At 40.9% G+C, this 72,089-nt stretch overlaps 1 protein-coding gene across 4 annotated transcripts; it reads right to left on the reverse strand.

Moving 5' to 3' along the window:
• Positions 1–11,212: 11,212 nt before the first annotated feature.
• On the reverse strand, positions 11,213–50,516 carry APTX (aprataxin). 4 transcript variants are annotated; one of them, XR_005210734.1, is made up of 9 exons: positions 50,373–50,516; positions 32,224–32,360; positions 30,859–30,905; positions 28,640–28,951; positions 28,024–28,083; positions 25,343–25,569; positions 24,239–24,395; positions 13,063–13,166; positions 11,475–11,506 (listed from the first exon to the last, which is right to left on the reverse strand). XR_005210734.1 is itself a non-coding variant. In XM_037798185.1 (8 exons), exons 1-8 carry the CDS (start codon positions 50,417–50,419, stop codon positions 11,352–11,354), a joined length of 1,089 nt encoding a protein of 362 aa, XP_037654113.1. In that variant the 5' UTR covers positions 50,420–50,514; the 3' UTR covers positions 11,213–11,351. The 4 variants fall into 4 exon arrangements, 3 of the variants coding, with proteins under 3 accessions (XP_037654113.1, XP_037654114.1, XP_037654115.1); XM_037798185.1 differs by lacking the exon at positions 24,239–24,395 and having other exon boundaries at positions 11,213–11,506; positions 50,373–50,514; XM_037798186.1 differs by lacking the exons at positions 24,239–24,395; positions 50,373–50,516 and adding an exon at positions 32,466–32,527 and having other exon boundaries at positions 11,213–11,506.
• Between the last annotated feature and the right edge of the window lie 21,573 nt (positions 50,517–72,089).

A 72,089-nucleotide genomic window follows, 5' to 3' on the forward strand; every position in this document is an offset into this window, starting at 1 on the left:
TCTTAGATATGACACCAAAAGCACGAGGAACAAAAGAAAAAGTAGATAAGATGAACTTCATCAAAATTAAAAACTTTTCTATGTCAAAGAACACTATCAAGAAAGTAAAAGGGAGAAAAATAATTACCTACCATATAACTAATAAGGATTTAATATCCAGAATACATAAAGAAATCCTACAACTCAAGAAAAAAAAGACAAATAACCCAATTTAAAAATGAGCAAGGGACTTGAATAGACATATCCCCAAAGAAGCTATGCAACTGGCCAATAAGCATGGGAAGAGATGCTCAATATCATTAGCTGTTAGGGAAATGCAAATTAAAACACACTGAGATATCATTTCACACTCACTAGTATGGCTATTATTTTAAAAAAGAAACTAAAAAATGTTGACAAAGATGCAGAGAAATAGGCACAATACATTGCTGGTAGCATTGTAAAATGGTGAGGCCCCTGTGAAAATCAGTTTGACAGTTCCTCAGAAAGCAGAAAATAGAATTACCATATGACCCAGCAATCCCACTTCTTGATATACACCCAAAAGAATTGAAAGCAGGGACTCAAACAGATATTTGTACAACAATGTTCCTGCTACAATCTTGAAGACATATTGAATAAAATGAGCCAGATACAAAAAGACAAATATTATATGATCTCACTTATATAAAACACCTAGAAGAAACAAATTTCATAAAGACAGTTAGTAAATTATACGTTATCAGGGGCTCGGTGTGGAGGGGAAGAGGGAGTTATTGCTTAATGGGTGTACAGTTTCTGTTTGAGGTGATGGAAAGGTTGGGGTAAGGGATACTGGTGATGGTATCACAATATTGTGAATGTCATTATACCACTGGATTATACACTTGAAAGTGGTTAAAACGGAAAATTTTGAGTTGTATATATGTTACTATAATAAAAAGTTTTTTAAAAATCGTAAGTCAAAAGGGAAAAAAACACATGATAGGTGGCAAAATGGTATTTAATAATTTAAAATCATTTCCTGGAATTTTTAAGTTAGTGAACTAACTTTCATTATTTTCACCTAAATAACTGAGCTCCTATGTACCAAACACTGTTTTAGGAATGGAGGATACAGCAGTGGACATGCAAAAATTCCTGCTTTCATGAAGCCTGCATTCCAGTAGGTAGACACAGTCAATTGTTAATTATTAATTAGTTGATTGAATAATTAAGAACAAAGACATTGTCTGTTAGGTGACGTTAAGTGCTATGGAGAAAAATAAAGTAGGGAAGGGAGATGAAGAAAGAGGTTTCAGTGTTTAAATAAGATGAAATGATATGAACTCAACATGATTTATCAATCTGAAACTAATGACCTTTGTCACACCACATTGTGAAACCAGAGAGGCATTCTCACTGTAACCCAAGGCAGCTTTCCTCTCCTTTCCGGGGTGACTTTCTCTAACACATGGGAAAAGGGAAGATCCAGTCTAGTGTCTGAGGATTCCACTAAGATGTTTTCAGCCCCCGGGCTCTTCGCCACCAACTATTCCTCTGTGGCATGCGGGGGCACCACCCACTCACCTTGGTGAGCTCAGGATGATGTTCCACCCAGTGTGGTCTTTCATGGGAAGGTTGAGAAGAGAGATCCCCCAGGCTTCTCCAGGACTGCCATCACCACTCCATGCTGGGAGATTCAGAGAAGGGGAAAGACTCCACGCGTGTGCTAAATAGGGCTTTCGCCAAAGTTCATAGCAAAAGCAACCATTTCCAAGAGGTTTCTTTATGAGTGCCCCCTGCTTTCTAACCTTCCCTCCCCCAGTGAAAGCATCCCACTGTGAATCTCCACCTATCTTTATGGAAAACCCCACCCTGACACAGAGAAATGGCTCATTCTTTCATCCAATCCCCATCTCTCTTATTAGTATATTCCCCAAAGTTGAGTCAGTTTGGGGTAATACCCACCTGGGCCTTCTGGCAGAGCAATCTGTAAAACTGAAGAACAGTGAGAAGGGCACAGGGAGGTGGAGAAAGGGAGGTCAGGGTAGTTGCGGATCTTAAGGCCAAGTTTGGTTCTACTATCCCTTGGGCGAGGGTACAGGCTTGCCTGGTTCTTTAACTGCTGTACCTTGAATCAAAGCTTTCTGTCATTTCCCACATGTCAGTAGTTATCCACAGAGGCTGTCATCTTTAAATATCATCCTAAAAGTTCTAAACACTGACATGAAAGATATAAATATTGGAAAGGAAGAAAAATCATTTTTACATGATTATCCACTGAAAAAATTCAAAATAATTGACTGAAAAACTTCTCAAACCAACAAACTGTCTAGTTAAAACTAAATACACACACACACACACAAATACACACCAATAGCTTTGCTATATACCAGCAAAAATTCACTTTAAAGAATAATAGGAAAATCCTGGTCACAGTAAGAAGGGTAAAGGAGCTAGAACTAAATTAAAATATGCAAGACTCATATAAAAAAAGCCACAAAATCTTACTAAGGAACATGAACAACGACTTGAAAGACTACAGAGTAGCCATATTCCAAGGTGGGAACACTTGAATTCATAGATTAATTTGGGAGAAAATTCAAATTGCAATAATACTGTAAATCTGTCTATCAAATATCCAATTTAGAGGTAAGAGAAACATTTTCTGAAATTGTATTAAAATAGTTGCGCCAGTTTGAATGTAGTGTCCCCCCAAAAGCCATTATGTAACCTTGTGTGGGCAGACCTATCAGTGTTAATTAGATTGTAATTCTTTGAGTGTTTCCATGGAGATGTGCCCCACCCAACTGTGGGTGATGACTCTGATTAGATAATTTCCATGGAGGTGTTGGCCCACCCATTCAGGGTGGGTCTGAATTAAGTTACTGGAGCACTATATAAGATCAGACAGAAGGAGCAAGCTGCTACAGCCAAGAGGGACACTTTGAAGAAAGCACAGGAGCTGCAGATGACAGACAGTTTGAAACCAGCCATTGAAAGCAGACTTGTGCTCCAGAGAAGCTAAGAGAGGACAAATACCCCAAGGGCAACTAAGAGTGACATTTTTGAGGAACTGCAGCCTAGAGAGGAACATCCTGAGAGAAAGCCATTTTGAAACCAGAACTTTGGAGCAGACATGAGCCATATGCCTTCCCAGCTAAAAGAGGTTTTCCGGACACCACTGGCCATCCTCCAGTGAAGGTACGTGATTGTTGATGACTACCTTGGATACTTTATGGCCTTCAGACTGTAACTTTGTAACCAAATAAACCCCCTTTATAAAAGCCGATCCATTTCTAGTGTTTTGCATTCCAACAGCATTAGCAAACTAAAACAATAGTAAATATAAGAGAATAGCTTAGCAAATTGTAGAAAAATAATTGTAGCAAGACAAAATTTGCCCAAACAAGTGTCATAAAGTTATCATTTAAAACAGATGGTCAAGAAGAGACACATCAGTGAAAAACAAAATACAGAAACAGGTAAGTATAAGAATTTAATATGTAGTACCAAAAAAATGGGAATAATTGTATTTAGCCAATCCTAATGGGAATAACTACAACCAAATAGAATATATTCTGTCACCAACAACTCCACTTGGTGGTGTTGAGTTTCATAGAAATTTTACTTTAGCATTGCTGATACCTCATTTTTAAACAAACTGAACTTCTGTTCAAAACCCTCAGAAGGCAATCAAATTGGGTAAAGTTACATGTAGCAAAGATGAGAAAGGATTAATGTACTTTTCTTAAAATCAAGGACTCCATTAAAAATAGTGAAGAAAGTTCTAAACCTAAAATGGAAAAAAATGGGTACAGGATGTGAATAAATTTCACAGATAGAACTAACCAACCTCACTAGCAAAAAAAAAAAGTCTAAATAAAAATAATAAAATACCATTTCTATCCAATAATAAACAAAAAGTGAGAGAGAGGCTTCCTAACAGACTATTCCCTATTAGTTACCAAGGATGTGGAGAAATGGCTGATATCAGAAAATGAGAAAGAAGTTACTACCTGATGAGAGAGCCTTAAAAAAATTCACGTCCTAATACCTAGTAATTATACTTCTAAAATCCATCCTAAGAAAATAATCCAAGAAAACAAGAGTTTCCATTTTATTCATTTCCTTCTTCTCATACAATGGTGAGTCCAATTTACATGCTATTTGAATCCCATATTATTTCTGGGCTTTCCAGTTAGTTTAATCTTAACGATTCCCTATTCCCTGAAAAGTAGCAAATGTTCTTTAAAAACTTACTTTATAGGTTAAGGCAGGGATGCAAAGGATCTCTTGTGCTTTAAAAAGATTATCTGCTATGGCTCTCTCTCTAAGCCAACTCAGCAGGTAAACTCACAGCCCTCCCCACTACATGGGACACGACTCCCAGGGTTGTAAATCTCCCTGGCAATGTGGTACATGACTCCCAGGGATGAACCTGGACCCAGCATCATGGGATTGAGAAAGATTTCTTGACCAAAAGGGGGAAGAGAAATGAAATAAAATAAAGTTTCAGTGGCTGAGAGATTTCAAATGGAGTCAAGAGTTCATTCTGGAGGCATTATATAGATATCCCTTTTTAGTTTTTAGTGTGTTGGAACAGCTAGAAGGAAATACCTGAAACTGTTGAACTGCAACCCAGTAGCCGTGATTCTTGAAGCGGATTGTATAACCATATAGCTTACACAGTGTGACTGTGTGATTGTTCTGAAAACCTTGTGGCAAAAACCTTGTGATTTATACTTTTATCCAGTGTATAAAAATGGGGACAAAAAAGTAAATGAATAACGGGGAGGGAGAATGGGTTGTGTGTTCTTTTTTACTTCTATTTTTATTCTTTTTTTTTTTTTTGGAGTAATGAAAATGTTCAAAAATTGATTGTGGTGATGAATGCACAACTAATATGATGGTACAGTAAACAACTGATTGAACACTGTGGAAGGTATGTGAATATATCTTGGTAAAACTGAATTTAAAAAAACAAACCAAAAGATTATCTACCAATTTTGTCTTAGAAAAAAGGAGACCTTGAGGACAGAGCAAATAGGAGGTAAACAGCCAAAGCCTAAAGACCTGAATCTTACAACTAGAAGGGACCTTAAATATAACCTAGTCCAAGAACCTGTTTTAATTATGAGAATCCACGGCTGGGAAGAAAAAAGAGCTTGCTCAAGAGAATACTCATAGGGGCTTTACATATCAGATGGGGTTAGAGTTTGGCAGAGGAAACTAGGACTAATTAGTGCTTGACCACTGCAGTTTGTGGCTCTTTAACATTCACACTCATTTAAATTGAGGCTACAGAGGTTAAATGACTTCCCCAGTGTCACACACCTAAAATAGCAGAGCTGAGATTCAAATAGGAGCCTAAATCCTTTTCTTTTCCTATTCAACCTTTAGATGAAGGAAATATTATGAGGCAGGACATGGAAGTCCTTCTCATAACTAAGACATCAGTACCTTGAGAGCATATGGGAAGAGTCAAGGAGAGGACTTTGAGAAATGACAAGATCCAGTTTAAGTTACTGAATGTGTCACTTAGACCTCCAAGTTCTGCCTTCCTTTTAACAACTGAAGAAGTTGAAAAAGATGGTTTCCAAACAAATCTGCAAAATGGAACAAGCAAAAGGAGTTGACTGGTGGCCTAGAATCCTGGAGGCCTAAACTCCTTTCCCACTACCCCACACCTGGTACATTCCCTTCCCTGAGGATTGGGTAGAGAGCAGCTACAGGCACTGGAATTCTCAGGTGTTGGGATAAATCACCAATTTAATGAGTCATTTGACAGTTGCTTACATAATGCTCACCTACCAGCCGCCTCCTGAGTCAGATGCATCAGAACCCTAACCTTTGAAAGACTCTAAAACCCAAAATCCATTCCCCAGCGGTGGCCGAGTTTGTTGGCTTGAAAAAAAGAACAAGTTAACAGATTAAGATACAGATATTAGATCACTCCAGTTCAGAGATTCTAACAGATCTGTGAGAGCCCTTTGTCCCAGCTCTGACTTAAGATCTGTTATAAACTTTCTGTTTGAGTTCTATTTTTCATGCTGTCATACATGGCGTTCACATTCTCAGTTTCAGATCCCCAGTTCATTTCTGATTGTCACATCTACCCTCCTACCTTCTCTTAGAAGATCTGGGTTATAAATTGGCCATCTTGCTACAGTTGAAGTATACATTCGTATTCCACTGCTTTATTTTAAAGAAACTGCTGCCTTGCCTGACTATGATGGGGCCAAGATAAAAGAAGATAGTCCCTAATGGAACAAGTACTATGATTTAGTAATACAAATGTGATTTGCATGTTCTTGGTCTACTTTTTCATGCCAGTACCCCCAACACCATCACCAGATCTCTCACGCAAAATGCAAAAATAGGTCCTGGGACTCTGGGTTAAATAGGAGCAGACTGGTAATTTTTTCTAGTGGTAACATCAGTAACAGCCTGATTGGGGGCTGTATATCTCAGTATCTCAAGCTCTTTTCTGGCCCCTCCAAGTCATTATTCAGGGGTTGTCTTCTCAAAGATCTGTTCTTCAAGGTCACTAAGTAGCCTGGCTGAACAAAGAATTCAGAGGTGGTCATCTTACGCTTCCAAATTTTCCTTCATTACATCTCACGTATCACACTGTCTCTCATAACCAATCTCTCTTTGGTTACAGTTTCTTATCAAAAATTATCATTTTGATGTTAATATTGATATGCTAAACTATATAGCATGGTTAATTAGGCGAAAAATTAAACTGAATGCTTTTGCAATATCTATTTCAAAAAAGCTTACTCCCTGGAACATTTTATCTGAAGTTGGGTTAAAAGTTCTGTTATTCTCAAATTCATTGGTTGGGTCCTCAGTAAAATCTCTGCCTTGGTTTAATAGTACAAGCTACTATAAACTGTAGCAGGTCTTCAGTACAGTCTGTACTGTTACTTAGTGCACCTAAAAAATACTGCCACACCCTCTGTCCTGGGCTCCAGTTATGACGTAGCTGATCTACTTGTGCAGATGATTGGTGCTATTTTTCCCTAGATACTCATCCTGGTAAAGTAGATTCAATGCCTTTTAAATAGCTTATAATGAGATCTGTCAGCCAGGGTTTCTGAATCCCTCAGACCCATTTTACAAGACTCCTGCCTGAGTGTAGAGGCCAAACTGGAGCCAGAAGTCCCTGAACATAAACTCCATCTCAGCCAGAGGCCCCCAGGTGCCCATGCCCTGAAAGGCCAAGGGGGGAGCTTGGAGATAAAAAAAAAAAGAACATCCCAGAAACATCCTAGAGGTCATTCTCCCCCCCTAGTGCATCATAATGATCCTAGACCCCTCCTGAACCACCCAGATGCATGGTGATGACCACTTTCTCATAGAGCAGAGATTCTTAAGTTGAGGTTTATAGACCCTAGAGAGTCCATAAGCACTTCAGGGCTCCATAAACTCCTGATAATATATATATTATACATATATAGTATACATGAGATATATATACACACACACACACACACACTTTTTTTTTTTTTTTAACACACACACACACCCACACACCCCCCACTTCTGGAAAGAGAGCTTCATGGCTTTTATCACATTCAAAAAAATCCATTTTGTGGTAGAATCTTTAGATCTGTGTGAAAGTCTCCAATTTGGGAGTGCTGGGGGAGAGGGAGGCAGTTAGGCCAACTCTGACACAAATGAGCCCTGAATCTCTGATACTCAGCCATATCCTGTGTGTTTGCCAGATGTGGCCCAGGAAATGTCCCTCAACCCAGATGTGGCCCAGGAAATGTCCCTCAACCCAGAGAGACTCCTAATGACCCTCCCAGGATGGCTGGCCCTTGAAAGAATCACTGGTACCTGGATGTCTCAGAGACAGATCCAGAAAATGAAAACTGCATATGCCTTGAGCCTAAGGCTGGCAGTATTCATCAGAGGTCTCAGGACCAAGCCATAAGAGAAGACTTGAAGAGATGATAGAAGTCATTGAGGAGGAGGAATTGTCAGCTCCAGGCCTGCCCCCTAAGACCCTGGGGCCAGAGGAGCTCCACCCCACTCCTCTGCCACCAGGAAGGGCAGTCCTTATAGCCAGTTCTTCACCACCACCTAATGCCCAAGGTCTCCCTGGATCCTGAAATAACACTGACCCTGCAGAAGGAAGGAAGGTCCATTACTGGCCAAGGAGGCTAATCAGAAAATGGCATATCCTGGCAGGGCACAACCTAATCTGGAAGCTTCAGAAATGCCAAGTGCTATGAAGTCAAAGGCTCATTTATATTGTGGGTCTCAAGCTTTCATAAGTTTGTTTATTTGTTTAAAATGTTTTAAAATGCAGATTCCTAGGCCACCAGGATTGCAAATCAGCAGTTCTGGGGTAGAATCCAGTTTTTTTACATTTTTTAAAGAGGAAACCAGTAATTCTGATCTCAGGAGTCCATGGAGCAAACCTTTAGAAACTCTAAGTGTCTAGGGGCTCTAAGGCATCAGCTGTGGAGAGGGGTATAGATCAGATAAACACTCCTTCCCAATCCTTACTCTGTCTCACTAGAAAAAGCAGAGGCTTCCAGTTACCCCTTATTGAGTCCTTCCTGTACCAGATACTATGCTAAATGCATTACATGGATTATTTTATTTAATCTTTATACCCTAACTCCATTATGCCCATTTACACATGAGAATACTGAAATTCTGAGAAAATAAGTAACCTGCCCCAAATCCCTCAGCTTTGAGTAGCAGACCCAGGATTGGGACCAGCTCTGAATCCAGAGCCTATTCTAATATGCCCATGATTTTGGAAAAAAAGCTTCAGTATCTGATACCTAATGACAATAAGGAAGGACAGCTATGAAGAAGCCACCTTCTGTCTGTAGTTGGGTTTAGAGGAGAATCTCACAGGCAGCAGGGTGAAAAGGCAACCCTTGCAGGAGAAGCAGCAGACTGGCAGGCAGGTTCAAAGGTCCAGAATCCAGCCAAACAGGAGGAACTACGGGTAGATGGATTAATGGGGTGAGTACCACCTTCCTGGAGTGCAGAGGGGACAGAGATCAGAGATTAAATGCGTTGGATAGTGACAGGTGGACAAAGGGGCCTTAAAGGGACTTCGGGAAATTAATGAAATTCTATGGAAAGCTTCAGGTCAGCACAGGCCCAAGGCCCCTGGGGACTATGGTCCCTGCTGGTTAGTACTACATTTACACTGTTCACCTGATAGGAAAAATAACGGGTTTGATGCACCAGACCAAGAATGACTTCGGAGTCTGGGACCTTTTATAGCTTTTTAGATCCTCTTCCATAAAGGGGGTATAACAATAATACCTACCTTACAAGGTTACATAAAGTACAAGGTTGAATAAAGTGCTTAGCATAATGCCTTACAAGGTTGAATAAAGTGCTTAGCATAATGCCTGGCACAGGAGTCGGACAAATGTTAGCTGCTATAATCATTAATTACTACTAATTATTACCATACCCAAGCTGACCGAACAACCACTGTGGCATCTTGTTTATTTGTGAAAGATACTGAGGTCAAATGTGGTCTCTATGGATTGAGGTTTTCTCTCTCCAGAGAGAAGCTTTTGTTAAGTTTTCTTTTCCTCATGAACTCAAAAGCAAAAAATGTCACATCCCCAAAGAGAACAATAATTTGATCAAAACTTTTTAGTTTCCCTTCACCTTCAGTTCTGATATTATCCAAAAATAGACTTGATCCCACTGTTCCATCCAAGTTTGTTCTAAGGGAAAACTGAAGCTGTGGTTCAATGCAACTTTTTCATTCAATAACTACCTTTTCATCTATCAGAACTGACTGTGATTGTCAGCCAAATTTCCAATAGTTTCCAACTACTTAACAGAATGCTTCAAAGAAATGACCTTTACTTTCAGGCAACAAATCCAAGCAGCCCAGCTAGAAGACTTGACAGCTGAACTGTGATGAACATATGGCCAACTATTACCTCACCAGCCAGGAACCCCTGGTATGAGAAGAAAACTCCATCCCTCCACCCCCTCATTGTAGCCTCTTTGCTCAAAGTGGAGAATTCATGAGACAGATTTCCTGAGAAGGGAGCATTTGGATGGCCTTGGATAGAAGGGAGGGGAGGAGACAGAAGAGCCTGGGCCTTCCCACAAAGGAGAGGAGAAAGACCAATAAAGAACAGTTTAAGATCAGAGACAAGACCACCAGTGCCTTCAGAATAAAGAAGAGATCACTCTGGCTGCTCTAATTAAAGGGTGTTCCATGCCTCCAGGGAGGGCAGACAAAGAAGAGAAATATAAAACCAGTCCTCTGCTTCTATATCTTGCATTAGGTCAGCTTGAACTTGGCTTTGCCTCCATAAGTCAGACCTGACATGGGGTGGGGGGAGACCAGACTAAATACAGTAAGAGCTAACAAGTGTGGTTCTGAAAACTGGAATAACTTGACACATTTGAGATGCAATTATGGGAGGGGAGTTGGGAGAAGGGAGGCTGCTGCAAGTGGGAAGGTTGATGACTAAAGTAGAGGCCTAAGCTAAATAGCACGAGTGTGTGTGTGTGTGTATGTGTTATTTCTGCAACATACACTTTGGCCACAGGGGTACATGCAGAGAAGAGTACAAATCCACCCCTCAATGCCAGAAAGCACTATTATATATGGGTCCTGGAGATGGTCCCAACCACCTTCACTGGAGAACACATCCATAACAAACTCAAAACCCTAATTCCCGAACTACTCTGAGTCACCCTGCATTGTGGCAATTCGGAAATGGAACATACTTTGTAAAAAAAGTTATATGTTTTGTGCTAGTTTGGATAATATTATGTCCCACAAAAAGCCATATTCTTTGATGCAATCTTGTGGGGGCAGACATATTAGTGCTGATTAAGTCGGAATCATTGGATTTGGTCATTTCCATGGAGATGTGACCCACCCAACTGTAGGTGATAACTCTGATTAGATAATTTTCATGGCAGTATGGCCCTGCCCATTCAGTAGTCTTATAAAGGGGCTCACAAACAGAAGGACCTCAGAGCTGCAGCTGAGACGGACATTTTGAAGACAGCTGTTGGAAGGTGACACTAACATTCTGGAGAATGCCATTTTGAAACGCAACCTGGGAGCAAGCAGACACCAGCCATGTGCCTTCCCAGCTAACAGAGGCTTTTGGACGCCAAGGGCCATCCTTCATTGATGCCTTACCTTGGACACTTTACGGCTGTAAGACTGTAACTCTGTAACCAAATAAACCCCCTTTATAAAAGCCAATCAATTTCTGGTGTTTTGCATAATGGCAGCATTAGCAAACCGGAACATGTTTTAATTCAAGAAATAAGTAAAAGTTCATAAGCAATCCAAACACGTGCCAGGAATTCGTTCCAAATAATCAGCCACACTTGCTGCAGAAGTTCAGGGCTCCGCAGAATTACTTTGGCCAGTGCTTCCTGAGATGCTCTTTCAGTTGAGGAATGGAAGACAGGAGCTGCTGGCACTCATGACAACGAAGGGGCAGCTTCAAGAGCTCAGGTGTCCGATCTTGGATAGTCACTCTGCCGGACTCTTTTACCATCTCAATCACAGCTGCAGGCAAGGAAAAAAGTTCAAATCCCAGCTACTCTGGAAGGCCAATATAAGATACCAAAAGAGAAAATGTGACTCCAAATCAAAATATGCCAGCTATCCTAAAGCAGTAAGCTTAAGGTTAGACTTCCTCTTGAGTAAAATGGCTTGATGAGATTTTAAATCTGAACAACCTGTCTTTGAGATGATTATATTCCTTCAAGATACACTCTATAAACAACCCATGTTGTAATGTCAAGAGCTTAGCACAGTGCTTTACCTCTGGTAGGACCTTGGTAAACAAGCAGCCAGCATACTGAAGTCCCACAGCATATTCACTGGAAATGCTTCCTTCTAGATATACACTGCCTCCCCCTGTTAATTCACCACTCCTGGCAAGAGGAAGCCCCCAAGCTCTTTCCCAGCTGATGGGAGAAGAGACAAAAAACTGTTCAGAGCTTTCTCATCCATAAACTCCAATAATCCTCAGGACAACCTCTAAGTCCCCTCTTGTTGGAATAAAACACCTTGTTCACCCTGACACAACAGCGTTCTAGGTCACCCAAAGAAGAATACTCACAGCAAAAGTGACAATTTTCCTATAACCACATAATCCAGTTTCTTTTAATGGGGCTCTCTCTAGGGAACAGTGTTGCAAATGGGTTTTTGAGGCCAAATTATTTTTTAATGCACTTGTTATTGTGAATTTTAACACATATACATAACAGTGATACCTTTCAAAGTACAATTTAATAAGTAGATAAAAAGCAAATTTCAAAGAATGTTATGAGTTGCAGTTCCATAATTTCAGTTATTTCTATTATTGTAAAATATAGCATATATACAGAAAGGTGTTACTTTTCAATGTACAGTTCAACAGGCAGTTATATAGGTAATTTCAAAAAACGTTTTGGGTTACAGTTCCACTCTTTCAGTTCTTTCCTTATTGTGAAAAACAGGGTAAATACAGAAAGGTGAAAACTTTCAAAGCACAATTCAATGAATAGCTATAGGGCAAACTTCAAAGAATGTTATAGGTGTCAGTTCCACCATTTCAGTTATTTCCTTCTAGCTATTCTAATACCCTAACATCTAAAATATATGTATATATATAGACACACATATATATATATTTATATATAGTTTCAATATCCATAATCCTTTGTTAACTCCTATCTTGTATGTTGCTACCCCTTCCTCTTGTTTAATCTCTTTCTCCATCTTCAGGGATGTCTAGGCAGTGAGCACCCTAACTTGTCCATATTGAAAAGGGGGTGTCGACAGTATGGGGAAGGGGGCTGCATCTGATTGTTGTTCTTAGAGAGGCTATTGCCTCTGGGTTTTAGGACTTGTCTGGCATAGGAACACGCTCGTGGATTTGAGTTTCTGAAAGATAAAACTTAGTGAGTGAATCTTTTATAGAATCTCAGATAGGGACCTAGGTATTTCAGGACTACTGTTGGTAAAGGCATGGCATACTGTAGGCCAGATTATTTTTTAGTGAAACAACTGACTCAAGTATAAGAACAGCTAGAAAATAAAAGAAATGTGAAAAACAAAGAACACTCACTGTTTACCTTGTGATTCTAGGAAGTATTCTGTGTTGAAAGAATTCCAATGTTTTTTGTTTTTAAGGCAAGGAGAATCAAAATCCTGGCTGATCACATGAAGGTGTACATGGCTAGTTGAAAGGAAAAAAAGTTAACTATTAAACCCATTTCAAATTATGGCTGAATCAAAATCACAAACAGTAGAATTATGGGCATCTGAAGTATGGTCAGTGTGTCCATTTAGTTTGATTCAATCATTCATTCACTTAACAATATTTAATGCTTATTAAGTACCTACTTGATACCAAGCACTCTTCTAGGCACTGGGAACTTAGCAGTGAGCAAGATGGAAAAAGCCTCTGCCTTTACAGAAATGATATTCTACTGGGGGGAGACAGATGACAAACAACTAAACAGACAAACAGAAAATTCAAAGAGTTATCATTGCTAAGAAAAAATAAAACAGGGAAATGGAAGAGAGAGTGCTGGGGAATAGGAGCTGCCTTTTTAACTAGTGAGGGTATTCAGGGAAGGCCTCTCCCAGGCAGTAATTTGGGCAGGCAAAGATCTGGGGGAAGAATGATTCAGGGAGTGGGGAGGCCAAGTGCAAAGTCCCTGAGATGAGAAAGAGTTTGGTGCAACCATGGAAGAGAAAGAAAGTAATGTGGCTGCAGTGTAGTGAATAAAGAAGAGAATGGGAGACGCTCTAAATCTCTTTGCCTTCATGCTCTATTCATCAAGTAGCCTTCTGATATTTAATAAGGTGGGCCACCCTGTAGAGATAACTGGACTCTTTCCAAGGTTAAAAGAATAAACAGACTTTTGATTGATCATAAAAACAAGCAGAGAGGCGGGGCAAGATGGGAGAGGCGGGGCAAGATGGCAGACTGGTGAGCTGTATGTTTTAGTTACTCCTCCAGGAAAGTAGGTAGAAAGCCAGGAACCGTGTGGACTGGACACCACAGAGCAATCTGACTTTGGGCATACTTCATACAAAACTCATGAAAACGTGGAACTGCTGAGATCAGCGAAATCTGTAAGTTTTTGCGGCCAGGGGACCTGCGCCCCTCCCTGCCAGGCTCAGTCCCGTGGGAGGAGGGGCTGTCAGCTCCGGGAAGGAGAAGGGAGAACTGCAATGGCAGCCCTTATCGGAAACTCATTCTACTGATCCAAACTCCAACCATAGATAGACTGAGACCAGACACTAGAGAATGTGAGAGCAGCCAGCCCAGCAGAGAGGAGACAGGCATAGAAAAAAAACAACACGAAAAACTCCAAATTAAAGCGGAGGATTTTTGGAGTTCTGGTGAACATAGAAAGGGGAAGGGCCCTGAGGCGCATATGCAAATCCCGAAGAAAAGCTGATCTCTCTGCCCTGTGGACCTTTCCTTAATGGCCCTGGTTGCTTTGTCTCTTAGCATTTCAATAACCCATTAGATCTCTGAGGAGGGCCCTTTTTTTTTTTTTTTTAATCCCTTTTTCTTTTTCTAAAACAATTACTCTAAGAAGCCCAATACAGAAAGCTTCCAAGACTTGCAATTTGGGCAGGTCAAGTCAAGAGCGGAACTAGGAGAGCTCTGAGACAAAACGCAATAATCCAGTGGCTGAGAAAATTCACTAAACACCACAACTTCCCAAGAAAAGGGGGGTGTCCGCTCACAGCCATCATCCTGGTAGACAGGAAACACTCCTGCCCATCGCCAGCCCCATAGCCCAGAACTGCCCCAGACAACCTAGTGTGACGGAAGTGCTTCAAATAACAGGCACACGCCACAAAACTGGGCGTGGACATTAGCCTTCCCTGCAACCTCAGCTGATTGTCCCAGAGTTGGGAAGGTAGAGCAGTGTGAATTAACAAAGCCCCATTCAGCCATCATTTCAGCAGACTGGGAGCCTCCCTACACAGCCCAGCAGCCCAGAACTGCCCTGGGGGGACGGCACTCACCTGTGACATAGCACAGTCATCCCTCAACAGAGGACCTGGGGTGCACGGCCTGGAAGAGGGGCCCACTTGCAAGTCTCAGGAGCCATACACCAATACCAAGGTCTTCTGGGTCAGTGGCAGAGACAAACTGTTGCAGGACTGAACTGAAGGATTAGACTATTGCAGCAGCTTTAAAACTCTAGGATCACCAGGGAGATTTGATTGTTAGAGCCATCCCCCCTCCCTGACTGCCCAGAAACACGCCCCATATACAGGGCAGGCAATACCAACTACACACGCAAGCTTGGTACACCAATTGGACCCCACAAGACTCGCTCCCCCACTCACCAAAAAGGCTAAGCAGGGGAGAACTGGCTTGTGGAGAACAGGTGGCTCGTGGACGCCACCTGCTGGTTAGTTAGAGAAAGTGTACTCCACGAAGCTGTAGATCTGATAAATTAGAGATAAGGACTTCAATTGGTCTACAAATCCTAAAAGAACCCTATCAAGTTCAGCAAAAGCCATGAGGCCAAAAACAACAGAAAATTATAAAGCATATGAAAAAAACAGACGATATGGATAACCCAAGCACCCAAATCAAAAGATCAGAAGAGACACAGCACCTAGAGCAGCTACTCAAAGAACTAAAGATGAACAATGAGACCATAGTACGGGAGACAAAGGAAATCAAGAAGACCCTAGAAGAGCATAAAGAAGACACTGCAAGACTAAACAAAAAAAATGGATGACCTTATGGAAATTAAAGAAACTGTTGACCAAATTAAAAAGATTCTGGACACTCATAGTACAAGACTAGAGGAAGTTGAACAACGAATCAGTGACCTGGAAGATGACAGAATGGAAAATGAAAGCATAAAAGAAAGAATGGGGAAAAAAATTGAAAAAATCGAAATGGACCTCAGGGATATGATAGATAATATGAAACGTCCCAATATAAGACTCATTGGTGTCCCAGAAGGGGAAGAAAAGGGTAAAGGTCTAGGAAGAGTATTCAAAGAAATTGTTGGGGAAAACTTCCCAAATCTTCTAAACAACATAAATACACAAATCATAAATGCTCAGCGAACTCCAAATAGAATAAATCCAAATAAACCCACTCCGAGACATATACTGATCACACTGTCAAACACAGAAGAGAAGGAGCAAGTTCTGAAAGCAGCAAGAGAAAAGCAATTCACCACATACGAAGGAAACAGCATAAGACTGAGTAGTGACTACTCAGCAGCCACCATGGAGGCAAGAAGGCAGTGGCACGATATATTTAAAATTCTGAGTGAGAAAAATTTCCAGCCAAGAATACTTTATCCAGCAAAGCTCTCCTTCAAATTTGAGGGAGAGCTTAAATTTTTCACAGACAAACAAATGCTGAGAGAATTTGCTAACAAGAGACCTGCCCTACTGGAGATACTAAAGGGAGCCCTACAGACAGAGAAACAAAGAAAGGACAGAGAGACTTGGAGAAAGGTTCAGTACTAAAGAGATTCGGTATGGGTACAATAAAGGATATTAATAGACAGAGGGGAAAAATATGACAAACATAAACCAAAGGATAAGATGGCTGATTCAAGAAATGCCTTCACGGTTATAACGTTGAATGTAAATGGATTAAACTCCCCAATTAAAAGATATAGATTCGCAGAATGGATCAAAAAAAATGAACCATCAATATGTTGCATACAAGAGACTCATCTTAGACACAGGGACACAAAGAAACTGAAAGTGAAAGGATGGAAAAAAATATTTCATGCAAGCTACAGCCAAAAGAAAGCAGGTGTAGCAATATTAATCTCAGATAAAATAGACTTCAAATGCAGGGATGTTTTGAGAGACAAAGAAGGCCACTACATACTAATAAAAGGGGCAATTCAGCAAGAAGAAATAACAATCATAAACGTCTATGCACCCAATCAAGGTGCCACAAAATACATGAGAGAAACACTGGCAAAACTAAAGGAAGCAATTGATGTTTCCACAATAATTGTGGGAGACTTCAACACATCACTCTCTCCTATAGATAGATCAACCAGACAGAAGACCAATAAGGAAATTGAAAACCTAAACAATCTGATAAATGAATTAGATTTAACAGACATATATAGGACATTACATCCCAAATCACCAGGATACACATACTTTTCTAGTGCTCATGGAACTTTCTCCAGAATAGATCATATGCTGGGACATAAAACAAGCCTCAATAAATTTAAAAAGATTGAAATTATTCAAAGCACATTCTCTGACCACAATGGAATACAATTAGAAGTCAATAACCATCAGAGACTTAGAAAATTCACAAATACCTGGAGGTTAAACAACACACTCCTAAACAATCAGTGGGTTAAAGAAGAAATAGCAAGAGAAATTGCTAAATATATAGAGACGAATGAAAATGAGAACACAACATACCAAAACCTATGGGATGCAGCAAAAGCAGTGCTAAGGGGGAAATTTATAGCACTAAATGCATATATTAAAAAGGAAGAAAGAGCCAAAATCAAAGAACTAATGGATCAACTGAAGAAGCTAGAAAATGAACAGCAAACCAATCCTAAACCAAGTACAAGAAAAGAAATAACAAGGATTAAAGCAGAAATAAATGACATAGAGAACAAAAAAAACAATAGAGAGGATAAATATCACCAAAAGTTGGTTCTTTGAGAAGATCAACAAGATTGACAAGCCCCTAGCTAGACTGACAAAATCAAAAAGAGAGAAGACCCATATAAACAAAATAATGAATGAAAAAGGTGACATAACTGCAGATCCTGAAGAAATTAAAACAATTATAAGAGGATACTATGAACAACTGTATGGCAACAAACTGGATAATGTAGAGGAAATGGACAATTTCCTGGAAACATATGAACAACCTAGACTGACCAGAGAAGAAATAGAAGACCTCAACCAACCCATCACAAGCAAAGAGATCCAATCAGTCATCAAAAATCTTCCCACAAATAAATGCCCAGGGCCAGATGGCTTCACAGGGGAATTCTACCAAACTTTCCAGAAAGAACTGACACCAATCTTACTCAAACTCTTTCAAAACATTGAAGAAAATGGAACACTACCTAACTCATTTTATGAAGCTAACATCAATCTAATACCAAAACCAGGCAAAGATGCTACAAAAAAGGAAAACTATCGGCCAATCTCCCTAATGAATATAGATGCAAAAATCCTCAACAAAATACTTGCAAATCGAATCCAAAGACACATTAAAAAAATCATACACCATGACCAAGTGGGGTTTATTCCAGGCATGCAAGGATGGTTCAACATAAGAAAATCAATCAATGTATTACAACACATTAACAAGTCAAAAGGGAAAAATCAATTGATCATCTCAATAGATGCTGAAAAAGCATTTGACAAAATCCAACATCCCTTTTTGATAAAAACACTTCAAAAGGTAGGAATTGAAGGAGACTTCCTCAACATGATAAAGAGCATATATGAAAAACCCACAGCCAGCATAGCACTCAATGGTGAGAGACTGAAAGCCTTCCCTCTAAGATCAGGAACAAGACAAGGATGCCCGCTATCACCACTGTTATTCAACATTGTGCTGGAAGTGCTAGCCAGGGCAATCCGGCAAGACAAAGAAATAAAAGGCATCCAAATTGGAAAAGAAGAAGTAAAACTGTCATTGTTTGCAGATGATATGATCTTATATCTAGAAAACCCTGAGAAATCGACGATACAGCTACTAGAGCTAATAAACAAATTTAGCAAAGTAGCGGGATACAAGATTAATGCACATAAGTCAGTAATGTTTCTATATGCTAGAAATGAACAAACTGAAGAGACACTCAAGAAAAAGATACCATTTTCAATAGCAACTAAAAAAATCAAGTACCTAGGAATAAACTTAACCAAAGATGTAAAAGACCTATACAAAGAAAACTACATAACTCTACTAAAAGAAATAGAAGGGGACCTTAAAAGATGGAAAAATATTCCATGTTCATGGATAGGAAGGCTAAATGTTATTAAGATGTCAATTCTACCCAAACTCATCTACAGATTCAATGCAATCCCAATCAAAATTCCAACAACCTACTTTGCAGACTTGGAAAAGCTAGTTATCAAATTTATTTGGAAAGGGAAGATGCCTCGAATTGCTAAAGACACTCTAAAAAAGAAAAACCAAGTGGGAGGACTTACACTCCCTGACTTTGAAGCTTATTATAAAGCCACAGTTGCCAAAACAGCATGGTACTGGCACAAAGATAGACATATAGATCAATGGAATCGAATTGAGAATTCGGAGATAGACCCTCAGGTCTATGGCCGACTGATCTTTGATAAGGCCCCCAAAGTCACTGAACTGAGTCATAATGGTCTTTTCAACAAATGGAGCTGGGAGAGTTGGATATCCATATCCAAAAGAATGAAAGAGGACCCCTACCTCACACCCTACACAAAAATTAACTCAAAATGGACCAAAGATCTCAATATAAAAGAAAGTACCATAAAACTCCTAGAAGATAATGTAAGAAAACATCTTCAAGATCTTGTATTAGGCGGCCACTTCCTAGACTTTACACCCAAAGCACAAGCAACAAAAGAGAAAATAGATAAATGGGAACTCCTCAAGCTTAGAAGCTTCTGTACCTCAAAGGAATTTCTCAAAAAGGTAAAGAGGCAGCCAACTCAATGGGAAAAAATTTTTGGAAACCACGTATCTGACAAAAGACTGATATTTTGCATATATAAAGAAATCCTACAACTCAATGACAATAGTACAGTCAGCCCAATTATAAAATGGGCAAAAGATATGAAAAGACAGTTCTCTGAAGAGGAAATACAAATGGCCAAGAAACACATGAAAAAATGCTCAGCTTCACTAGCTATTAGAGAGATGCAAATTAAGACCACAATGAGATACCATCTAACACCGATTAGAATGGCTGCCATTAAACAAACAGGAAACTACAAATGCTGGAGGGGATGTGGAGAAATTGGAACTCTTATTCACTGTTGGTGGGACTGTATAATGGTTCAGCCACTCTGGAAGTCAGTCTGGCAGTTCCTTAGAAAACTAGATATAGAGTTACCATTCGATCCAGCGATTGCACTTCTCGGTATATACCCGGAAGATCGGAAAGCAGTGACACGAACAGATATCTGCACGCCAATGTTCATAGCAGCATTATTCACAATTGCCAAGAGATGGAAACAACCCAAATGTCCTTCAACAGATGAGTGGATAAATAAAATGTGGTATATACACACGATGGAATACTACGCGGCAGTAAGAAGGAACGATCTCGTGAAACATATGACAACATGGATGAACCTTGAAGATATAATGCTGAGCGAAATAAGCCAAGCACAAAAAGAGAAATATTATATGCTACCACTAATGTGAACTTTGAAAAATGTAAAACAAATGGCTTATAATGTAGAATGTAGGGGAACTAGCAATAGAGAGCAATTAAGGAAGGGGGAACAGTAATCCAAGAAGAACAGATAAGCTATTTAATGTTCTGGGGATGCCCAGGAATGACTATGGTCTGTTAATTTCTGATGGATATAGTAGGAGCAAGTTCACAGAAATGTTGCTATATTAGGTAACTTTCTTGGGGTAAAGTGGGAACATGTTGGAAGTTAAGCAGTTATCTTAGGTTAGTTGTCTTCTTCTTACTCCCTTGTTATGGTCTCTTTGAAATGTTCTTTTATTGTATGTTTGTTTTCTTTTTAACTTTTTTTTCATACAGTTGATTTAAAAAAGAAGGGAAAGTTAAAAAAAAAAAAAAAAAAAAGATGTAGTGCCCCCTTGAGGAGCCTGTGGAGAATGCAGGGGTATTCGCCTACGCCACCTCCATGGTTGCTAACATGACCACAGTCATAGGGGACTGGTGGTTTGATGGGTTGAGCCCTCTACCACAGGTTTTACCCTTGGGAAGACGGTTGCTGCAAAGGAGAGGCTAGGCCTCCCTATGGTTGTGCCTAAGAGCCTCCTCCCGAATGCCTCTTTGTTGCTCAGATGTGGCCCTGTCTCTCTAGCTAAGCCAACTTGAAAGGTGAAATCACTGCCCTCCCCCCTACGTGGGATCAGACACCCAGGGGAGTGAATCTCCCTGGCAACGTGGAATATGACTCCCGAGGAGGAATGTAGACCTGGCATCGTGGGACGGAGAACATCTTCTTGACCAAAAGGGGGATGTGAAAGGAAATGAAATAAGCTTCAGTGGCAGAGAGAATCCAAAAGGAGCCAAGAGGTCACTCTGGTGGGCACTCTTATGCACACTTTAGACAACCCTTTTTAGGTTCTAAAGAATTGGGGTAGCTGGTGGTGGATACCTGAAACTATCAAACTACAACCCAGAACCCATGAATCTCGAAGACAGTTGTATAAAAATGTAGCTTATGAGGGGTGACAATGGGATTGGGAAAGCCATAAGGACCACACTCCACTTTGTCTAGTTTATGGATGGATGAGTAGAAAAATAGGGGAAGGAAACAAACAGACAAAGGTACCCAGTGTTCTTTTTTACTTCAATTGCTCTTTTTCACTCTAATTATTATTCCTGTTATTTTTGTGTGTGTGCTAATGAAGGTGTCAGGGATTGATTTGGGTGATGAAAGTACCACTATGTAATGGTACTGTAAACAATCGAAAGTACGATTTGTTTTGTATGACTGCGTGGTATGTGAATATATCTCAATAAAATGAAGATTAAAAAATAATAATAATAAAAAAATAAAATGAAAAAAAAAATAATAAAAATAAAAAAAAAAAACAAGCAAACAATAAAAACGGGAGAGAGACTCTGTTAAATTAAAAAAAAAAGAGAAGAGAATGGCTGGAGACAAGGTCAGACAGTAGGCAGGGGCCTGATCATTACAGGTCTTATAAGCTAGCAAGGGGTATGCATTTTATTCTGATTCCAGTGAGTTGTTACTGAAGAATTTTAGGCAGGGGAGTGCTATGATATCTTACATACACTTTTAAAAGATCACTCTCACTGCTGTATGGAGAAAGGACTATAGCGGGTAGAGATGAACACAGGGAGACCAGTCCAGAGGCTGCTGCAGCAGTCCAGGCCAGAAATGATCATGGCTTAGACTGGAACTGTAGCAACTGAGGTGACAAGAAGCAGTCCAATTTTGAATATTTCTTGGCATAGAACCAACAGAATTTACTGACAGACATGGGTTTGGAGCCTAAAAAACTGGGTGTGCCACTTCACTGAGACAGAGAACATTAGAGGAAAAGGCAGTGGGGGGAAAAAAATCAAGAGTTCTGTTTTGGACCTATTAAGTCAAGAAGAATGTCTTTTTGTGTAGTTTTGACTCTTAGAATCATAGTAGTGTTTCACACTCTCCCAATAAGTAATCAGAATCAATCAGTATGGGGGAGGAATCCAAAGTGGAATAGAAGCAGTAACAAATAAACCTAAATGTATTAGAGATGAAAATAACAGAACCACACTGAAGCAGGCCAGGAAAGAAAATAACTAACCTAGACTACTTTGCCAAACAGTATTTTGACTGGATACTGTAAGGCTAAAGACGAAAAGAACTATATACAAATGCTATACTACACTACAGTTAATGTCTTCCTAACAAAGGTATGGGTTGGCAATTCTGTAGCTATTTTGTGTATCTTTAGAATTGGACAAATAAGTGAATTTATGGTAGCAAATAAGAGCCATGTTTCTCACTGTTGGAGAAAGAAGTTACCAAAAGGAAAGGGGTAAGACTAGAATGAACCTTGTGATTTTGGGTGAGAATAAGAGGAATCAGTATGAACTGAGGTTTTCAACATAGAGAGAGAGAGAGATAAATACAAATGCGTGTGTCTGCCTGGGTTAGTTTCATATTCATATTTCCTAGTTTTGCTGAGAGTGCCTAGGAGCAATGACACTATGGAATCAACCACTTCCTTCATTACAGAAACCTAGTCCCAGGTCTTGCTTTATAAATATCAGACTCCAATAAAAGGAACGAGGGCTCCTTGGAGAACTGGTTCATTCCAGGGCTGGGACAGGAAAAATATAAGATAAGCCTGGAACATCTTGTGGGGCTAGAAAATAAGTAAATGCTCAAAAATTTTGGGGGCACGTGAAAGGGGCACAGAAGTCATTCTGAAGGAGTTTTCAAGTGGACAAAGCTGGAACGATTTGAGCAACAAAATAATGATAGTACTGAATTATAACTTAAAGAACAAAATAAATATCCGTGAGTCCATATTAATAAACGGATAAACTGAGTAAACAAATTATGGGGGAGAAGGGACACCTCTTCCATACAGAAGAGTTCTGATAAATAAATCAGAAGGAATGAGGGAAAGACAAAATTACCAGAGGCAAACACCAAAGTAATAACTGTTACAGGCAAGATCCACCAAAAGATGCTAAAATCATTGAGTGAAAGTTTAAGGAGAAACAGAATAGTAATATGATCTCAAAATATCTCTCCCAAGATATTTATCAACTACAAAGGGAAAAATTGTGACTTCAAAGGGGAAACTCAGCAGAAACCACCTTAACCAAGTTATTAAGGTTAACAGAAAAGACACACTGAGAAGTACACAATAACACTTCTGTGGGATTTCTGGCAGGGAATAAAAAATATGTAACCTCAATATAACTATGAAAAGCCATCAGACAAACCCAAATTGAGAGACTTCCTACAAAACAACTGGCCAGTACTCAACAAAAAGTGTCAAGGTCATGAAAACAGGAAAGCAGGAACTGTCACAGATCGAGGGAGACTAAAGAGACACAACAGATAAATGCAATGTGGGATCCTGGATTGGATCCTGGAGCAGTAAAAGGGCATCAGAGGAAAACCTGGTGCAACTTAAATAAGGTCTATGGTTTAGTTAGTGGCAGTGCTATGGAAGATCTTTGTTCTGATTCATTCTTTTCTCTTTTTGTAATATTTTCTAAATTGAAAACATTACTTTTGCAATAGAAAAATTATCTAACTTAGTTTATTATCTTTTCCTTTCTTTACTGTCTATTTATTTAAAATTACATCATAAAGAGTGATCACAAAAGGAGCTGGTATGTAAGTAATAACTACTTGTTGCTCATTTTGCTTCCCACCCACACCTGCCACAGGTCTTGCTTTCAGCCACCTTAGCACCACATTCATTATATGAAAAAGATAGGGACACCATGATTACTATGTTAGTCATGGGCTCTGTTATATTGGAAAAATAGGATTATGGGTGATTTTTCCTCCTAAATTTTTGAATTAAGTTTTAACAATTAAAAAAAACTTTAATGAGATACAACATACCTATGACCCAGCAACTCCACTTCCAGGTATTTACCCAAATGGGAAAAAGAGGGAAAAAAAGTATGTCCATGATGTACACAACATGCATAAATCTCAAAATCATTATGGTGAACAAGAAAAATGAGTCTTTTCCGTTTGTATGGTTCCATATAAAGTTCTAGAACAGAAAACACTAATAAATGCTGAAAGAAATCAGAACAGTGCTTTGGGGGTGAGGGGAAAACTGACTGGAAGGGAGCAGGAGGGAATTTCTGGGATGAGATGATGGGACTGTTTCATATCTTGATCAAAGTGATAATCACATGGCTATATACATATGCCAAAGCTGATCTAACTATACATCTTATGAATTTTTTTGGATATAAGTTATGCCTCAATTTAAAAGAAAAGAGTATTGAAGAGGAAAAAAATAAAGCACAAAGATCCCATTTGGTTAAAGCAGCCAGTAGCCTAAGTCATAAATACCCACCTAAATAAAATGTGAGAGTATTAACGTGGTTAAAGAAATAAATAACCAAGGTAAAAATCTGAAATCCAATTAGCCCAATTATCTTGTTGCTGCTTCATTCAAAGAACTGTAGAGATCTGCCTTGCTTGCATTCCTGAGAAGAAACAATCATTCCTTGCCAAATCTCTCAGGTATGAGCCAAAGGAAAACAGATTCTATATTTTTCTCTCATTTTATTTCAAATCTTACATATACTAAGCTGTCATTACAGAAGTCTATGATGTTTATTTCCCTCAGAGCAGTGGTCCTTAACCATTTGAGGATTACAAATCCTTCTGAAACATCTGAGAAAAGTCACTGACCACAATTCTTCATGTGAGGGTAATGCAGCTGCCTCATCTATTTCATACATTAGGTCCTCAAAGACTTACACTTTGAGGGGAACAAAGAACCATAAGTGATTGAATTACAAGCAGAAGTAGAAGCTCAAGGCTTGCAGGCAAGCCAGGCACAGAGGCGGAAGCTTCAGCCCACCTGCCTTGGAAACATCCCACCTTACTCCCCTGGGCCTCAGCACTATCAGCACACTCAGCCGCTGAATCCATCTGTCCACCATGACAGAACCAGGAGGCACCAGCAATACCCACAAGGCTTACCTCATGCTGGGGATGGCGTGGTAGCCCAATCGGAAGCGGAGTTTGCTGGAGCCAGCAAAATCTACAATCACCTTTTCCCCCACAGTGTGCATGTGCTTGAGGAGTTCAAGGTGTTCCTGGGTCACATCCTTCAGACTGGATATGGAGGTCCATGGTAGGACCAGCCAGTGGTGACGGGCCTTGGGGTATTTATCCTTAATCACCACAACCTGGTCATCTTTGTAAACCTAGCAGAGAGGCACAAGAGAAGGAAACAGACATCTACCAAGCATCTTCAATGTGCCAGGTGTTGTCACATTCATTAATTCACTTAAACCCCACCACAATCTTGTGCAAAAGGCTTTATTATGCCACTTTTTACAGATGGAAGCATTGAGACTCAGGCTGAGTGTATTGAGCAAAGTCACATATCCCTAGAAGAACTGACAACAGGGACACAAATGGACATTTGCACACTGATGTTCATGGCGGCAGTATTCATGATTCACAAGGGATGGAGGTGGCCTAAAGGTACATCAACTGATGAATAGAATGAACTGTGGTGTGTACATACCATGGAATACTGAGCAGCTGCAAGAAGAAATGAAGTTCTGAGGTATATAACTAGGTAAATGGACCTTGACGACAGTATGTTGCATGAAATAAGCCAGAAATGAAAAGACAGACATTATAATACCTCACTAATATGGACTAACTATAATATGCAAACTCTGAGAATTGAATCTGAGAGCACAGGTTATCAGGGGAAGGCTTACTGTAACAGTTCCTAGATTGTAAGTTCTTACAGCAGTTACCTCTATTCCTGAGTTGTAATAGTTTTTTCTAGATTCTGAGATGCTGAGCTCTTATGTATAACCTGGTTGGTCCCTGGAACTTCAGTTATCTGTGTGACACCTGAGATTCAGAGCTATAATTCAGTAGTTATGAATGTCAACATTACCCTATACAGCAAATGTTAAAGAAGCTGAAAAAATTAGACTTCAATTACAGATATGAACAAAATGGCCTTGGTTAGGACTAAGGTAAATCAGACTAAAAGGTAGAAGATGATATTGATTGTATTTTAAAACTTCAAATTTTGTGAGAGACCACAGGTAGAGATGTTTAGTTGGTGGAAAATCTTTATTTTCTGTAGCACGCTATATAATTTAACTTGCATGGTCAATTTATTCAAACACCTTAATTACATAGAACCTTGAATAGGGAGTGATTTGTACAGATTAGTATGAAGCCCCAGTACATCCCAGGGTAATCTGGGCAGAGGATAAAAAAGTATTTGAAAAGCCCCCTTTAGAGACTGGGGGAAAATGTGGAAATATTAAATTTACCCACCTGGGGAATTCCTTATATTCTTGCAAACATTGGGGACTACCAATTTAGTAGGCCGAGCCCTCGAGCTAGGCTTGCCCTTATGGAGCCTGTTACTGCAAAGGAGAGACTAAGCGTATTTATAATTATGCCTAAGAGTCACCCCACAAGAACCTCTTTTGTTGCTTAGATATGTCCTCTCTCTCTAAGCCAACTTGGCAGGTGGACACACTGCCCCCGCCTCTACATGGGACATGACTCTCAGGGGTATAAATCTCCCTGGCAACGTGGGACATGACTCCAGGGATGAGTCTAGACCCGGCATCATGGGATTGTGAAAGCCTTCTTGACCAAAAGGGGGAAGAGAAATGAAACAAATAAAGTTTCAGTGGCTGAGAGATTTCAAATGGAGTCGAGAGGTCATTCTGATGGTCATTCTGGAGGCATCATATAGATATCCCTTTTTAGTTTTTAGCGTATTGGAATAGCTAGAAGGAAATACCTGAAACTGTTGAACAGTAACCCCGTAGCCTTGATTCTTGAAGATGACTGTATATAGCTTATACAGTGCGACTGTGTGATTGTAGAAAACCTCGTGGCTCACACCCCTTTTATCCAGTGTATGGACAGATGAGTAGAAAAATGGGGACAAAAAAGTAAATGAGTAATGGGGGGGTGGGGTGGGAAAATGGGTTGTTTTGGGTATTCTTTTCTACTTTTATTTTTATGTTTATTTTTGGAATAATGAAAATGTTCAAAAATTGTGATGAATGCACAACTATATGATGACACTGTGAACAATTTATTATACACTTTGGATGACTGTATGGTTTGTGACTACATCTCAATAAAACTGCAAGGAAAAAAATGTAAACAGTGATAAAGTTAAAAAAAAAAAAAAAGAAAGAAAAGTATCCTTCTCCACTCCAATGGCAGATGCATGTACATAGTCCAAGAAGTCCTATCAGACCTAGTTTCTTGTCAACCCAACTCAAAAAGCTATCTCCCAGCATGAGGTGTGACTATTAATCCTAGGGCAGCCCAGCAACTACACTCACTGTACATTATCCAAAGCTACCCTGAAAGGGACCACACCATTGTTAACACAACCTCCCTCAGTAGTACCCAGAAGTTTTGGAAAAGCAAGGCAGAGAAGACATTCATTTGAAGAACTTAACTTCTCTTCAAAGAATTCTACCTGTTATCTTATTGCCAATGGGAAAAGCCACTTGTTCCCACAAAACAAACCAATAAAACAAATGTCATTCAGAAGGACTGATCTCCTTTGATTTCATTTACAGTGTAAATGTGACCTCTGTGGAATGGTCATTTAGAACATGAAATATATTTCAATCCCAAAATTTTATTCTCACCTGCATTTTGGGATCCTGCATAGAAACCTTCAAACCTTGACTCCAGTGACCTAAAGATTCCTAAAACATAAAAAAGGCTATGTAAATTGCAAATACCAATAGTTAAATTTGGCAGTAATTAATATGTAGGGGGTGAAAGCAAAGTCCAAAAAATCTTGGAAATAAGATTAGTTTTTGAAAATTAAACTAAATTCCTTTGCTTCAATCTATTACCTATTAGGATCAAAAGCTCCCCTCCCCCCCCCACCCTTCTCTTCCTATATTCAGATCAGGGTGTCTAGATGGAAGATAGAAATGCCACAGAATGTGGAGTCCTCTTGCCTGCTAACATTCCATCTACAATCTCACCAAGTTTCCACTCTGACATCATTGTTAAGTAGACTGCTATTATCACTTTACTTTCAAGCAGCTTACCTCAGGAATTCAAGAGAAAAACAAAACCACATCCACCTGAGTAATTTTCATTCCACAAACGTAACCCTTTCATCATGGTTAATAACCCTCATTATGGTTAATAAGCCTTCCTCATGTCTAGACTTTACAATATATAAAACATTTAAACACTCATTATATCTCATTTAATCTCCACATCATCTATCAAGCACTCTACCCTCACCTTTTTGGTAGCTGCATCTTCCCCCTTCTTTGCAGGCAAAAGGGAAACAGAGCATTGGCTATTGTTGTTCACAGGTTCCAGTCCTGTCTCTAACTCAGCTTCCTGAGCAACAGCCTTTTCTGTAGAATCACTGTCACCTGACCTCTTTCTCTTCCTGTGTGTTTTCAGGCCAGGGCTCTTTGCCTCTTCCTCAAATTCTACAATATATGGATAAAGTTCATTCACCATGTGGAGAACCTGGCCAGGCTGCAGCTTCACCTCTTGGTCCTTCCCAATTATGACTGAGTCAATGCTGGTGGGATTGACCCCTACCTATGGAATAAATAACCAGAAAATAATTATAATAATAACAAGAACACCATTAATAATAAACCTGCTATGTTAACCACTTCCTATCTGCCAGGTACCATGCCAAATATTCACATATACTACTCTTTCAATATTGACAACCAACTTTGAAAAGAACGTTTTATTATCACCATGTTATATATGTAATAGGGATAACAAGGCCCAGAGGAGTCAAGTCAGTTGCCCAAGTCACACAGAGAATAAGCAACAGAGACTCAAACCCAAGCCAGCTTCCAAAGCCTGAGGCCTGAGTTCTTAACTCCCACACTATACTGATAAACTCGTACTATACACTGACATAAAAAAGGAAACGGCATCCTTCTAAACCTTAGCACTGTACTGTTGTTCCAACAACAGAACTGTATCTACAGATCCCACTTCTGGAAAATTAAATGGAAAGAGCACAGGGAGTTAAATTACATGCAGAGCCTGTGCCTCGAAACCTCCTTCACTCGAACGTAGCCATGGGGTCAGTCTCAGCCCTCCCACTATATCCCCCGCCTGCCAGTGGTGCTTAAGAAGTATAAGTGCTACTGCCTTTAGAGATCAAAGTGAACAGAGAAGGTAAAAGCGAAGAGAGAACACAAAATATGGGTATCTGGTATCCAGAACAGAATAAAGAAAGAGGTACAGGAAGGGGGTCAGGGATAACTGCAGCAATGAGTACTAGAAATACCCTGGGGCAGCGGTCGGGGGGAGAGACTTGGACCTGAACTTGAGGGGGACAAATAATGACAGCTACTGTCTGTGGGGCACCTGTCATGTGCTGGACACCGTGCTGGGAGTTTCCTAGTGCTACCACATTTACCCAGATGTCACTCACCATTCACAGTGGGCTTCATCTTCACATCATTCAGAGACCTTCACAGAGACAATGGGGGCAGCTCATTTCAGAGCCCAGATACCATGTATTTATTCAGTATAACAAACTCGTTAAACTCTGAGAATTTAAGGAATTATATAAACCAGACAGCATTCTGTCCAGTGAACAAGCGGCTCATTCTCTGCATTCTAAATTCTCAATGGTATCTACCAACGTCAATGCTCAGCAGAGAATGCTAAATGGATAACCTGGTGGTATTAGCTTAGCAAGCTAGGAAAGAATGTATTCTATTAACTGAAAAGTCACAAGTCCCTTCTGTAGGAAGAGTATGAAGAGTCTCTTTGGGATTCTTCCATGGCCCTGTGATTTCACTGTCAGTTCTTCAGATACATAAACTATTTCCCAACACTATATTATACAACTTTTAGATGTCAAAAGAGCATGGATGCCTTGAGATAGTAACCATGTCAGAATAAATGAGGGCAACTTCATTGACAAGTTGCTAGAACTAACCAGAAGCAGAAAAGGAACATGCCAAAGGCTCCTGCTTCAGGGAAATGGGCAACATAGCAGAAAAGACCCATTCCTCGTTTATGAACAGGGTCTGCTCCAGAAAGTTCATTTGCAAGTTGGCTATGGACATTTGGAATGCCATTTCCCCACAGAAATAGTTTTATAAATCAGTTATAATGCCCAGTTGGTCCAGAGACACCATGTTAATCCTAATGACAGCACTGATTATGCTACCAGGTTGAACCCATACTTTCTGTAGGAAATCCAAGAGGCCAGAACCCATCTCCCCAGCCACGATCAGGGTAGAAAAGCAATCTCTCCCTCTCCCGTCTGCTATGCTCTGACAGAAGTAATCCTTTCCCTACTTGTCAGCACTGCCAGAGTTCAGGTTTCTCAGGAGAATCCTTCAGAAGGCAGGAGACACCTTTCTGCAATGGATAGGAAGGTCTTCATTGGCTGGCAAAGATACTCCAAATTCATAGCATAAGAAAATCATCAAGTATAAAATGGAAATCCAAGTTACAAATACACATACCTGCTTTACCTTGACATATCCCTTGTTACATTCTGCTTTCAACTGTACTGAAAGAGATTGGAAAAAGTTAAACTCAAATGCCATGAAGATCTGGACACTTGCTCCTGTTCTCTCTCTAGGACAAGGAAGACTCACTCCAGGAGGCAATTTGACAGATGCCTCCTCAAAGGCCTCTGAGCAATTGCCTATTACATAGGTGACTGGGGCTCCAAATCCCACCAATTTCTAAGAGCTTCAAATCCTTTGAATCCTGGATTACTCAGCATCACAGGCTCTGCATCCAGGGAAAAAGTCCCACTTCTCTCACAGTTCTTGGCTCAGGATTAAATCAGGCTTCCACAATTACATAAAACTATCAGATGCCTTCAAAAGAGAAAGAGGTAAAAGATACATTCCTGGAAAGCAGAAGTTCAGCCTGGCTTAGGTATGGGGAGTGGAGGGAATGTTCCAGAAGGAGGATGACAGGAAGAATAGTCCGAGCATCTGTGGGAAGAAGATTAAACACTCATGTTCAAACCAAAGTGTCTGGGGTGAGACCTGGAGCACAGAAGAGGCACCACAGCTGCTCACCAGGGAAGACAGGCAGAGATGCCCATGCAGTTGCTGGGGTGGGGAGGCCAGAGAGAGAGGCAGGGTCTACTTCTATATCTTGGCGCTAGCCAGCTCAAGCATGGATTTGCTCCCATTTACATTAATTCATGAGGATAAGACCATAGTTGGTGCAGCAGATTCCAACTCTCAAAGTCTAAAATCCTTGGGAAAAACTGCTCGGGGTGTGGGGGGGGACGGTGGCAGGGAGGTCACACTGCAGGTGGGAGGCCTGGTAGCAGTGAGCACGTGCAATTATCGGAGTTTACAGGAAAAAAGCAAGGTACTTGGTAAAACTTCTTCCTGAGGGCAAGGACTTTTACTTCATTAAACCCCAAGAAAAGACATTTCAAATGCTGAATGCCATAGTGTTACAAAGGTACTACTTTGTGCATGAGAAAATTTGTAAAGGATGGAACCACTTCACTTCTCAGACAAGGTTTCAGCCTGGAGACCTCAGAATTCACCTGTCATGCTGCCCACTGGGGAATCTCCTGAGGCAAAGCAGGGTACAGGAATCAGTTCCACCATCCCATGGTAAAAGGATGGAATCCGTCTGGCCCTGCTCTCACCCCACCCTGCCCTGAATGCTACTACACCAGGAGGGCAGAATCAGGAATGAATGGGGCCCAAATATTGGCCAAAAGAGCTCAGTCCCCGAGTTTTGTTTATGGCAGACAAATTTTCCATCAACAGCACCCAGGAAGTGTGCCTGTTCAGTTATCACTAGCTTAAGGAACCAAACATGGTATTCTCCATATTCCTATCACCAGTTACCTTGCTGTCGAGAACATTTCTTATCAGTTATCTTGGTCTCTGGGCAACGCCCAATCACAACTGCTTCCAAATGTGGGAGTTTGATTCGCTGGTGGCAGTTGTCCTGTCTCACTAACCAGCACACCCGCATCATTACCCTGAGAGACAAAACAAAAGAGCAAGAGAATCACTTGAAGAACAGCTGTACAAGCATAACAAGTCCTTCAGGGCCACACCCCAGTGCCACCACACACGCCATTTACCAGCAGTTCATCTTGTGACAAGTGACTTCACGTCCCTAGTCTCAATTTCCTCACCTGTAAAACACGATGATGGCAGGACTCATAAAGTTGTTGTGAGGATTAAATCGGGTATTTTGGGTATTTACTTCTGTGCCCAAATGTTATGCTAGGCAATCAAATATTTGTTACATTTATTGATATACTCCATGTGGTGGATATTGGGCTACGTGCTGAGGATCAAAAGATGAATAAAACATTGTCCCTGTCCTTGCGGGGCTCAGCGTGCAAGTGAGGCAGACAGACTCATTACATTATGTGATGAACACTATAAGAAGGGAGTAACCAAATACTGCATTAGCCCAGTGAAAGGACTGACTGACTCTTGTAGGGAGCATCAGAAAAGGCTTTATGAGGAAGCAATGTTTACACTGGGTTCTAAAGGATGAGAGGAAGTCTGCATGCCAGAGAACTAAGGGCATAAGAATGGAGGATGTTCTTTGGTCTATAAGGCACCTTGATGTGCATTAGAAAAATGTTTCCTTTCCTTAAGTGTCATAATATACTGATGCACATTTTACTGCCATCTGCAATTTCTGAAGTGTGAATGCAGGACCTTTGTGCAATATACAACCTGCACATCAACAGTGGAGGTGCTGACGTTCTGGGCACTTAGAACAGCACATGCACAAAGAAGCCATGGCACAATGGCTTATGGACACAAAACTTGTGCAGAAGGCATGATAAGTGCTGCTATGATGGAATCTAGGGAGGCAACCCAAAGATCAAGGGGTTGGAGGAGATGAATAGGAGACAGGCTTACAGAAACAAGAAACTGTCTTGTGCAATATCTCATCTACCATGTTGAGAAACTCAGATCTAATGCTGTAACAGAGAAACAAGAGAGGCATAACAATAGGGAAATAGCAAGACTAAGTGTGTTTTTTATGGAAAAACAACCTTTATGCTCATGTAGGATATTCAGAGAAGAGAAAGGAGATAAATTCAAGAGAGAAATGAGGCCTTAAAAAAGGGAGAAGCAAAAGGGATAGAGAGGACGAGTCAGGAGAAACTATGAAGACAGAATGAATTACTGACTGCATCTGGGGAATGACAAAGGAGCAAAGGGAGACACCAAGATTTCTAATTTGGAAGACACCCATTAACCAAAAGGAGGAATGCACAGGAGACATAGTTTGAGGATAGTGGGGTAGGGGAAGAAGAGACAATTTCGGATTGAAACAGAATCAGTTTAAGTTACCTGTGGAAGATCCAAGGGTCAACCTGGGATACATGGGTGTAAAGCTCTCAAGGGAGAGAAAGAAACTGAATTTTATATATTGGGGAGGCATAAACATGTCATAGGAACTAAAGCAGAGATGAGATCACCCAGGGAATTATGGGCAGGGACAGGATTGGGATGCCTCCCTAGATTTCAGACCTTATCAGTGCTAAAGCCCAGTGCTACCTCTCTGGAAAATGTAGCCTACAGTCATAGCAGAACTTATCATACCCTCTGCACAAGCTTTGTGTCCATAAGCAGAAAGAAAACAGATTTTTTAAAAGCATAGCTTCATTACTATCCACAAAGACAAGACAATGCAAAGCAGAGTATATGATTGCTGGAAAGACACAAATTCATACGAATTGGATTAGTTAGGAAACGCTTCTAGAAAATGCCCAGTTAGAGAGGGCCAGGAGCCAAGGGAACTAATAAGGAGGAAAAGGAGTGGGAGGAGGCATTCCGTTTTTAAAAGCCCAAGTGATGGCACAGATTCAGCAATAACAAGCCATAGGTCGGGGTGGAAAGCAGACCTGAGTTGACTGAGCCAGAGAAGCAACTCTCGAGTCACAAAAAAAGCAGAGGTGTTAAAAGAACACTAGGCTGAAAAGTTCAGATTAACATAATCAATAGGAGACAACTCTCAGAATTCAGAATACTTATGCTAACAACTGTGTGTAGGCAGACTAGAGTCCAGAGAGCTTAGTCCAGATGCTGTTAATATAATGTGGGCTCAGCCTGAGGTCCAAAAGGCAGTTCAGCAAGTCTTTGTGAAGGAGTTGATGCAAAGAGCATGACGAGGAGGGCGGGGCAAGATGGCAGACTGGTGAGCTGTATGTTTTAGTTACTCCTCCAGGAAAGTAGGTAAAAAGCCAGGAACTGCGTGGACTGGACACCACAGAGCAATCTGTCTTTGGGCATACTTCATACAACACTCATGAAAACGTGGAACTGCTGAGATCAGCGAAATCTGTAAGTTTTTGCGGCCAGGGGACCCGCGCCCCTCCCTGCCAGGCTCAGTCCCGGGGGAGGAGGGGCTGTCAGCTCCAGGAAGGAGAAGGGAGAATTGCAGTGGCTGCTCTTATCGGAAACTCATTCTACTGATTCAAACTCCAACCATAGATAGACTGAGGCCAGACACCAGAGACTCTGAGAGCAGCCAGCCCAGCAGAGAGGAGACGGGCATAGAAGGAAAACAACACGAGAAGCTCCAAAGTAAAAGCAGAGGATTTTTGGAGTTCTGGTGAACACAGAAAGGGGAAGGGCGGAGATCAGGCCTTGAGGCGCATATGCAAATCCCGAAGCAAGGCTGATCTCTCTGCCCTGTGCACGTTTCCTTAATGGCCCTGGTTGCTTTGTCTATTAGCATTTCAATAACCCATTAGATCTCTGAGGAGGGCCGTTTTTTTTTTTTTTTTTTTTTTTAAATCCTTTTTGCTTTTTCTAAAACAATTACTCTAAGAAGCTCAATACAGAAAGCTTCAAAGAATTGAAATTTGGGCACGTCAAGTCAAGAGCAGAACTAAGAGAGCTCTGAGACAAAAGGCAATAATCCAGTGGCTGAGAAAATTCACTAAACAACACAACTTCCCAAGAAAAGGGGGGTGTCCGCTCACAGCCACCATCCTGGTGGACAGGAAACACTCCTGCCCATCGCCAGCCCCATAGCCCAGAGCTGCCCCAGACAACCCAGTGTGACGGAAGTGCTTCAAATAACAGGCACACACCACAAAACTGGGCGTGGACATTAGCCTTCCCTGCAACCTCAGCTGAATGTCCCAGAGCTGGGAAGGGGGAGCAGTGTGAATTAACAGAGCCCCATTCAGCCATCATTTGAGCAGACTGGGAGCCTCCCAACACAGCCCAGCAGCCCAGAACTGCCCTGGGGGGACGGCACTCACCTGTGACATAGCTCAGTCATCCCTCAACAGAGGACCCGGGGTGCACAGCCTGGAAGAGGGGCCCACTTGCAAGTCTCAGGAGCCATACGCCAATACCAAAGACTTGTGGGTCAGTGGCAGAGACAAACTGTGGCAGGACTGAACTGAAGGATTAGACTATTGCAGCAGCTTTAAAACTCTAGGATCATCAGGGAGATTTGATTGTTAGGGCCACCCCCCCTCCCCGACTGCCCAGAAACACGCCCCACATACAGGGCAGGCAACACCAACTACACACGCAAGCTTGGTACACCAATTGGGCCCCACAAGACTCACTCCCCCACTCACCAAAAAGGCTAAGCAGGGGAGATCTGGCTTGTGGAGAACAGGTGGCTCGTGGACGCCACCTGCTGGTTAGTTAGAGAAAGTGTACTCCACGAAGCTGTAGATCTGATAAATTAGAGATAAGGACTTCAACTGGTCTACAAACCCTAAAAGAACCCTATCAAGGTCAGCAAATGCCACGAGGCCAAAAACAACAGAAAATTATAAAGCATATGAAAAAACCAGACGATATGGATAACCCAAGCCCAAGCACCCAAATCAAAAGACCAGAAGAGACACACCTAGAGCAGCTACTCAAAGAACTAAAGATGAACAATGAGACCCTAGTACGGGATATGAAGGAAATCAAGAAGACCCTAGAAGAGCATAAAGAAGACATTGCAAGACTAAATAAAAAAATGGATGATCTTATGGAAATTAAAGAAACTGTTGACCAAATTAAAAAGATTCTGGACACTCATAGTACAAGACTAGAGGAAGTTGAACAACGAATCAGTGACCTGGAAGATGACAGAATGGAAAATGAAAGCATAAAAGAAAGAATGGGGAAAAAAATTGAAAAACTCGAAATGGACCTCAGGGATATGATAGATAATATGAAACGTCCGAATATAAGACTCATTGGTGTCCCAGAAGGGGAAGAAAAGGGTAAAGGTCTAGGAAGAGTATTCAAAGAAATTGTTGGGGAAAACTTCCCAAATCTTCTAAACAACATAAATACACAAATCATAAATGCTCAGCGAACTCCAAATAGAATAAATCCAAAAAAACCCACTCCGAGACATATACTGATCACACTGTCAAACATAGAAGAGAAGGAGCAAGTTCTGAAAGCAGCAAGAGAAAAGCAATTCACCACATACAAAGGAAACAGCATAAGACTAAGTAGTGACTACTCAGCAGCCACCATGGAGGCGAGAAGGCAGTGGCACGATATATTTAAAATTCTGAGTGAGAGGAATTTCCAGCCAAGAATACTTTATCCAGCAAAGCTCTCCTTCAAATTTGAGGGAGAGCTTAAATTTTTCACAGACAAAGAAATGCTGAGAGAATTTGCTAACAAGAGACCTGCCCTACTGGAGATACTAAAGGGAGCCCTACAGACAGAGAAACAAAGACAGGACAGAGAGACTTGGAGAAAGGTTCAGTACTAAAGAGATTCGATATGGGTACAATAAAGGATATTAATAGAGAGAGGGAAAAATATGGCAAACATAATCCAAAGGATAAGATGGCCGATTCAAGAAATGCCTTCACGGTTTTAACGTTGAATGTAAATGGATTAAACTCCCCAATTAAAAGATATAGATTCGCAGAATGGATCAAAAAAAAATGAACCATCAATATGTTGCATACAAGAGACTCATCTTAGACACAGGGACACAAAGAAATTGAAAGTGAAAGGATGGAAAAAAATATTTCATGCAAGCTACAGCCAAAAGAAAGCAGGTGTAGCAATATTAATCTCAGATAAAATAGACTTCAAATGCAGGGATGTTTTGAGAGACAAAGAAGGCCACTACATACTAATAAAAGGGGCAATTCAGCAAGAAGAAATAACAATCGTAAATGTCTATGCACCCAATCAAGGTGCCACAAAATACATGAGAGAAACATTGGCAAAACTAAAGGAAGCAATTGATGTTTCCACAATAATTGTGGGAGACTTCAACACATCACTCTCTCCTATAGATAGATCAACCAGACAGAAGACCAATAAGGAAATTGAAAACCTAAACAATCTGATAAATGAATTAGATTTAACAGACATCTACAGGACATTACATCCCAAATCACCAGGATACACATACTTTTCTAGTGCTCACGGAACTTTCTCCAGAATAGATCATATGCTGGGACATAAAACAAGCCTCAATAAATTTAAAAAGATTGAAATTATTCAAAGCACATTCTCTGACCACAATGGAATACAATTAGAAGTCAATAACCATCAGAGACTTAGAAAATTCACAAATACCTGGAGGTTAAACAACACACTCCTAAACAATCAGTGGGTTAAAGAAGAAATAGCAAGAGAAATTGCTAAATATATAGAGACGAATGAAAATGAGAACACAACATACCAAAACCTATGGGATGCAGCAAAAGCAGTGCTAAGGGGGAAATTTATAGCACTAAACGCATATATTAAAAAGGAAGAAAGAGCCAAAATCAAAGAACTAATGGATCAACTGAAGAAGCTAGAAAATGAACAGCAAACCAATCCTAAACCAAGTAGAAGAAAAGAAATAACAAGGATTAAAGCAGAAATAAATGACATAGAGAACAAAAAAACAATAGAAAGGATAAATATCACCAAAAGTTGGTTCTTTGAGAAGATCAACAAGATTGACAAGCCCCTAGCTAGACTGACAAAATCAAAAAGAGAGAAGACCCATATAAACAAAATAATGAATGAAAAAGGTGACATAACTGCAGATCCTGAAGAAATTAAAAAAATTATAAGAGGATATTATGAACAACTGTATGGCAACAACTGGATAATGTAGAAGAAATGGACAATTTCCTGGAAACATATGAACAACCTAGACTGACCAGAGAAGAAATAGAAGACCTCAACCAACCCATCACAAGCAAAGAGATCCAATCAGTCATCAAAAATCTTCCCACAAATAAATGCCCAGGGCCAGATGGCTTCACAGGGGAATTCTACCAAACTTTCCAGAAAGAACTGACACCAATCTTACTCAAACTCTTTCAAAACATTGAAAAAAATGGAACACTACCTAACTCATTTTATGAAGCTAACATCAATCTAATACCAAAACCAGGCAAAGATGCTACAAAAAAGGAAAACTACCGGCCAATCTCCCTAATGAATATAGATGCAAAAATCCTCAACAAAATACTTGCAAATCGAATCCAAAGACACATTAAAAAAATCATACACCATGACCAAGTGGGGTTCATTCCAGGCATGCAAGGATGGTTCAACATAAGAAAAACAATCAATGTATTACAACACATTAAAAACTCGAAAGGGAAAAATCAATTGATCATCTCAATAGATGCTGAAAAAGCATTTGACAAAATCCAACATCCGTTTTTGATAAAAACACTTCAAAAGGTAGGAATTGAAGGAAACTTCCTCAACATGATAAAGAGCATATATGAAAAACCCACAGCCAGCATAGTACTCAATGGTGAGAGACTGAAAGCCTTCCCTCTAAGATCAGGAACAAGACAAGGATGCCCGCTGTCACCACTGTTATTCAACATTGTGCTGGAAGTGCTAGCCAGGGCAATCCGGCAAGACAAAGAAATAAAAGGCATCCAAATTGGAAAAGAAGAAGTAAAACTGTCATTGTTTGCAGATGATATGATCTTATATCTAGAAAACCCTGAGAAATCAACGATACACCTACTAGAGCTAATAAACAAATTTAGCAAAGTAGCGGGATACAAGATTAATGCACATAAGTCAGTAATGTTCCTATATGCTAGAAATGAACAAACTGAAGAGACACTCAAGAAAAAGATACCATTTTCAATAGCAACTAAAAAAATCAAATACCTAGGAATCAACTTAACCAAAGATGTAAAAGACCTATACAAAGAAAACTACATAACTCTACTAAAAGAAATAGAAGGGGACCTTAAAAGATGGAAAAATATTCCATGTTCATGGATAGGAAGGCTAAATGTCATTAAGATGTCAATTCTACCCAAACTCATCTACAGATTCAATGCAATCCCAATCAAAATTCCAACAACCTACTTTGCAGACTTGGAAAAGCTAGTTATCAAATTTATTTGGAAAGGGAAGATGCCTCGAATTGCTAAAGACACTCTAAAAAAGAAAAACGAAGTGGGAGGACTTACACTCCCTGACTTTGAAGCTTATTATAAAGCCACAGTTGCCAAAACAGCATGGTACTGGCACAAAGATAGACATATAGATCAATGGAATCGAATTGAGAATTCAGAGATAGACCCTCAGATCTCTGGCCGACTGATCTTTGATAAGGCCCCCAAAGTCACTGAACTGAGTCATAATGGTCTTTTCAACAAATGGGGCTGGGAGAGTTGGATATCCATATCCAAAAGAATGAAAGAGGACCCCTACCTCACCCCCTACACAAAAATTAACTCAAAATGGACCAAAGATCTCAATATAAAAGAAAGTACCATAAAACTCCTAGAAGATAATGTAGGAAAACATCTTCAAGACCTTGTATTAGGAGGCCACTTCCTAGACTTTACACCCAAAGCACAAGCAACAAAAGAGAAAATAGATAAATGGGAACTCCTCAAGCTTAGAAGTTTCTGCACCTCAAAGGAATTTCTCAAAAAGGTAAAGAGGCAGCCAACTCAACGGGAAAAAATTTTTGGAAACCATGTATCTGACAAAAGACTGATATCTTGCATATACAAAGAAATCCTACAACTCAATGACAATAGTACAGACAGCCCAATTATAAAATGGGCAAAAGATATGAAAAGACAGTTCTCTGAAGAGGAAATACAAATGGCCAAGAAACACATGAAAAAATGTTCAGCTTCACTAGCTATTAGAGAGATGCAAATTAAGACCACAATGAGATACCATCTAACACCGGTTAGAATGGCTGCCATTAAACAAACAGGAAACTACAAATGCTGGAGGGGATGTGGAGAAATTGGAACTCTTATTCATTGTTGGTGGGACTGTATAATGGTTCAGCCACTCTGGAAGTCAGTCTGGCAGTTCCTTAGAAAACTAGATATAGAGCTACCATTCGATCCAGCGATTGCACTTCTCGGTATATACCCGGAAGATCGGAAAGCAGTGACACGAACAGATATCTGCACGCCAATGTTCATAGCAGCATTATTCACAATTGCCAAAAGATGGAAACAACCCAAATGTCCTTCAACAGATGAGTGGATAAATAAAATGTGGTATATACACACGATGGAATACTACGCGGCAGTAAGAAGGAACGATCTGGTGAAACATATGACAACATGGATGAACCTTGAAGACATAATGCTGAGCGAAATAAGCCAGGCACAAAAAGAGAAATATTATATGCTACCACTAATGTGAACTTTGAAAAATGTAAAACAAATGGTTTATAATGTAGAAGGTAGGGGAACTAGCAGTAGAGAGCAATTAAGGAAGGGGGAACAATAATCCAAGAAGAACAGATAAGCTATTTAACGTTCTGGGGATGCCCAGAAATGACTATGGTCTGTTAATTTCTGATGGTTGTAGTAGGAACAAGTTCACTGAAATGTTGCTATATTATGTAACTTTCTTGGGGTAAAGTAGGAACATGTTGGAAGTTAAGCAGTTATCTTAGGTTAGTTGTCTTTTTCTTACTCCCTTGCTATGGTCTCTTTGAAATGTTCTTTTATTGTATGTTTGTTTTCTTTTTAACTTTTTTTTTCATACAGGTGATTTGAAAAAAGAAGGGAAAGTTAAAAAAAAAAAAAAAGAAAAGAAAAAGACAAACAAGGGAAAAAAAAAAAAAAAAAAGATGTAGTGCCCCCTTGAGGAGCCTGTGGAGAATGCAGGGGTACTCGCCTACCCCACCTCCATGGTTGCTAACATGACCACAGACATAGGGGACTGGTGGTTTGATGGGTTGAGCCCTCTACCATAAGTTTTACCCTTGGGAAGACGGTTGCTGCAAAGGAGAGGCTAGGCCTCCCTGTATTTGTGCCTAAGAGTCTCCTCCTGAATGCCTCTTTGTTGCTCAGATGTGGCCCTCTCTCTCTGGCTAAGCCAACTTGAAAGGTGAAATCACTGCCCTCCCCCCTACGTGGGATCAGACACCCAGGGAAGTGAATCTCCCTGGCAACGTGGAATATGACTCCCAGGGAGGAATGTAGACCTGGCACCGTGGGACGGAGAACATCTTCTTGACCAAAAGGGGGATGTGAAAGGAAATGAAATAAGCTTCAGTGGCAGAGAGATTCCAAAAGGAGCCGAGAGGTCACTCTGGTGGGCACTCTTATGCACACTTTAGACAACCCTTTTTAGGTTCTAAAGAATTGGGGGTAGCTGGTGGTGGATACCTGAAACTATCAAACTACAACCCAGAACCCATGAATCTCGAAGACAGTTGTATAAAAATGTAGCTTATGAGGGGTGACAATGGGATTGGGAAAGCCATAAGGACCAAACACCACTTTGTCTAGTTTATGGATGGATGTGTAGAAAAGTAGGGGAAGGAAACAAACAGACAAAGGTACCCAGTGTTCTTTTTTACTTCAATTGCTCTTTTTCACTCTAATTATTATTCTTGTTATTTTTGTGTGTGTGCTAATGAAGGTGTCAGGGATTGATTTAGGTGATGAATGTACAACTATGTAATGGTACTGTAAACAATCGAAAGTACAATTTGTTTTGTATGACTGCGTGGTATGTGAATATATCTCAATAAAATGATTATTAAAAAAAAAAAAAAAAAAAAAAAAAGAGCATGACGAATCAGCTGGAAATCTAAAATCATAAGCTCGAGCCTCAGATGATGATGGTGCTACAAGCAGTTCCTGCTTCACTTTTAAATGCTACGTCTTCAGAGGGGCATCTGTTTGCACTTGCTGGGAACTGCAGAATAAGCAGTAATGGACTAAGGAGTGTAGCACGTCTTCATTAGGCATTGGCAAATAAGTCATGTTGTGACCACTCATGCTGACAATAACGGAAGCCAGGAGAGAACACAGTTTGAGTGCAAGGACAGGGAGGAATCTGATGGGTGGCTGAGAGCACGGCTGGCTGCTGCAAGATAATAGGAATGACCCCTCATGACCTCTACAAATACACACTTTATTTCCCCACCCCCCCCAAAGATCTGAAGTTATGACATTCCTGTTTACTACCTCTTGAGAAGCTGAAGCAGTGAAAGCATAATGCTATGTGACTAAACTTAAGCAATATCTTGGCCTTTTCAGCCTCCAGTTCCACCTTCCAGGAATGAAGCTTTTTAGGATACGGGGCGTAAAGAAGGATGGGTGTTTCTGAATCTTTCAATACTGTCCCCTTCAGTAAAAATCTATAAACTGCAAGCTCTATGGGAACTTATCATAAATCCCCAGCCCTTTAGAGTAAGCATGCAAAAAGTATTTTTAAGTGAATGATCAAATGACAACCCTATCCAGGTTCTCTTTCTTTCTCTCTTCTTATGGTATGTTGTTCTTCTTTCTTTAGACTATCCCATACACCCTCATATCTATGAAGATGAATCTCAATTCTCTCTTTTTCAGGACCATGATTTTTTCTCTCATTCCAGGTTGTGGGAGTTGATGGGAGAGAAATTCTGATTATTTATTAAAGAACCCAAATGATCTGACAGGCCACGAAAACAAGGCCAACAATTTGAAATTGGAGCAGTGTTGTCCAACAGAACTTTCTTCAATGATGGAATGTTCTATATCTGTGCTGTCCAATGAGGTAGTCACATGTAGCTGCATCTGAAATGCAGACAGAGGAACAGATTTTTTTTTTTTAATTTAATTTAAATTTAATGTAACTTAAAACAGCCAAACATGGCTGGGGGCACTATCATAATGCCCAGCACAATCCTGGAAACCTGCCTGGCTCTGACCTATTAGATCAATCCCTAATCCCTCAGGCTTGAAGTTAAGACCCTCCATCCTCTAACCCCACAGAATAAGTTACTTATTTCACTTCCTGCTATTTTTCACAGAATTAGTCCCACTTGTATCCAACCCCCTCCCTTCCCCCATATACTCATACATGCATTATACTCTTCAGGTATAACATAATGTAACTACAGTGAATCAGGCCATCCAAATAAATAATTCTTAATATGGTCTCCTGGAATTGGTTTATACTCTTTCCTCCCTCCTAGAAATCCAAATCATACTCAACCTTCAAGTCCCACCTCCTCCTCCGAGGCCTTCACTGGGCTGTCTTCCCTTCTACACATTTTGTTATCAGATGTGGTCATACTACCTTCATGGTTCTCTGAATGCTTAATATGGACATGATTCTACTCTCCAAATGGGATTACAAATTCCTGGTAAACAGACTATATCACTGTCCGCCCATTCAGGAAACACAGAGAAAGGGTCTCCTGAGATCACTGCACTGGGCTAGGCCTGGCCTTGTAGTCCTGGATGCCCTGGTATTCAACATACTTTTATTAAGTGCATACTATGTGCTAGACACTGTGCCAAGTGATTTTACACTTCATTTAATCTAATCAACAAATCTCATTCTAAGGAAGAAAAAATTAGGACTTAGAAAAGATGAGTTATGTGGTCAAGTCACATAGTCAATGTGTAATAGAGCTTGGATTTGAATTAATTCCAAAGAATGGGTTCTTAACCCCTGCACCATACCACCTTTCGGTTTCACTCATTTTATCACTCAGTCAAGATTACTGCACACCTACTATGTGCCTTGTACCATTCTAGTACTTGGATAGAGAGATAAAGCATGGGTTCTGCCTTCAAAAGGCTGAGTCTTCTAGAAGAGAGATGTAGAAACAATCATAATAGATGTGATAAGTATTTATTGGTCTGCAGTATTATGGGAACACAAAACTGAAGTACCCAGCCTAGACTACAAGAAAGGGGGTATTAAGGAAGGTTTCTTACAGGAGGTAGACCTAAACCAGCTGAGCATGTTGTCCCAGAAAGCAAAGGAATAAGGAGTGCATGACAAAAGTTTCCAAAGCAGCAGAGGGATCCCATAATGATTGAAAAATGTCTGTCTGATTTGACAACCAGTCACTACTGACCTTAGGGTGAAATTTCAGGAATCATGGGTCTGAAAGCTAAACTGCAGAAGTGAATGAGAGGTGAGGAATTGGAGACAGAATTTAGAATATTCTTTAAAAGAGTTTAGATGAGAAGAATAGAATTATTGTTTGACAGCTAAAGGAAGATAGATGACCAAAGACTTTTTCTTTCTGTTTTCTCTCTTTCTTTGAGGTGGGGGTAGGAAGAGATCTTTAAAAACCTGACTTCCTTGTTTAGGTATAACTGGGACAAAGAAAGAGAAAGCCAAGTAAAAACAAGATATCACAGGTAAAGGATAAATGACAGAAGCAAAGATAAAGGGATTTTCTTTGATCAAGAGACAGCTCATCCTTGGAGACTAACAGTAAGGTAAAGATGAGTGCAAACATAGATGACTTTGTAAGAAGGGAAAGCAGGGGGTAGAAACTTGACAATGATACCGATCAAAAGCAGTGGGTTCTCTGCCCCACACACACAACAGCCAATCTATGACACCCAGGTTTCAAACAGAGAAAAGTTTAACGCTACACATGAAACAGGAGAGCAGATGGCCTGTCAGCCAAAAAAATCTGTCTCCCTCAGTGTAACGAGTTCAGGGCTTTTACAGATTCCAACAAGGGTGAGAAGGGTTGTTACCATTATAATAGTAAGTATACATAGGCTGAAACTAGGCTAGAATAACCATTAAATAGTAACTGCAAACAGGCCTGAAACTAGGTTAGAATAACCATTGCAATAAACTAGTTGAGTTTCTATAATCTCAGGTATTAACTTCTGCCTATTCTACAATGTAGAAAGAAAAAGCATCTATATGATTCAGTAATCATAATCATTTGATAATTCTTAATTTCTCAATTACAAAAGAAAGTCTGATGACATCAATTTTCTCCATAATACAGGTGAAATAACAACAGAGTGAAGTGCTTGGGAGCTTAATGAACAAATGAAGAAAAAACAATATAAAATAATGGTTAACATCAAGGCCTGTAAAGTCAGACTGCTTGGGTTCAAATCTTAGCTCCATCAGTTACTCACTGTGTGACTTGAGGCAAGTTATTTAACTGCTCTAACTTCCTCAGCTGTAAAAGGATATTAATTGCTCTAAACAATAGGGTTATCAGAAAGTCTAAATGAAAATGAAAAGTATGTAAAATTCAATCTCTGGCAAAAAGTTAGCATTCAACTCCACTATCACTCTTATTAATATTGAAGGTTGGATGAACAGGTTAGGGTGGTCACTGTCGAGACATCCCTGAAGATCGGGAAAGTGATTGAACTAGAGGAAGAAGTAGCAACAGACAAGATGGAATTTAACAAAGGATTATGAATACTGAATCTTTATATAATTTACTTTTTCTTAGTTGCTAGGGTATTAGAGTAGCTAGAGGGAAAGGATTGAAATAGTGGAACCGTAACACATAGCATCCTTTGAAACGTGTTCTACAGCTACTTGTTAAATTGTAATTTGAGGAGAACCTAAGATGGCAGCTAGGTGAGACAGGGCAAAAAAAAACACCTCCGTGAAAAATACTAGATAAAAACCAGAAAGTGACCCAGAATACTGGTTTCAGCAATGCACCAGCTGGACAAGATCTGCTAGTACCACAGGGGCCGTATACTTGGTGAAACTGGGAGTCTGCATTCTGAAACGAGTGAGTAAGCTGGCTGGAAGACCTACGGCTGCACTGCAGTGCGGGGAAGCCAGGGGTTCGCACTTGGAGACCAACTGGTTCTTTTAAAAAAAAAAAAAAAAGGGGAAAAACCCAGGAGCAGATGCAGTTGTGACAGTGGGAACCACACAGTAAAACACAGCAGGAGAGGGCTGAGTCAGCCTCTTGGTGTCTGGCCTGAAGGATAGCCCGCTGCAGATACCCTCAGGGACAGGGGAGCGGAGGGGAGAGCCAGAAGCAGAAACAAACCCCGCAGCTTGCAGCTGGCTCCCTGGAGAGCTGGATAAACTCCTGCCCGAGGCTGTGCCCACAGCCCAGAGCCCCGCCAGTTGTCCCGGAGCTGGGAAGGCGGAACTGTGCGAGGAGGGGAGGGTTGAGACGCCCCGTTCGGCCATCTTTGCATCAGGCTGAGAGCACCCCTGCACGGCCCGGCGGCCCGGGGCTTCCCTTGAGGGACGGTGCACACAGTGACGTAGCACAGCCTTCCCTCAACAGAGGTCCTGGAAGATCACAGCTGAGAAAGGGGGCCCACTCAGAAAACCCAGGGATGCTACACCAAGTCCGATGGTTTGTGTGTCAGCGAGAGAGAGGGTCTGGGGCTGAAATGAAATGAAGGCTTGACTCTTGCGGCGGCCTTGAATCTCCAGGAACACCTGGAGAGTTTGAATATTAGAGCTGCCCTGCCTCCCTAGCCACCCAGATACACACCCCACATTCAGGGCAGACAGCTCCAGCAACACACCCAAACTGAGTTCACCAACTGAACCTCACAAGAATCATTTCCCCACACACCACAAGGACACAGTTGAGGAGAGCTGACTTGAGGGGTACAGGTGACTCGCAGATGCCGTCTGCTGGTTAGTTAGAGAAAGTGCACGCCACCAACTTGTGTTTCTGAAAAATTAGATTGTTATCTTTTTTTACAACTTGAAAGAACCCTATCAAGCAAAGCAAATGCCAAGCGGCCAAAAACAACAGAAAATCTTAATGCATATGATAAAACCAGACGATATGGAGAACCCAATTCCAAACACCCAAATCAAAATATCAGAAGAGACACAGTACTTGGCACAATTAATCAAAGAACTACAATCGAGGAACGAAAACATAGCAAAGGATTTAAAGGACATCAAGAAGAGCATGGCACAGGATATAAGCGACATAAAGAAGACCCTAGAAGAGCATAAAGAAGACACTGCAAGAGTAAATAAAAAAAATAGAAGATCTTATGGAAATAAAAGAAACTATTGGCCAAATTAAAAAGACTCTGGATAGTCACAATATAAGATTAGAGGAAGTTGAACAACGTCTCAGTGTCCTAGAAGTCCACAGAACAGAAAATGAAAGAACAAAAGAAAGAATGGAGAAAAAAATCGAAAAAATCGAAACGGATCTCAGGGATATGATAGATAAAATAAAATGTCCAAACTTAAGACTCATTGATGTCCCAGAAGGGGAAGAGAAGGGTAAAGGTCTAGAAGGAGTATTCAAAGAAATTGTTGGAGAAAACTTCCCCAACCTTCTACGCAATATAAATACACAAAGCATAAATGCCCAGCGAACTCCAAATAGAATAAATCCAAATAAACCCACTCCAAGACATATTCTGATCAGACTCTCAAATACTGAAGAGAAGGAGCAAGTTCTGAAAGCAGCAAGAGAAAACCAATTCACCACATACAAAGGAAACAACATAAGACTAAGCTGTGACTACTCAGCGGCCACCATGGAGGCGAGAAGGCAGTGGCACAACATATTCAAAATTCTGAGAGAGAAAAATTTCCAACCAAGAATGCTTTATCCAGCAAAACTCTCCTTCACAGTTGAGGAAGAGCTTAAATTTTTCACAAACAAATGCTGAGAGAGTTTGCCAATAAAAGACCTGCCCTACTTCATATATTAAAGGGAGCCCTACCGACAAAGAAACAAAGAAAGGAGAAAGAGATATAAAGAATGTTAACAGACATATATAGAACCTTCCATCCCAAATCACCAGGACACTCATTTTTCTCTAGTGATCACGGATCTTTCTCCAGAAGGGACCATAAGCTGGGACATAAAACAAGCCTCAAGAAATTAAAAAAATTAAAAAATTAAAAAATTGAATATATTCAAAGCACAATCTCTGACCACAATGGAATACAAATAGAAGTCAATAATTTTTGAATGGGAAGTCCACTATTTACTTCCTACATGATATAAAATACACAAACTCTAAGGACAAATCAGTCGTTTTGAACTCAACGTAAAATATGTAATTTTTGACAACTATATAAAGGTGGGGGAATGGAGGAGTATAGGAACATAGTTTATGTGTCCTATTGAAGTTAAGGCATCAAAGAAAAACAAGACTGTTATGGATTTAAGAGGTTAATTTTAAGCCCCACAGTAAACACAAAGAAATTATCAGAGAATATGACCATAGAGATGAAAAGTAGAGTTTGGGTTAAGAGAAATGGGGGAAAGGGCAATGGGGAGTTAAGAAATGAGTGTAGGGTTGCTGTTTGAGACAAAGGGTAATTTCTAGTAATGGATGGTGGGAAAGACCATTACAACATTCTAAATGTGATTAGTCCCACTAATGGAAGGCTAGGGAGGGGGTGGAATGGGAAGACTTAGGCTGTATACATGTTTCCACAATTGAAAAAAAAAATAAAAAAGACAAGTCTAAATATATGACAATTGAATGCCAAGGATGAACCTGGATGGGATCGGAGGACGGAGGACAGGAGGCTCAAAGGGACACAGTTGAGACATAAGGAAAAGGAAACATAGAATGTAAGGTTTGTATCATTGTTGAATCTCTTGTACTTCTTAGCTGCGCTTAATGGGATTGCATAAAAGAATGTTCTTGTTCATGGGAAGTGTATATGTGAATTATAGTGTTTGTTCAAGGATGTGTGCAGCTAGCTCTCATATGTTCAGAAGACAGCAATACACGATGGATGATAGATAGGGAGGGAGGCAGGGAGGGAAAGAAATAGCGATGTGACAGCATGTTAAAGTTGGTGGACTGGGCTATCGGGGGAGGGGGGTCAGGGTATGCTGGAGTTCTGTGTATGGGGTTTGTATTGTTTTTGCAATTGCTCCTATAACTTTGAATTTATTTCAGAATAAAAAATAAAAAAAATTGTAATTTGAAAGCTATACCTTTTTGTATATATATTTCACAATAAGGAAATAACTGAAACTATGGAACTGTAACCTACAATACTCTTTGAAATATGCTCTCTAACTACTTGTTAAATTGCACTTGGAAAGTTATCACTTCTATGTATATATGTTATATTCTACAATTAAAAAAATGTGATTTAAAAAATAGTGAAGATTGGTTGAAAGCAAGAGTCAACGACCTGTGAAAAGAACATCGGACAGCATTTAACAGTGCAAACTAAGGCGGGAGGGCATAAATCCGAACAGTCTGCCCACATGAACAATCCAAGTCTAAGTATTCTACACGACTCCCAATATAAGACAAATTCCCAGAAGGCTCCAAACCCAGACAACATTGATTCCAAATGGAAATTATATCCCTGTTTCGTTGAAATCTCTTTCACTAAGAAAAGGCTTGCTTATTCTGGGCTTCCTGTAATGCCTGTTGAGAAAATTGTTCTTCACAATATGCACTCTCCTTTAAAGAGCCCTCAAGAGAAGTTCCTTTCAGAGAGTTTTTGGCCGACAAAGCTATCCTTCCTGACAAGCTGAACCGCCTCATTAGGTAGGACAGTACCCACTCTCTAATTAACCTTTTTTCTGCTTGTGTTGCGACCGAGCTATGTGCAGCTATCGAAGGCACACGTGAACGAAACAGGAAGACCAACGTGACCGCCCGCTGAAAAAAACGAGTGCAGGAGTAGAAGGGCAGCGGGAAGTCGAAATCCCGAGAGCCCGAGGAGGAGTCAACGCTAGCCGGGAAAGAAGCCGTGAGAGCACTATTCAAGGCACAGGACTCAGGCGCAGTAGCGCCCGGGCCTAAGGCCCAAATCCGCAGCTTTCAACCTCTCTACCTGAGGAGACAAGCTCAACACCGCCTTACCTCGGGATGGGAAAGACGGACACGGCGACCTTAGTCCATCCGCGCATTACCGCTTCCGGCGCTGCATGATAACGTCGCGAGACCGACAGGAGCGCAGTCTGCGGCGTCAGCAGAGTTTTGGGAGGTTTGGCTGAGTTGCACCTAAAGCCGGCTGGGAAGTGCCCGCCCCAAGCGGTCCCTCACCAGAGAGGGCTTCAAGTGTGTATCCTGGCAATTGACCCAGGGGGGACGGAGCTCTCTCAGCACCTCTCGGCGCGAGGTTCGCCCTTCTGTACCGCCCTCAGTCTAAACTGGGAGAGACTTCAGGCAACCTGTCTATGGCAGTTTCCAGGCGGCCGTGCATCTTCTTTGCACCCCTGTGAGGTGAGGCTCACTACATTGAGCCTCTGTTTTCCGCTGTTATTACCTGCTATGACATTGTTTTTCCCCCTTTCTTAGCCACCATCTACTTTCTCCCTTTGTTGGGGAGAAAGAGGAGGAGCAAGAGGTAGAGAAACCTGCCAAGTTTTGTTCTAGTACTCTCTTCCCTAATGAACTGTTGGAAGGGCAATCAGGGAGTAGAGAAGCAGGATGCTAGGATGAGATGTTTACTGATTTTTGTAACAATTCCAGGACGTTTCCTCAGAATCAGGTTTTACAGTTGTTCAAAGGCATTTTGGCAGATGGGGAAATCCTTATCTCATGGGTGAAGGCATAATATTTATAATTTTTCTCAAATACCTTATATAAAAACTGAGCCTTAAAGAGTCAAATTTCTTTATCAAGATGGAATTGTTTCCTTCCATATAAAAGCAGAAACTCAACAGTACTAACAGAGACATCTGAGCCATCAAGAGAGAGGGTGGGAACAAAAAGAGAGACTTGATCTTGTTAGCAGAGGAGATGCAGGCTTAAACTAAGGTCACACCAGGAAGAGGGGAGGCACTGGACACATCTCAGCAGCTGCAGAGTCAGGCCTAATGGCAGGTCCACAACTGCTTGAGATTAAAAGTGGCAGCTCTGGTGACGGGGCCAGTTGTGTTCTCTCAGAATTAAGCTTCTCTTTGCATCTGCTTCTACCTGCCCTGCCATTGTATGTATTACATTCAAAAATTGGTTTGGGTCATTCTAATTGGATTAGTCACCATAAAAAGTACAAAATTGGGCAGAGTTCCCATGCTCAACCTCCCTGGCTGATGGCCTCAGCTAAGACTAGCCCACTATCTAAAGCGCAGTAGTGGCCAGGAAAGGAGGATCACGAGTACAATATATGGCTGAGGGCACTTAAAAGATTCAAAGATTCCACTCCAGAACTAAAATGATTTATCACAAACAGGTATATAGAAATGAATAGAGAGTGGTCTGTGGTATTATCTGAAGCAGTAGTCCTCAAAGTATAGTTCCAGGACAAGTAGCATCAGCATCACCTGGAAACTTGTTAGAAATGCCAATTTGGGGGCCCTACCCCAGGCCTACTGATTGAGAAACTCTGGGAATGGGGCCCAACAATCTGTTTTAAACAAGCCCTCCAGGTTTTCCTGATGCTTCCTCAAATTTTAGATTCACTGATGGAAGGCAAAGGCTTCAAACTGTGCCCCAAGCCAAATGTGTTTTGTTGGCCTGCTCAAGGAGTTTTAGTTTTTTTGTTTTATTTTTTTATTCCAACAGTTAGAAATTAGATCTCACATGAAAACCAGGATCCATGGTCTTGTGAAAACACAAAATCAGTAAATCTAGCAAATTCTGTTGACAAATGGCTGGAATTGAGAGTGCCTACTATGTGCTCTCCAGTTTGCCACTGTCCCCATCCATTTATTTATATAAACTGACTCCCTGAATGCCCTTGATTTTGAGGCAATTGGCCTCAAGGAAGTGCAGTTGGAGCCAGAGGACCTTCCTGTGTTGGCTGCGGTGGTCTAGTCCAGAGACTTGCTCATGTTGGGCCTATAGTGGTCAGGCCCTGTGAGTCTGATTCACCTTAACTATAACTCACATGAGACTGAGGTAGACATCAGAGTATAATTTCCCAGTGTGTCAAGGCAAATAAATTACTGTCATGGGCAAGACAAGTACTAGAATCTGTATATTCAATGTTCCTCTATTTGACAAATATTCCTTGAGACTCTATTGTGTGCCAGATCCACAGGTAAGCAAAACAGACGTGGTCCCTGCTCTTATGGCACTTACAGTCTAGTGGGGAAGACAGTCATTACTTTCACATGCAAAGAATTACAAACGGTGATAAGTTCTAAGAAAGAAAAGTGCACAGTTCTGGGAGAGAGAATAGCTGGGATACCTCATTTTGCTTGTTTGTTTTTAAGGGTGTTTGGAGGGGTTGGGAGCAGTGTCAGGAAAGGCCTATCTGAGGAAGAGACAAACTGAGTCCAGAAAAAATGAAAAGGAAACAGACAAGTGAACACTTGGTGGAATAATATCTTAGATCTGTGATCTAGACAGAGGAAAGAGCATATGCAAAGGCCCTATGGGCAGGAAAGAGTTTAGCATATACTTTCACGCAGGACAGAAGTCCAATAAGGCTGAAAAGTAGGTAGTAAGGGAGAAATGGTCCAGCTTGTAAATCACCTGAAGTACTGTATGTAGGTTCATCCTATATGCAATGAAAAGTCCCTGAAGAAGGAGCTGGGGAGTAACATGATTTTATTTTCATTTTATGAAAATCACTGTGGTTGCTGTGAGGAAGAATGGTTTGGAGGGGAGGGAAGAACAGAAAGGTTGAGACCAGTTGGAAGTTTACTGATGTAGTATAATGGATATTGGCAGCCTGGACAAGGGAAGTGGCAGTGAAGATGGAGAGATGCGGATTGACTCAAGAAATATTTTGGAAGCAGCATCAACTGGACTAGACATGTTCCTTTTTGACAGTAGGTTTCACGATGAAATAGCTACACAATTCCTGATTAATATCTTTTAATTATAATCTTTTCCAATTCTTGGTAGTCCCACCTGTAATTGGTACAGCAGTAGAGAAGTTCTATTCTACACCACAGTGTAAACATGCTGATGAATCCATAAACAATAACCTACAATTTACCTTCAGATCTTCCACCTATAATTTACACTTTATTATTTCCACCTCCTTCTTTTAGGACTGGTTAACTTCTCCCACTATGTATTGATTTCATAATGTAGCTCTCTCAAGTGTCTAATTTGCAAGAACTTGGGGGATACTTCCAAGAAATGATGTTCATACCATTGGCAGTTAGTGTTGGAACTCTCATTTCAATACAACAATGCTTATTTGTGTAAGACATGGATTTTTTAGTGATTTATCCTAAAATTTCTTGTAAACCTATTAAGGAAGAAAGACACAAGAAGCCCTTCTAACTTATCCTGCTTTACCTTCCACCATCTCTTCATTCCCAACTTTATACCAGCAACATTGAACTTCTTACCTCCCTGTCCTCCCATACTTATCATCTATTGAATTCTTTGATATTCATGCTCTTCCTTCTGGAATGTTCTTCTTTATTTTCTCCCTATATTCACTCTCACTCCCTCCAACCCATTCATACTGCAGCTAGAAAAAGTGTTTTAAACAAAAATCTGATGATGACCCTCGCCTGCTTAAATCCCTTTATGGTTTCCAACGCTCATCAAATAAAGTAAACTCCTTGATTAGTCTTAGTTTTAAAGAAGGTCTTGTCCATGTCCCCAACCCCATGTACCACTTTCTTCTTCCATACCAATATGCCAAAACACAGGAACTTTCTTTCAATTACTTGATCCCACTCAAAGTTCTTGGCCTGGAACCCAGAAAACTATTCTAACTAACTTAAAGATTGATATGGAGCTGCCCTCTATATCACTCCCAAACCATTTGAATCTTGTCCTATCCAGGCCGTCAACTTCACAGTCACAGATAGGCAATAACAGGAGAAGCTGAACTCTTGACATTGTCAAGATCAGCTCCACCTACACAGGGAAGATCAGGACTGTAGTAGCTTACAGGGAATCCTGCACCTCACACTCACCAGTGTTTTGGTCTCCAGCCAGATGACACTGCAGAAACTCTAGTTCTCCAATGACTGTTGAATTTATTCATTCATTGAACAAGTGTCTGTGAGTACCTTCTACATGTCAGGTACTGTTCTAGGTGCTGGGGCTACCACAGTAAATAAGACAAAGTTCTTTCAGAGATCTCACAATCTATGAGGAGAGGCAGACCATAAACAAGGAAATATATAGGTCATGTGAGGATAAATGCTATAAAGGAAAAACAAAGGAAGATAGAGAGTGATGGGGTTATTTTATGTATCACTGAAGGCCTCTCTTACATACAGACCTAAAAGAAAAGGAAACCATCAAGGGGTTTTAAGCAGAGAAGTGACATATTTTAAAAAGGATCATACTAATTATTTTATTGCACCAAGATCTTAAAAAGAGGGAATGGTTTACAAGTGTGCAGAGTTTTTTCAAACCTTGATGTCTGCATCCATTCAACAAACTTAATCTGTCTGTGTCAGGCAGAGAGCTAGGTGATGAGGAAAGAGAAGTCAACAAGCCATGGCCCCTCCTATTAAGGAGCTTTCAGTCTAGTGAGCACAGCTCCAGTATATATTCACCATTCATGGACTTAGCTTTGAACTATTCTACTCTCCTGAACCTGCTGGTATCTGTGACAGTTTGGATGTATTATATCCCCCAAAAAGCCATGCTCTCTGATGCAGTCTTGTGGGGACAGACATATTAGCGTTGATTAGGTTGGAATCCTTTGTTTGAGTGTTTCCATGGAGATGTGACTCAATCAGCAATCAACTGTGGGTGAAACGTTTGATGAGATAATTTCCATGGAGATATGGATGCCACCCATTCAGGGTGGGTCTTGATTTAATCACTGGAGTCCTATAAAAAAGCTCACAAGCAGAAGGACCTTAGAGCAGCTAAGAGTGACATTTTGGAAAGCAGCTGAGAGAGACATTTGGAAACGGCCATTGAAAGCAGATTTTTGCTGACACTTTGGAGATACTAGCCCAGTGTTTCCTCCAGAGAGACTAAGAGAGGACAAAACACCCAAAGAGCAACATTTTGAAGAATGCACAGGAGCTGAGAGAGGAGCTGGAACACAATGTGCCTTCCCAGCTAACAGGTTTTCCAGACACCATTGGCTCTCCTTCGATGAAGGTATACTTGTGTTGATGCCTTAATTTAGACATTTTCATGGCCTTCAGACTGTAAATTTGGAACCAAATAAACCCCCTTTATAAAAGCCAATTCATTTCTGCTATTTTGCATAGTGGCAGCATTAGCAAACTGGAACAGTATCCTTACAGCCAATACTTCAGGAATTGACCGAGCTGCTCTTCCTCCCATTTGTGTTTCTCATTACCCTTCAGACTGTATCCCAGTGGCATTTTCCTAGCTATGCTTTGGCTCCTCTTGACAAAAATTTGTATGCCTACACTTTTATACTATTTAGACAGTCCTGGGACACCACCCCCTACCGCTGCCTCCTACCTTCTCACTCTTTTCACTAAAAAACAGCTCTACATGTCAAAATAACACGATTTCATTAAGTTTACTCTTTGTTTCTCCACCGTATTTTCAACCAGAGTGAAATCTTTACTTCATAGAATAATATCATTCTAAATTATTTGACTGTAACAAATTTTATAATCACTCTTCAAAGGGCCTTTGATGTAGAAAAGACCTTACTTCCCACCTTTGCAATTTCTCCCTGGAACTTTTAGAGATAGGAGAGGTGGCTTATATGATTGAAGAGGAAAAGAGGACAAAAAATTTTAGAAAATGAAAATTTGGCCTTTTTCTCTGTTACAAACCACCACTGTGGTGGACCCCATTGCATCATACCTCTCAGAATTCTCGCCCTTGTATAGTCCTCCCCAACATGGGCCCTGGACTTGGCCATAGACTGGCTTTGTCCAAAGGGAAATTAGCAAGCATGGTGCAAGTAGAAGCTTGATACATGCTTGCACATGGTGACCTGTTATTTTGTGGTGGTTCCTCTCAGAACCCAGCTGTCATGTTGTGAGAAGTCCAACTTAGCCACGTGAAGAGACCATATGAAGGAGAAACAAGGTCCCGTTGACAGCCTCAGCTGAGCTGCCGGCTGACAGCCAGTCATGAGAATGAGCCACCTTGGAAGTGCATTCTCCACCTCCAGTCAAGCCATCCTAGCAGTTGCCACATGGAACAGAGAGGAGCTGTCCTGCTAAACTCTGTCTTAATTGCAGAATTTTGCACAAATAAGTGATTATAGTCACTTTAAACCACCAATTTTGGGGGCAGTTTGTTACAAAGGTAACCAATATTCATTCTCTCTTTCTCTCTCTCTAACGCATTGTTTCTTCTGTGTGCTAGAATTCTTAACACAAAAATGTTTTTTTGACTTTTGGGTAAAGGCCCAAATAGGAGAACCACCTTATATATTTATGTAAAGGTTAGTTTAAAGTCTCTGCCCCTCCACAGGGAAGGGCTTATGTCTGTCATGGTCAGCATCACTTCACTGACCAAGAAAGGACCCTGGCACATAGTTGGCACTCCATATTTTATAAATGAATGTCACCCTCTAGCTATACTATTCATCTGTTTGAACAGGATGGTAATTTTTATAACCGTTATTATTATTAGCAAATATTTATATAATGTTTACTACATGCCAGACACTGTGCTAAGCTCTTTATATGTATTAAGTTATTTAGTCCTCACAACAGAGGACTACCTATGAGCTAGGTGCTATTATTATTATGCCCTTTTTACAAATGAGGAAACTGAGGGACAGAAACAATAAGTAACTTGATTGTGGTAGGACCAGGAATCAGGCTCCAGTATCTATATTTTTAACCACTGCACTGCTTCCCCAGTTTCCTGTCCTAGGTCTGCCAGTCACTGCTGTTGGAGTAAGAACAAGATAAGGTTACTCATCAGAAAAATAGCAAGGAGGGATTTCTGTCACTAATGTGACTATTCAGGTAGAAAGCTGCATATAAGGACTAAGCTCCTGCTTTAAAGTGCCTTTACTAAAATCTTGGACAACAGGAAGATGAGAGTCAGGAATGAGAGATAGTGGCACTAATCAAGAAGAAAGACCCTTTTACCAGTCCCCACCCCCAAGCCTCTAATACTGGGGTTAAAATGATGAACCCCAACCTGTGGGCTCAGTGTAATCCCCGTCTCTCAATAGGACTGTAAAGAGCCCTGAGTCAGTAGCTGCTACTGCAGCACTGAGTCTCTTTTGCTGTTGGTGCCGCTGTGACCTGTGGCTGGGCCTCGCTGATGATCAGCACAGAGGCCAACAGCAAAGGCCCACCCTGACACCATCATCAGCCCTGCCTCTGCTCTGAGAACAGCCTGCAAGTGGAAATTAAGATCTAAGCCAGCAGCACTCTCAAGATCACTTGCCAACTGACCTCTCCTACTGCACTTTCTTGACCCAACAGCATGACTACTACACCCAAACACCACCACTACCCCCCACACAAATATGTACACATACACATATTCACACACATCCCTGGTGTCCTGACTTCACTCCCATATTTGGACAAGAACATGATAAATTGAAATAAAAATATTGAAATGGCAGTTTAACCGAACAGTAGGAGAAATATTCCATCATTGTATTGCTTGATAGCTACAAAAGGAGTGCAAAGTTGGAGCACAGGACTTCAGATCTTGTACTCAGAGATTGACATTCTCTGAATAAAGACTTTTTGAGCACCTGCTAAATGACAATTACTGTGCTAGGTACTGGAGATAAAATGCTATCAAGTCAGGATCACTGAAAGAGCCCTCCACCTCAAAAGCTTTGCTTTAACTCATTGAATAGCCTTTTGGTGTACTGCCATCAGGCTGTGTGGGGACCCAGGGCCTGGGACCCTCCCCTCCATAGTCATTTCACTGGCCACCTCCATGACCAGGATAGACGTTAAAAGTTATCAGACCTTCCCAGGGGAGGAAAAAAATGTTAGCATTGAAACTCCCCTCCCCTGATCACTGTTGATAACAAATATCCATACCCTTGCAGTCACAAAACCCTGCAGAAACTCTGTTCTCACACCCTCCTTGTCCTAAACCTTATAAACCATCCCTGATACCCCCTGCTTTTGTGGAGTGCCAACTTCCATCTTTCCCAGCCCGCCACTTAGGAACAAACCATCTTCTGTAAGTCAGTCCTATTAGACTCATATCTGGCTCCGTGTCTGGCATGTTCTTGGTCCTAGGGCTAAGTTGGATTGTGACAGGCTATAAGAGGCATCCCTGTGAATTGATCACCACGTCTGAGATGCTGTCAAGGACACTGCTCTTCATATCACAAGTGTTCTCTTTATAAGCACCCCTGGGAGGCATTCCAATCAGATCCCAGTTCCGGGTATAGTTCCACTTCTCCAGAGTAACAGGTTTGTTTTTTATCTTATGGACACCACAAATTGTGGAAACAAGGCTGTTAGCTGAGAGACAAATTCAGGGCCCAGCTGCTCATATGTGAAGGTCATTCCTATAAACATTTTTAGCCTTATTCCTAGCTCTATATTGTCTTTTCCTTTGTTTTTATTTCTTCATTCTCCACTCTTTTCATGTATGCCTTTTTTATGTATCTTTACATAAATTCTATGCTAGAGGTATGTCCACAGGGTGATGTGGGGAACACAAGAAGGTTTATAAATCAATCAGAGGATTAGAGAAGACCTTGCATAGGGATCATTGCTTGAGTTGCGTTTTTCTTTTGTTTTGTTGAGGATGTTGTAGAGTTTATAAGTTGTTGCCAAGTGCAAGAAGAGACTAAAAAAATATCCTGCAGAGTAGATTTTGATGTCATATCATGGGTTTATGAGACACCTTAGAAATTGTTTACAACAAATTGCAGTTACTTCCGTAAGAGATTTCTTTCATCAATATCTTTTCTGAAAAAAAGAGTATGAGGGCAAATTGACACATTGTTGTAAGTGTGTTCAATCACCAGACTCATTCACAATTTAAGACCTTTTTCCTCTCTTTTCTTAAGAGTTCTAGCAATGTAAAAGTTCATGTTAACAATTTGCATATACATCAAAATTTATGTGCAGAGAAGGAAATTCAGATGGTATGTCAAAATTAAATTAGAAGAGAGAGAGGGACAAGATGGTGGCATAGAGAGGTGTGGAATTTAGTTAGTCCCCTAGAGCAACTAATAAACAACCAGGAACAACAAGTAAATAATCTGAAACAACAGCTGGAGAACAACCGTGACTGTCCACACTTCATATGCCAATCTGGAAGGGGTGGAATAGCTGAGATTGCAGCATAAAATCTGTAAGTAAAAACTGCAGAACCACACCGGGAGTCCCCTCCCCCCATGGCAGGCTGAGCTGCAGGACCTCACTTTGGAAGAAAGCAGCATTCTCAGAGTAAATGAATATAGCTCAGCCCAGCTCCAACTGGGGTTTTAATTAACAAATGTGGACTGCTGAATGCAAGCTACAAACAGACAAACCCCTAATAAGCAGCAAAGTGCCCTGAGGCTGCTCCCAGTAGAGAGGAAGTAGGGCTGATGGGGAGAGAAAAAAAAACTAAGAGAAAAAATATACAGAGGCTTTTAGAGACAGCTGACCTGAAAGAGCTAGAAGGAGTCTGCATCCTGGGAGAGGGAGCCCAGAAGACCAGGTGTTATCTCTGACTGATAGGCAAAACTGGGGGTCCATGGACTGGCTCTAAAAAGGGACTTTATTTCCCTTTTTCTTTCTCTCTCTCAACCTGAGTGGCTCAGTGGAGAGAGCCTCAGCCGTTTTCAGTTTGCAGCTCTCTGACCAGACAGGAGTGGAGATAAGAGTTAGAGAGAAAAAGGGGATATTCAAGTGCAGAAGATAACTCCCTAGGGGCTGTATCTTCTCTAAGAGGAAGGAGGTGGGGCCCAGCTCTAGTGCTGCCCTTCCCTTCAGAACTTAGACCCCAGGGCCTGGGGGAAAACATTCAAAACAGAAACAACCTAAGCTGAGAAATAAAGGGGCCACACCTCCTTACACCAGTCAGGAGCAACAGGTTGACAGGTACCACCTGCTGGGCAGGTTAGGAAAAGCACAGCAGCTAGAGGCCTCACAGGAAAGTCTGTCAATCTTCTAAGACACACCCTCAGGGAAACCTGACACTGAATATAGACCCATTCTGAGACTTGAGCCCATTCTGGTCTGGGAAAATCCGATTGGGGTAACCAAGGAAACTAGATGCCTATACAACAGAAATCTACAACCCACACTAGGAAAAGCAAAGATATGGCCCAAAGGAACAAACTTACACCTCAAGTAAGATACAGTTGAGATACTGTTTCACTTTAATGAAACAATCAATTACAAATTTTCAAATAAATATGCTAAATCAATTCAAAAACCTAGTCAACAAGCTTAGGGAAGATATGGCAAAAAAGATGAAGGATATAAAGAAAACACTGGGTGAACATAAAGTAGAAATTGTAAGTTTGAAAAAACAACTGGCAGAATCTATGTAAATGAAAGGCACAACACGAGATGAAAAACACAATGGAAACATATGATATATTTCAAGAGGCAAAAGAAAACATGCAGGAACTGGAGACCAAGACACCTGAAATCCTCCACTCAAAAGAACAGATAGGGAAAAGAATGGAAAAATATGAGCAACATCTCAGGGAACTGAATGACAGCATGAAGCTCATGAATGTACGTGTCATGGGTGTCCCAGAAGGAGAAAAGAAGGGAAAAGGGGCAGAAGCAATAATAGAGGAATTAATCACTGAAAATTTCCCATCTCTTATAAAAAACATAAAATTACAGATCCATGAAATGCAGCATACACCAAACAGAATAGATCTGAGTAGAATTACACCAAGACACGTAATAATTAGATTATCAAACGTCAAAGACTAAGAATCCTGAAAGCAGCAAAAGAAAAGTGATCCATCACATACAGGGGAAGCCTGAGAAGACTATGTACAGATTTCTCAGTAGAAATCATGGAGGCAAGAAGGCACTAGTGTAATATATTTAAGATACTGAAAGAGAAAAACCACCAACCAAGAATCTTATATCCGGCAAAGCTGTTCTTCAAATATGAGGGAGAGTTTTAAATATTCTCTGACAAACAGACAATTTATGAACAAGATACCTGCTCTACAGAAAATACTAAAGGGAACCCTACAGACAGATAGGAAAAGACAGGAGTGAGAGGCTTGGAACAGAATTTTGGTTGATGGTAACACAACAATGTAAGTATACTGAACAAAGATGACTGTGAGTATGTTTGAAAGAGTAAAGTTAGGGGCATGTGGGACACCAGAAGGAAAGAAGGAAAATAAAGACTGGGACTATATAACTTAGTGAAACTTACAGTGCTAGACAATTATGATAAAATGTTCAAATATGTTTCTACATGAGGGAGAACAAATGAACATCAACCTTTCAAGTTGTTAAAAATGGGATAGGAGGAGAATATGGGGGAGGGATATAGGACTCTTGGCATTGGTGATGTTGCCTGACTTTTTTATTGTACTTTATTTTAATTCTGTCTTTTATTGCTTTGTAGCTATCTTTTTTCTTTCTTTCTTTCTTTTTATTTTGTCTCTCTACGTTCTTTGACTCTTCCTCTTTCTCTGTGGAAGAAACAGAAGTGTCCTTACATAGATAGTGGTGATGTTGGTGAATACATAAATACATGATTATACAGGGAATCATCAATTGTTTACTTAGGATGAAATGTATGGTGTGTGAACAAAAGATCATCTTTTAAAAAAAAAGGGCAGGTTGATGAAGAAACCTTGAGGTCATTATATTGAGTGAAATGGGTCAGACACAGGAGGACAAATATTGTGTGGTCTCACTGATATGAACTAATTATAACATGTAAACTCATAGCCATGAAATATAGGTTACCAGGATATAGAACAAGGCTAAAGAATGGGGAGTGGTTGCTTATTATAAGCAGAATGTTTAACCAGGTTTAACTTCAGCATTTGGAAATGGACAGAGGTGACAGTAGCCCATTATTGTGAGAATAACAAACAGTGCTGAATGGTGAGTGAATGTGGTGGAAAGGGGAAGTTTAGAGACACATATGTCACCAGAAGGAAAGTTGGGGGTTAAAATGCAGGAATGTATGAAACAGTGAATCTTGTGGTGGGCAATGTCCGTGATTAACTATACAAATATTAGAAATTTCTCTCATGAACTAAAATGTGAGACACTGTTCTAGTTTGCTAATGCTGCCAGAATGCAAAACACCAGAAATGGATTGGCTTTTATAAAAGGGGGTTTATTTGGTTACACAGTTACAGTCTTAAGGCCATAAAGTGTCCAAGGTAATGCATCAACAAACAGGTACCTACACTGGAGGATGGCCAATGGTATCCGGAAAACCTCTTAGCTGGGAAGGCACGTGGCTGGCACCTGCTCTGGAGTTCTCATCTCAAAATGGCTTTCTCTCAGGACGTTCCTCTCTAGGCTTCAGCTTCTCTCCAAAATGTCACTCTCAGTTGCCCTTGGGGCATTTGTCCTCTCTTAGCTTCTCCGGAACAAGAGTCTGTTTTCAATGGCTGTCTTCAAACTGTCTCTCATCTGTAGCTACTCTCTCAGCTTCTGTGCATTCTTCAAAGTGTCCCTGTGCCAGTTTGAATATATTGTGTCCCCCAAATGCCATTATCTTTGATGTAATCTTGTGTGGGCAGATGTTAACAGTGTTGATTAGATTGTAAATCTTTGAGTATTTCTGTGGAGATGCGCCCCACCCAACTGTGGGTGATGACTCTAATTGGATAATTTCCATGGAGTGTTGGCCTGCCCGTTGGGTGGCCCTTGATCATTGGAGCCATTTAAATGAGCTGATGGGCAGAGGGAACTCAGGGCAGCTGTGAGTGACATTCTGAAGAGGAGCTACAGCCAAAAGGGACACTTTGAAGAAAGCACAGGAGCTGCAGATGAGAGACAGTTTGAAGATGGCCGTTGAAAGCAGACTCTTGCTCTGGAGAAGCTAAGAGAGGACAAGTACCCCAAGTGAAACTAAGAATGACATTTTTGAGGAGCTTCAACCTAGAGAGGAACATCCTGGGAGAAAGCCATTTTGAAACCAGAACTTTGGAGCAGATGCCAGCCACATGCCTTCCCAGCTAACAGAGGTTTTCCAGACACCATTGGCCATCCTCCAGTGAAGGTACCTGATTGCTGATGTGTTACCTTGGACGCTTTATGGCCTTAAGACTGTAACTGTGTAACCAAATAAACCCCCTTTTATAAAAGCCAATCCATCTCTGGTGTTTTGCATTCTGGCAGCATTAGCAGACTAGAACAGTCCCTCTTGGCTGTAGCAAGCTTGCTCCTTCTGTCTGAGCTTATATAGTGCTCCAGCAATTTAATTCAGACCCACCCTGAATGGGTGGGGCAACACCTCCATGAAAATTATCCAACCAAAGGTCTTGTCCACAGTTGATTGAGTCCCATCTCCATGGAAACACCCAAAGGATTCCAAAATCTAATCAACACTAATATGTTGCCTACACCAGATTGCATCAAAGATAATGGCGTTTGGGGGGACATAATACATTGAACTGGCACAGACACTATAACTAGAAGTTGATAATAGAGGGGTGTACTGGTTTGTATATATTATGTCCCCCAGAAAAAAGCCATGTTCTTTGATGCAATCTTGTGGGGACAGATATAATTAGTGGGTATTAAGTTAGACCATTTGAATTAGGTTGTTTCCCTAACTCTGACTGGATAATTTCCATAGAGGTATGGCCCTGCCCATTCAGCATGGGCCTTGATTAGTTTACTAGAGCGCTATATGAGCTCAGACAGAAGGAGCGAGCTTGCTACAGCCAAGAGGGACACTTTGAAGAATGCACAGGAGATGAGAGAGGAACTCCAGTTTACAGAGACATTTTGGAGGCAGCCTTTGAAAGCAGACTTTTGCTCTGGAGAAGCTGAGAGAGGACAAACGCCCCAAGAGCACTGAAAGTGACATTTTGGAGAGAAGCTGAAGCCTAGAGAGGAACATCCTGGGAGAAAACCATTTTGAAACCAGAACTCCAGAGCAGACGCCAGCCACATGCCTTCCCAGCTAACAGGTTTTCCAGACACCATTGGCCATCCTCCATTGAAGGTACCCAATTGTTGATGCATTACCTTGGACACTTTATGGCCTTAAGACTGTAACTATGCAACCAAATAAACCCCCTTTTATAAAGGCCAATCCATTTCTGGTGTTTTGCATTCTGGCAGCATTAGCAAACTAGAACAAGGGGTATATAGGGAAAAAGTATACCTGTTGCAAACTATGTACTACAGTTAATAGTATGTTGACATTATTTCATCATCAGTTGCAAGTGTACTATACCAATGCTGTGGGTCAATAATGGAGGGGGGTGATTAGGGGTATGGGAGGATTTGAGTTTTCTTTGTAATGAAAATGTTCTAAAAATTGAAAAAAAATTAATTGTGGTGATGAATGCACAACTATATAATGGTACCATGAAGAACTGATTGTACTCTCTGGATGATTTATGGTATGTGAACAATCTCAATGAAATTGAATTTTAAAAAATTAAATTAGAAGATATTCTATAGCAAAGTAAGGTAAAGAATTAAAATAACCTTAATGGACTATAGCTAACAGTACAATTATAACACTATTCTTTCATCAGTTGTAACAAAGGTACCACATTAATGCAAGGAGTTAAATATGGGGGAGATATATGGGAACCCTACATTTTCTGCATGGGTTTTCTGTAAACCTACAACTTTTCTAATAAAAAATGTATTTTAAAAAAAGAATTAAAATAATTATCTAGTAGATGTATATACACAAAATGTTCTCTATTAAAGTATTCAAATAAATGATGCCAAACAAGAGTTAAGAGTACAAATGATCTAAATTAGGAGTCTCAGATTTGTAAGGGATATTAAAAGTTATTTAGTCCAATTTCACATCTGTATAGCAGTATTCTTCCCTAATTCTTCAGCTCATCTTCCTAGTACTCCCTGGCCTTGGAAACTCCCTTGATTGTGTGATTTGCATGTGGGAGAAAAGGGTGAGAGAAAAAATAGTTGCTGACACATTGCTGGAAGTGTGTTGAATCACCAGATTCATTTTAAATACACACTGTTCTAGTTTGCTAACGCTGCTGGAATGCAAAACACCAGAAATGGATTGGCTTTTATAAAACGGGGTTTATTTGGTTACACAGTTACAGTCTTAAGGCCATAAAGTGTCCAAGGTAACACATCAGCAATCAGGTACCTTCACTGGAGGATGGCCAATGGTGTCCAGAAAACCTCTGTTAGCTGGGAAGGCACATGGCTGGCGTCTTCTCCAAAGTTCTGGTTTCAAAATGGCTTTCTGCCAGGTCGTTCCTCTCTAGGCTACAGTTCCTCAAAAATGTCACTCTTAGTTGCACTTGGGGTATTTGTCCTCTCTTAGCTTCTCCAGAGGAAAAGTATGCTTTCAATTGCTGTCTTCAAACTGTCTCTCATATGCAGCTCCTGTGCTATCTTCAAAGTGTCCCTCTTGGCTGTAGCTACTCTTCAAAATGTCACTCACAGCTTCATTGAGTTCCTTCTGTTTGTCAGCTCATTTATATGGCTCCACTGATCAAGGCCCACCCTGAATTGGTGGAGCCACGCCTCCATGGAAATCATCTCATCAGAGTTATCACCTACAGTTGGGTGGGGCGCATTTCCTTGCAAACAACTTAATCCAAATGTTCCAACTTAATCCCCACTAATATGTCTGCCCCACAAGATTGCATCAAAGAATATGGCTTTTTCTGGGGGACATGATACATTCAAACCAGCATATTCCACCCCCTGGACCCCAGAAAAATATATTCTTTCCAAATACAAAATACATTCATCCCACAACAATATCACAGAAACTTAAATCATTTCAGTAACAATAGTTAAGTAAAAGATCCCATCAAAATCAATTATAGGCATGGTTGGTCCCAAAGCAAAATTCCCCTCAAGCTCTGTACCTGTGAAACTTGGAACAAGTTATCTGCTTCCTATGTACAAAGGAGGGACAGTCATAGGATAAACATTCCCATTGCCATAAGGAGAAACAGTAAGGAAAACAGGGTTAACAGGACCAAAACACTTCCTAAAATCTGCAGGACAAACTCCATTAGATTTCAGTCTTAGAGTCATTAACAGAACAAGATTGCATCCTTGGGGCTTGAGAGAGTGGGAGTCTAACCCTTCCTAAGGGCTTTTTTGGCAACCCTTGCCTCTCCAAATGCTGGGGTGAGTTCTCCAATATATCCACACATTGGGGAGACCACCTTCTCAGCTCCACCCTCCTCAAACATCAGGGCAGCGCCCGGAATCCCTTCCATCTCCGGGGCATATGTTCAACCCCTTCAGAACAGTGGGGTGGCAGCCAGGCTCTCCCCAATTCCCTGGGAATGTGCTCCACCTTCTTTGGGGCCTGGGATGGCAAAACTCTTCCAGAGCATGGAGGGGGAAGGCCCACCCTCGACCTCCAGGGCAAACTCACCCTTTCCATGCGTGTGGGCCACTCTGCTTTCCCAGCCCAAGGCCTCTTGACTCCAGACCTCAACCTCCATGGCCCCATCTTTGAAGAACTTTTTCCTTCAATTGGTTCCTTGTCTGTCCCTTCCAGTCCAGTTCGGCAGCGGCTCTGTCTATATAGATCTCGCAAAACTTCTGTTGGCTTTGCATGAAGAACACGGGTCAAAGCCATCAGACAGTAGAACTGTCCACAAATCCTTTCTGGATAACTCCATTTCCAATCTTGGCTTGTACTGAAATGGCGGTAGGTTTCCATGTTTGGTTAAATCTTCACATAGCGCTGTAACTTCTGAGATTCCACCCCCTGGAAGCCTATAATTTTACAAACCATCAGCTTCTGGTTTCTTTAAACCGAAGAGTTCAGTTCTAAATTTATCTCTCTCTGCTTGCATTTTACTATAAGCTGCAAGGAGAAGCCAGGGTACATCCTCCACGCATAGTCTGGAGATCTCCTCAGCTAAGTGTTCCAGGTTGTCGCCTTCAAATTCTTCCTTCCATCTGACACCAGGACTCAATTTTGCCAAATTCTCTGCCACTTTAAAACAAGGATCGCCTCTCTTCCATTTCACAACAACACATCCATCATTTCTGCTAAAGGCCTCATCAGAAGTATCTTTAGAGTCCATATTTCCACAAACAGTCTCTTCAAAGCAATTTAGGCCTTTTCTGTCAAGCTCCTCACAATTCTTCCAAAATCTTCCCCATATCCATTTAAAAAGCCATTCCAACATGTTTGGTATTTGCAAACACAGCAGCACCAACACCCCACTTCTGTGGTACCAAAATCTGTTCTAGTTTGCTAATGCAGCTGGAATGCAAAACACCAGAAATGGATTAGCTTTTATAAAACGGGGTTTATTTGGTTACACAGTTACAGTCTTAAGGTCATAAAGTGTCCAAGGTAACACATCAGCAATCAGGTACCTTCACTGGAGGATGGCCAGTGGTACCCAGGAAACCTCTGTTGGCTGGGAAGGCATGTGGCTGGTGTCTTCTCCAAAGTTCTGGTTTCAAAATAGCTTTTTCCCAGGTCATTCCTCTCTAGGCTGCAGTTCCTCAAAAATGTCACTCTTAGTTGCACTTGGGGTATTTGTCCTCTCTTAGCTTCTCCAGAGGAAAAGTCTGCTTTCAACGGCCGTCCTCAAACTGTCTCTCATTTGCAGCTCCTGTGCTATCTTCAAAGTGTCCCTCTTGGCTGTAGCTACTCTTCAAAATGTCACTCACAGCTTCACTGAGTTTCTTCTGTTTGTCAGCTCATTTATATGGCTCCACTGATCAAGGCCCACCTTGAATGAGTGCAGCCATGCCTCCATGGAAATCATCTCATCAGAGTTATCACCTACAGTTGGGTGGGGTGCATTTCCATGCAAACAACCTAATCCAAATATTCCAACTTAATCCCCACTAATATGTCTGCCTCACAAGATTGCATCAAAGAATATGGCTTTTTCTGGGGAACATAATACATTCAATCCAGCACACACACAGTTTAAGATCTTTTTTGTTTTCTTTTCTTAAGAGTTCTAGCAATGGAGGGAGAAACTAAGATGGCGGCTAGCTGAGACAGGGCGAAAAAACACCTCCATGAGAAACACTAGCTAAAAACCAGAAAGTGACCCAGAATACCGGTTACAGCGATGTGCCAGCTGGACAAGGCCTCCTAGCTCCAGAGGGGCCATATACTTGGTGAAACTGGGAGTCTGCATTCTGAAACAAGTGAGTAAGCTGGCTGGAAGACCTGCAGCCGTGTGGCGGTCTGGGGAAGCCAGGGCTCAGCGTTTGGAGACCGGCCAGCTCTTTAAAAAAAAAAAAAAATGGGAAAAACCCAGGAGTGGCCACAGCTGCAACAGTGGGAACCATGCAGTAAAACACAGCAAGAGGGAGCTAGGCCAGCCTCTTGGTGTCTGGCCAGGAAAATAGCCTGCTGCAGATAACCTTGGGTTCGGGGGAATGGAGGGGAGAGACAGAAGCTGAAAGAAACCCTGCGGCTCGCAGCTGGCTTCCCGGAGGGCTGGATAAACTCCTGCCCGGAGCCGTGCCCACAGCCCAGAGCCCCACCAGTTGTCCCGGAGCTGGGAAGGAGGAACTGTGCGAGGAAGGGGGTGTGGAGATGCCCTGTTTGGCCATTTTTGTTTCAGGCTGAGAGTGCACCGCTACACGGCCCGGCAGCCCAGGGCATCCCTTGAGGGATGGCATGCACTGGTGATGTAGCACGGCATTCCCTCAGCTGAGCACCTGGAGGATCACAGCTGGGAAGGGGGACCTGCTCAGAGAACCCAGGGACGCTACGCCAAGTCCGGTGGTTTGTGGATCAGAGAGAGAGAGGGTCTGGGGCTGAACCGAAATGAAGGCTTAGACTCTTGCGGCGGCCTTGAATCTCCGGGAACCTGGGGGATTTGAACATTAAAACTTCCCTTCCTCCCTGGCCACCCGTACACACGCCCCACATTCAGGGCGGACAGCTCCAACAACACACTCAAACTGAGTTCTCCAACTGAACCCACAAGAATCATTTCCCCACACACCGCGGGAACAAGGTTGAGAACTGACTTGAGGGATATAGGTGACCCACAGACGCCATCTGCTGGTTAGTTAGAGAAAGTGTACGTCACCAAACTGTGTTTCTGAAAAATTAGATCGATATCCTTTTTTTTTTTTTACAACTTGAAAGAACCCTATCAAGCAAAACAAATGCCAAGAGGCCAAAAACAACAGAAAATCTTAATGCATATGATAAAACCAGGCTATATGGAGAATCCAACTCCAAACACACAAATCAAGATATCGGAAGAAACACAGTACCTTCCAAAATTAATCAAAGAACTACAATCGAGGAATGAAAACATGGCAAAGGATTTAAAGGACATCAAGAAGACCATGGCTCAGGATATAAGTGACATAAAGAAGACCCTAGAAGAGCATAAAGAAGACATTGCAAGAGTAAATAAAAAAATAGAAGATCTTATGGAAATAAAAGAAACTGTTGGCCAAATTAAAAAGACTCTGGATATTCACCATACAAGACTAAAGGAAGCTGAACAACATCTCAGCGTCCTAGAAGTCCACAGAACAGAAAATGAAAGAGCAAAAGAAAGAATGGAGAAAAAAATTGAAAAAATCGAAATAGATCTCAGAGATACGATAGATAAAATAAAACGTCCAAACTTAAGACTCATTGGTGTCCCAGAAGGGGAAGAGAAGGGTAAAGGTCTAGAAAGAGTATTCAAAGAAATTGTTGGGGAAAACTTCCCCAACCTTCTACACAATATAAATACACAAAGCATAAATGCCCAGCAAACTCCAAATAGAATAAATCTAAATAAACCCACTCCAAGACATATTCTGATCAGACAGTCAAATACTGAAGAGAAGGAGCAAGTTCTGAAAGCAGCAAGAGAAAAGCAATTCACCACATGCAAAGGAAACAACATAAGACTAAGTTGTGACTACTCAGCGGCCACCATGGAGGCGAGACGGCAGTAGCATGACATATTTAAAATTCTGAGAGAGGAAAATTTCCAACCAAGAATAGTTTATCCAGCAAAATCTCCTTCAAATTTGAGGGAGAGCTTAAATTTTTCACAGACAAACAAATGCTGAGAGATTTTGCCAATAAAAGACCTGCCCTACTTCAGATTCTGGAGGGAGCCCTACCAACAGAGAAACAAAGAAAGGAGAAAGAGATATAGAGAATTTTAACAGACATATATAGTACCTTGCATCCCAGATCACCAGGACACTCATTTTTCTCTAGTGATCACGGTTCTTTCTCCAGAAGGGACCATAAGCTGGGACATAAAACAAGCCTCAAGAAATTAAAAAAAAAAATTGAATATACTCAAAGCACATTCTCCAATCACAATGGAATACAAATAGAAGTCAATAATTTTTTAACTGTAACTCCACTATTTACTTCCTACATGATATAAAATACACAAACTCTAATGACAAATCAGTGGTTTTGAACTCAATGTAAAATATGTAATTTTAGACAACTATATAAAGGTGGGGGAATGAAGGAGTATAAGAACATAGTTTATGTGTCCTATTGAAGTGAAGGTGGTATCAAAGAAAAACAAGATTGATATGGATTTAAGAGGTTAATTTTAAGCCCCACAGTAAACACAAAGAAATTATCAGAGAATATAACCATAGAGATGAAAAGTAGAGTTTGGGTTAAGAGAAATGGGGGAAGGGGCAATGGGGAGTTAAGAAATGAGTGTAGGGTTGCTGTTTGAGGTGAAGGGAAATTTCTAGTAATGGATGGTGGGAAAGAGCATTACAACATTCTAAATGTGATTAATCCCACTAATGGAAGGCTAGGGAGGGGTGGAATGGGAAGATTTAGGCTGTATATATGTTTCCACAACTGAAAAAAAAAAAAAAAAAGACAGTCTAACTAGATGACAATTGAATGCTAAGGATGAACTTGGATGAGATTGGAGGACAGAGGACAGGTGGCTCAAAGTGACACAGTTGAGACATAAGGAAAAGGAAATACAGAATGTAACGTTTGTATCATTGTTGAATCTCTTGTACTTCTTAGCCGCGCTTAATGGAATTGCATAAAAGAATGTTCTTGTTCATGGGAAGTATATACATGAATTATAGTGTATGTTCAAGGATGTGTGCAGCTAACTCTCATGTTCAGAAGACAGAGCAATAGATGATGGATGATAGATAGGGAGAGAGGGAGGGAAAGAAATAGAGATGTGACAGCATGTTAAAGTTGGTGGATTGAGCTATCAGGGGAGGGGGGTCAGGGTATGATGGAATTCTGTATATGGGGCTAGTATTGTTTTTGCAACTGTTCATATAACTTTGAATTTATTTCAAAATTTAAAAAAAAGAGTTCTAGCAATGTAAAAATTCATATTAACAATTTGCACATAGAGGACCTCAAGATATAGGTCAGTATCTCATAGATAAAGCATTCCACAGTTTATCAAAAGACAGGAATAAGCATGTTTACTGAATGTACTTTCATTCTTCAATAGTATGAAAAATTACAATCATCTTTATCCAGGTTTGGCAAAAAAAGTAAACCAGATGTACCTCCTGGCCTCTTGCCACTATCTACCAGACCTGGCACTTTAAAGGGAGTATTCTGTTATTCAATTGGGGAAAACTGTTGACTTTTAACTTTGAGTGTCTGAATGGAATCTATTACTCTTCCCCCCACCCCCTCCATTTCTATTAGAATAATTTTTAAAAACAACAATAACCTCAA

This window comes from Choloepus didactylus, chromosome 10 (genome assembly GCF_015220235.1).
Source record: "Choloepus didactylus isolate mChoDid1 chromosome 10, mChoDid1.pri, whole genome shotgun sequence".
Taxonomy (NCBI): Eukaryota; Metazoa; Chordata; class Mammalia; order Pilosa; family Megalonychidae; genus Choloepus; species Choloepus didactylus.

Bases quoted from the DNA above. Each gene is read 5' to 3' on its own strand.
- APTX (XM_037798185.1), bottom strand. From the start codon at position 50,419: ATGCGCGGATGGACTAAGGTCGCCGTGTCCGTCTTTCCCATCCCGAG. The intron at 32,361-50,372 runs GTAAGGCGGTGT...TTTGTCTCTCAG, and splicing joins TCCGTCTTTCCCATCCCGAG to GGTAATGATGCGGGTGTGCT. The intron at 13,167-25,342 runs GTAAGCCTTGTG...CCTTTCAACTAG, and splicing joins CACGCCATCCCCAGCATGAG to CCATGTACACCTTCATGTGA.